This window comes from Pygocentrus nattereri, chromosome 15 (genome assembly GCF_015220715.1).
Source record: "Pygocentrus nattereri isolate fPygNat1 chromosome 15, fPygNat1.pri, whole genome shotgun sequence".
Taxonomy (NCBI): Eukaryota; Metazoa; Chordata; class Actinopteri; order Characiformes; family Serrasalmidae; genus Pygocentrus; species Pygocentrus nattereri.
The window spans coordinates 23,795,758-23,846,667 of record NC_051225.1 but is presented as its reverse complement, the minus strand read 5'-3'; the positions used below and the strand labels follow the sequence as shown (position 1 = coordinate 23,846,667).

The 50,910-nt window shown below is 39.3% G+C and overlaps 4 protein-coding genes across 11 annotated transcripts; 2 read left to right on the top strand and 2 right to left on the bottom strand.

Moving 5' to 3' along the window:
• Positions 1-214: 214 nt before the first annotated feature.
• chrna4b (cholinergic receptor, nicotinic, alpha 4b) lies at positions 215-7,072 on the top strand. Of its 2 annotated transcripts, XM_017716670.2 has the most exons (7): positions 215-342; positions 524-618; positions 2,369-2,520; positions 2,730-2,774; positions 2,915-3,024; positions 4,568-5,942; positions 6,353-7,072. In XM_017716670.2, exons 2-7 carry the CDS (start codon positions 561-563, stop codon positions 6,476-6,478), a joined length of 1,866 nt encoding a protein of 621 aa, XP_017572159.1. In that variant the 5' UTR covers positions 215-342; positions 524-560; the 3' UTR covers positions 6,479-7,072. The 2 variants fall into 2 exon arrangements, with proteins under 2 accessions (XP_017572159.1, XP_037401250.1); XM_037545353.1 differs by lacking the exon at positions 215-342 and having other exon boundaries at positions 366-618.
• Positions 7,073-7,821: 749 nt separating this feature from the next.
• zgpat (zinc finger, CCCH-type with G patch domain) lies at positions 7,822-11,572 on the bottom strand. Of its 2 annotated transcripts, XM_017716613.2 has the most exons (7): positions 11,455-11,572; positions 10,234-10,838; positions 9,853-9,986; positions 9,432-9,587; positions 9,135-9,260; positions 8,562-8,961; positions 7,822-8,472 (listed from the first exon to the last, which is right to left on the bottom strand). In XM_017716613.2, exons 2-7 carry the CDS (start codon positions 10,803-10,805, stop codon positions 8,334-8,336), a joined length of 1,527 nt encoding a protein of 508 aa, XP_017572102.1. In that variant the 5' UTR covers positions 10,806-10,838; positions 11,455-11,572; the 3' UTR covers positions 7,822-8,333. The 2 variants fall into 2 exon arrangements, with proteins under 2 accessions (XP_017572102.1, XP_017572101.1); XM_017716612.2 differs by having other exon boundaries at positions 10,234-11,550.
• Positions 11,573-12,111: 539 nt separating this feature from the next.
• Positions 12,112-40,826, bottom strand: rtel1 (regulator of telomere elongation helicase 1). Of its 3 annotated transcripts, XM_037545350.1 has the most exons (35): positions 40,512-40,619; positions 38,045-38,112; positions 37,165-37,936; positions 36,280-36,478; positions 35,974-36,067; positions 35,776-35,857; positions 35,246-35,306; positions 35,059-35,134; positions 33,884-33,968; positions 33,695-33,760; positions 33,432-33,585; positions 33,299-33,337; positions 32,807-32,885; positions 32,469-32,566; positions 32,318-32,373; positions 32,076-32,147; positions 31,884-31,965; positions 31,112-31,244; positions 28,870-28,983; positions 23,918-23,958; positions 23,705-23,790; positions 21,685-21,762; positions 21,436-21,513; positions 21,192-21,338; positions 20,973-21,088; positions 18,624-18,747; positions 18,327-18,501; positions 17,957-18,108; positions 17,733-17,828; positions 17,412-17,607; positions 15,288-15,425; positions 15,033-15,134; positions 13,005-13,235; positions 12,760-12,882; positions 12,112-12,556 (listed from the first exon to the last, which is right to left on the bottom strand). In XM_037545350.1, the coding sequence occupies exons 3-35, from the start codon at positions 37,264-37,266 to the stop codon at positions 12,501-12,503; spliced, it is 3,531 nt and encodes a 1,176-aa protein (XP_037401247.1). In that variant the 5' UTR covers positions 37,267-37,936; positions 38,045-38,112; positions 40,512-40,619; the 3' UTR covers positions 12,112-12,500. The 3 variants fall into 3 exon arrangements, with proteins under 3 accessions (XP_037401247.1, XP_037401249.1, XP_037401248.1); XM_037545352.1 differs by lacking the exons at positions 37,165-37,936; positions 38,045-38,112; positions 40,512-40,619 and adding an exon at positions 40,701-40,826; XM_037545351.1 differs by lacking the exons at positions 37,165-37,936; positions 38,045-38,112 and having other exon boundaries at positions 40,512-40,649.
• On the top strand, positions 40,661-46,935 carry txlng (taxilin gamma). Of its 4 annotated transcripts, XM_017716617.2 has the most exons (10): positions 40,661-40,678; positions 40,783-40,847; positions 42,924-43,167; positions 43,455-43,546; positions 43,804-43,974; positions 44,193-44,387; positions 45,136-45,255; positions 45,548-45,715; positions 45,820-45,915; positions 46,269-46,935. In XM_017716617.2, the coding sequence occupies exons 2-10, from the start codon at positions 40,797-40,799 to the stop codon at positions 46,581-46,583; spliced, it is 1,452 nt and encodes a 483-aa protein (XP_017572106.1). In that variant the 5' UTR covers positions 40,661-40,678; positions 40,783-40,796; the 3' UTR covers positions 46,584-46,935. The 4 variants fall into 4 exon arrangements, with proteins under 4 accessions (XP_017572106.1, XP_037401251.1, XP_037401252.1 ...); XM_037545354.1 differs by lacking the exon at positions 40,661-40,678 and having other exon boundaries at positions 40,715-40,847; XM_037545355.1 differs by lacking the exons at positions 40,661-40,678; positions 40,783-40,847 and adding an exon at positions 41,270-41,375.
• Positions 46,936-50,910: the final 3,975 nt, after the last annotated feature.

Here is a 50,910-nt window from a genome sequence, read left to right as displayed (position 1 = left end):
TCCCACCACCAGTGCATCATAGTTGTTCAGCCAAATAAGGGAAGATTGGAAGGTGGGGGGTGAAGAGAGAGAGAGAGAGAGAGAGAGAGAGAGAGAGGAGAGAGAGAGAGAGAGAGAGAGAGAGGAGAGAGAGAGAGAGAGAGAGAGAGAGAGAGAGAGAGAGAGAGAGGAGAGGAAAGGAGGAGGGAAGGTGGGAGACAGTGACAGGGGGAAAGGTAGCGTAAGGAACAAGAGAGAAAAAAACAACACCAGGGCTGTTGCAGTGGATACAGTTTTTTTACTGCTGGAAGAAGCTGCTCTCTTTTCTGATATCCTGCCATTTGAGTTTGGAAAGCTAATTAGGTGACTGAAAAGCTGGCATTTAAAGGCTTATTCTGTTACTGATCAATACTAATTAAAAACTAATGGATAATTAAATGTGCTATTGGGATTCTGATCCACTCAGTGCCAACAGGCAGAATTGCTCAATGACTTGAAATGTTTTTGCATCTCTTCATGGACGTAACAATTTGAACATTTTCAGACAAGAGCTGACCAATTAGCTGCCGAGAGGAGCCAGGATGAGTCCAGCCAGGAGCATCCAGCTAGTCCTGATTCTCTACTTTCAGCACAGTTACGGTAACGTATCTCATTTTCATACTGACTTCTGCTCTCCTCACAGAACTTTTTGATTGCTTTTTAGCAGGAAGAACCAAACTGTTTGAGATAGAATGCCAGTGCCATGCAGGAGTGCAGAGAGTTTGAACGGGAATGTTTCTGCTAAAAACTTCAGTTTTCTCTCGAAGTTGATTGTGAAGCAGACATTTTACCGAATTCTATTGCACTGTACAATAAGTAGATTTAGGAGATACTGATAAAGTTCATCATCAGGATATTTCAAGCTCATAATGTATTAGCATTTGTAATGTTAATGAGCCCATACTTCTTGCATGTTGGTACTATGCTAAATTAATTTACTTAATTAATTTACTTAATAATGTAATCTAATTAATTTAATTAATTAGATTGCATTATATAACAGCTCATTATAGTCTTTAGAAATGAAAGACATTTATTTACATATATATTATATACATATTTTGAACAGTTCTTTCAAAACAATCTGAAGCACTTGGCAAATAATATACATCACACTTAAAGGGGCAGCCTAACACTAGTCAAAGGAACCGTCAAGTATTATGAATAACTATTAAGTTATTAATAGTTGTCAATAAAATTAAGTAAGTGGTTTTAAGTATTAAGTCGTTTTAACTAAAGTAAAGTAAGTGAGAAACAGGAGTTTTAACAAAACTGGAGACATTATTCGAAGATACAGAGAAAACTTTACCCCTAGCATCCCTGCAAGACATGGTAGACCACCAGAATTGGCATCAGATAAAGAGAATTTAAAGTGCTACAGCCTCCCATTTTCAAGATGCTTAATTAGAAGGGTTTTTTTGTAGTCTCTAAGATAAAAAATATCCCTGCCCCAGTGAAGGTTTTGCACCATTTTGTCCCAAGAGTGTATAGCAGGTTTATAATAGCTTTTAATTTTATTTATTTATTTATTTTAAGTTTCGTTTCCCTTAGTCTTATGGTATGGTATGATAGAGCAGTCATGCTGGTTCACCACATACCAGCATTCAAAACAATATACATCAATCAGGGCTTGTTTCTACACTCATTGTCCATTTTATCAGCTCTACTTACTCTATAGGTGCACTTTTTAGTGCTACAATTACAGACTGTAGTCCATCTGTTTCTCTGCATACTTTGTCAGCATCCTTTTTCCCTGTTCTTTAGTGGGCAGGGGTCCTCATAGAGCAGGTACTATTTGGGTGGGGAATCATTCTCAGCTGTGCAGTAACACAGCCATGCTGCTGCTGTCTGATCCACTTGTACCAGCGCAACACACACTGACACACCACCACCACTTCAGTGTTACTGCAGAGAATGATCCACCACCCAAACAAGGAGGTGCTCATAATGTTATGCCTGATCGGCGTATGCTGATTTTGGTGGTGATCAGCATATTAACTTTCGCTGCTGCTGACATATCGGCTTATGCTATTTCTAGCAGGGTACTCTGTGAATATCCTGAAAATGAGCCTGATTACAGCTTACATTTGAAGGGTTATTTTGTAATGGTAAATTTCTTTTATAAAACCTCTGAGGAAGTCATGAGGCAGGTTTGGCCTAGATATTAATCTGAATGCTGCTGCTACCTGACCAGTAATTGAAAGTATATTTAACTTCTTACACTGCAACAGCATTCTGTTGTTCAAGCTTAAAGAGACTTGAGGAAAAGGATTAGCAAGGCAGAAGCTAAATGACCTCATCTCACAATGTATACTGTGTAAATGTCTGTTTGTTTGTTTCACTCTTTCAGTGTGTACGCTCACTCCAGCACGTGCCCATGCAGAGGAGAGACTGCTTCAGGTTTTATTCAGCCGCTATAATAAGCTCTCCCGCCCTGTAGCGAACATCTCCGACGTAGTTCTGGTCCACTTCGGTCTCTCCATTGCGCAGCTCATAGATGTAGTGAGTTCCACTGGCACAGTACAGTTCGCAAAAACTCTAGCTACAAAAAAATCATTCAGTCACATCAGCCTGTTAATACAAAACAATACTTTTGAACTTCATGACCATTAGTTTTATCACATTCCCTCTTGAAAAGAAATATGATTATACTAAATAGACTTGATCTGAAAATAGCATTTTAAACATTTTTACTTTGTACCTTACTGCAGGACGAGAAGAATCAAATGATGACCACCAATGTGTGGGTGAAACAGGTATGTTTTGATCAGTTGGAGCATATAATTGAAAATTAATGAGATTTTTAATTGGAACTGGGCTTCCATTACCCCATTCTCAGTTCTCCTGTCATGCCTGCTGATTCAGAACATTGATGAGAGTGTATGTGTCCTGACAGGAATGGAGCGATTACAAGCTGCGCTGGAACCCTGAGGAGTATGAGAATGTCACCTCCATCAGAATTCCCTCTGAGCTCATCTGGAGACCTGATATTGTGCTTTATAACAAGTGGGTGATTCTTTATACTGAGTCCATTTTAGCCAGACCACTCAGATTAACACAAACAGTCTAGGTTATTCCATTAAATGATTTTTGGTTTTCCCCTGCTTGAACTTCTCTTACGTCCTGTTCTACTCATGCTGTAGACTGTTAGAAAAGAGTAGTGTACAGGTAAATTGTCCAACCCTCAAAGGAACAACATGGTCCTTGAGGTCCAATTAGGAACCTTAATGAGTTTTAGAGATACACTACGTTCACTTCCCATGGGGTACATTTGTACCGTTTTATAACGGAATGAAAAAATAAAAAAGCCTGGAGTCAAGGCAGAGTGTATAGAGTCAAAGCAACTTTCAAAATATATCAACAGAATAGTACAATTAGGTTCCCTACCTTACTTGCGTGCTGCACTCTATAGCGACAGTTTTTGTTCCCTGAAAGTTTTTTCTAAGATGTAATCATTCTATCATACATATACAACATTAATCTGAACTGTGACTGAGGCACAAGGTGACCATTGTTAATAATGTCTGGATGTGAATTTAACTTGGAGGGGAAAAAAAAACTTTCTATACAGTCAGAGATATAGAGACATATACTGGTTTGTCTTCCAAAATTGTTAATGCTTTGTTATAGATTTACAAAAATGGAGTTTGATTGTACACTCAACATATGAGAAGCCTAACTTTTGTAAAGTTGTGCAAAATTGTTGAAAAAGTTATATATATATATATATATTATTTCCTTAAAAAAATCTCACAGTTCACTAGAAATTCTAGAGGCAAAATCAAATAAATGTCCGTTCCTGTTTATTTTTCCTTGGGTCTTTGTGAACGCTTAGATAATCCACTAAAGAGGTAATACAAACTATTCAGAAGGCTCTGCCAGCAGAAAGACTCTGCTATCTTCAAACTATTAACACAGAAGTTTGCTAAACATTTTCTGAACTTTAATTGAAATCAAGTTTAAGGGCCAGATTAGACATTGAATTTTGCAAACAGTTTTTGGTGGGATTGGTGTAAAACGACTTCAAAAAGGTGCCTAATATCTATGAAGTATGGAAGTATGGTGGAGGAAAAACCTAATACATGGCATCATACACATCTCACCAGGAGGCTAAGACTGGATCATGCCTGAATCATTGTTTAGGACAATGATTGAGCTCTTGCAGAGGCCATCCAAGTTCCTTGATCTAAACCTACTTAAAACCTATGGGGTGAGCTGAAGAGGAGACCAAAATGAGGCCAAAGAACTGTCTGGGAATATTTGAAATGGCCAAATGGTGTTAGATGCCTTTACATATGCTCTCTCTCCTCATACAGTTTTATAAGAGAAGACTTTGTAGCTATATTGGCAAAAAGAGGGTGAGAAAGTGGTAGATCAAGGCATACCAACTGTGATAAATTGATTTTACCTCACTAGAAGGTTAGATGTCTTCAGTTTTTTTTTCTTTAGATCTTTTCACAGCTAATTTTTGTCATTTTTTGTCACGACTCTACAGGGCACTATAAGCTATTATTTCCTCAATTATAACTTAACATCTTTTTTGTTCCAGTGCTGATGGAGATTTTGCTGTGACACACCTCACTAAAGCCCAGCTGTTCCATGATGGCAGAATCAAATGGAAGCCTCCGGCTATATACAAGAGCTCCTGCAGTATTGATGTCACGTTCTTCCCTTTTGATCAGCAGAACTGCACCATGAAATTTGGCTCATGGACGTACGACAGGGCCAAGATTGATCTGGTGAGCATGGACAGTGCCGTGGACCAGATGGACTACTGGGAGAGTGGGGAGTGGGTCATCATCAGAGCTGTGGGAACATACAACATCAAGAAGTATGAGTGTTGCACAGAAATCTACCCCGACATCACCTATTCCTTCATTATTCGTCGGCTTCCTCTCTTCTACACCATTAACCTCATCATTCCATGCCTACTGATCTCCTGTTTGACTGTTCTGGTGTTTTACTTGCCCTCAGAATGTGCAGAAAAGATCACATTGTGCATCTCTGTCCTCCTTTCCCTCACTGTCTTCCTCTTGCTCATCACCGAGATCATCCCCTCTACCTCTCTGGTGATCCCGCTCATTGGAGAGTACCTCCTTTTCACCATGATCTTTGTCACACTCTCCATCATCATTACAGTGTTTGTGCTAAATGTTCACCACCGCTCCCCTCGCACGCACCGCATGCCTCACTGGGTGCGGCAACTCTTCCTCCACCTGGTGCCTCGTTACCTGTTCATGAAGCGCCCGCCTGCTTCTGGCAAGAGGAACTGCCGCAAACTAATTGAGATGATGCACAGACCAGTGGTGCCACAGGCAACGTTGCTGGGAACAACCACCCTCCCTCCTTTGGATAGCCCCCGACCTGATGCGGGTATGGTCTCTGCTGTGCCATTAGGTGGGCTACAGAGGGAACCAGCTGCCAAAACTCCACTTTTCTGCAGCTCCCCCAGCAGCCAGTACTCCATCCTGCAAGAGGAACCAACACAGGTGCCACGCACACCTGCGCTCAGGTACACACAAACACACAACACTTCTGCCTCCAGCCCCTCCTCGTCCTTAGACACAGCCCTCGGCCCTCTGCTTCACACGCTTCCCCTTACTGAGGTATGCCAGTTCTACTGCCACAGTGCTGAGAGCGTATTTGTAGATGGCAAAGACGGATTGCATGAGACAGAGAGTCTTCAGCACTGTCACAAGCATGAGGGGACAGCTCTACAGGCCCATTGCAGTGCAGATGGAGGTGGGGGCACTGGGCAATGTACAAGACACAAACTCCTTGAGACACAAAACTCAAGCTCCAACTGCAGCAAAGAACCCAAAACTGAAGAAGTAGACAGTCCACTGTCCCAGGCACTGCTGCGAGCCCTCGAGGGAGTCCAGTACATCGCTGACCACCTCAGAGCTGAGGATTCTGACTTTTCGGTAAGTTTCCAAAATCTAGCTAAAGGTGCTCTCAAATGCAACAACAGCTTAGAAGTGTCAGGAAATGGTACTATATGTTCTGCCGGTGAGAGTCTACACCTATGCAGAACTTAATTCTGTTGCGCTTTTCATTATTTCATATGAATATCAGGTCAATTCCGTAGGCGTTACCAAGACACAAGCCTCACATACCAGGAAAAGGTTTCAGCTTATTTACAAATTCTTTGAGCCACTTTGGGCTGGACATATTTTGTCATTAATTTTTTACCAGTAAGAAAAAAAAAAGATCTATAAACCAGCCTTCTCACAGGAAACCAGTCATGCACAAAAATCAATCTGAGATGTAGAGACATGATTGGAAGGCGTAGCCCAAGATTTAATGTTCACTGGATTTCTATCTTTTTTACCAGGTAAGGGAAGACTGGAAATATGTTGCCATGGTGATCGACAGAATATTCCTCTGGATGTTTGTGCTGGTGTGCATTCTAGGGACAGCTGGACTGTTTCTTCCTCCCTGGCTGGCTGGAATGATCTAGAATTCATCATTGAAGACAGAGTTGGATGTGAGCAGAAGGGAGAAGGCAAAGAGACCTGCCAATCACTTCCTGTGTCCTCATTAAAATGGGGATCTGCTGTATTTTTCTGTGTGCATATACAATTTCACAGTAGCACATTCCACAAGGGCCTGTGTGGCCAACATAATGATGAAGCACTTTTCCAAGGTCAGCTTATATTTCACTGAGATGCGTTCCAAAAGCATATATATTCATTTCCATCCTTTCAGCAATGTACGATTTCTGTCACAGGTAGTCTGTTTTGCTGACTGCCGGATCGTGTTTGTTCCTCTGTGCATTATTCCACTCAACTCTGAGAAGTGTCCAGTTTTATGCACTACTATCATTTGCAAATTCCATCCACAAGCCTTCATGCTATTTATTATGCACTACAACTTTATATGTGTATGAAACTTTTGACATCCAGGGGAAAATATTTCATTTAAATACAATAGTGTAAGCTTTGTACCTGATATTGAAAAGGAGTTACTAATAGTTAGTCATATGTGTACACACTGTTTGTACTGTGCCATAGCTGTGAGTTTTCGCAATTAAAAGTTCTCAATAAATGACTTAATACCTTTTATTCTTGTTCAGGACTGGAGTTCTGTTATTAGCCGTCTCTCTGTACCCTTAGGACAAATCTCTCTCCGTCTAAACAAATCTTGAGTAATTGCCCTCTTCTCGTCCTGGTTGTGACAAATGAGTCGGCATGAGGTCATTATGAATGTCGATGGCAAATTAATGTTCCAATACAGGTAGAACATCCCGTCTCAGCCCACAGACAGACTAAAGAGAGATTGTGACAAGCTCCCTTGAAGGTTCCACAATTCACCATGTTGGCAGTTGCATTAGGACACCAGCAACAAACGGTGAACAGAATTCATTCCCTCACACGTTAAAGATTGCTTGGAAATTTAGCGAGACAAAATTGACCTTTTCTTGAAAGATTAATGGGCAAACAGAAAATTACCTCTCAGATCAAAAAGCGGTCTTGCCTGTTTACTTATTTATAAAATCAGATGAACAATTACTCCTCTCAAACGTTTTTTCTTTACTGCAACATTCAGCACAAATAGGGCCATCATGAATAAAGAATATTAAGAGCAGCTTAGTTCAAAATCTGCCTCTTTTAAACATTTTACTGGAAGAATTTTTAATCCAGTATATTTGACAAATTGCTCATTAAATATACAAAGGTGCATTCTATGGTATAATCCCAATTAAACTACAAAACAGTAGAAATGTCCTACCTGAGCTATCAACAGCATTAAACTGCACTAAGAGCAGCTTATCTATTAGTCTGGTATATCCTGTTCTGCCCTCCTGAGAGGAAGACAGAAAACACATTAATATTACAGCAACATGAACTGCCTCGCCTGGCGGCACCCCAAGATTTCCGGAAAACATGACTTAAAAATAAGAATGTAATTGTTGACGTTATCAACTCCCTGGTTAATCCTGCTGTAGCTAATTTACCTATACCTGCTGCACACTCACTCAACAGGAATAATCAGTGTGAAGTTTTTTTTTTTTTTAATTTAATTAAATGCATGGCCTACTTAACCAGTGCAAGTGATGACAAAGATTATGAAGCACTGTCAAATGGAAACAACATTTTGAGAGGCATTTTGAAAAAGAAACAAAGGACAAATAAAATTTAACAATAAAATTGGCTCCCTGAAAAAATTACATCTCACTTTTTGTCTCTCTCACCCCATTTATAATCAGCCACCATGCTCAGTGGTTCAAATACAGGATGAGCACAATTCGTAATAACAGTAGCATGAATAAGAACACAGAAGACTGTTTGTGATGTGAGGAAGCAAGCATCAGATCAAAATTCAGTCATTTTCTTATGCGTATCTGCCTTCTTCCGAGCTCTTTGGATGAACTGCTCCTGAGCCTTCAGCTGCTGCAGCAGCTTACGTGATGCAGCGAGCTTCTCCTCGATATGGCCCATCACTGCGGCATCCCTGTGGAAGGAGAAAAAGGAAGAAAGCCAGCTTCAGGAGAAGAGAACACAAAAATGACAAAAATAATAGGCAACGAGAGCCCGACCTACCTTCCGTTTCGTCTGTTCAGAGATTCTGTGAGTCGCTGGATTTCTTTCTCCACCTGGCTCACTCTCTCGGTGGTCTGAAAGAGCTGAACGTTGAGGGAGCGCTTGGTGCTCTTTCCTCCCTGATAGGCCTCCAGGCCACTGACCGAGCAGCTAACGGAAGGTGTGGTAGAACTAGTAGCATCTCCCAGTTTAGAGTTCAAAAAGTCAAACACATTATGGCGTGTTGATGTAGAAGTCCGCTTCCTTTTTCTTTTCCGTTTGCCAGAGACTGGATTGTCTTTGCCAATGGCAGCCTGAGTCTTCTGCTGTGTCAGCTCTGCACACTGGTCTAAGGAGCGGCCTTTAGGGAGGATCACAGCCTGCACAGGCTCCACACGGCCTGAAAGGGTCTTCCCCAAACCTGCACATATGTACACAAGCTGAAATTTTCCCCAGGAATTCCTAAAGAACTGCATAATTCACAGAGATATTCCTCTCTATTGTAGCTAAGCATTTATTCTGAACAAAAATGTTACTACTTCCCATATTTCAGCTTTGTGTAGCAATACATGATCACTTGAAGGGGTCTCTTACCTTTCCCTAACTCATAGCCCATTTTCAGCAAGAGCTTGGAGCCAATGCCACGAGTATGAGCTTCCCAGCCGCAGAACTCAGCACTGTTTGCTGGCACGGAGTTCTCCTCTTTATAGGAACTGAAAACTGAATGTAAAACAGGCTCGATGTTTTTCATTAACAATGCAAAAAATGACAAAACATAAGTCAAAAGTGGCATTCAAATAAGTATCATGGGACTTAAATTGCAGTAAAAACTATTTGAATTCTCTTATTTTGGGACCCTTAAGCAAACTGACCAATCTTGAAGGGACAAACCTTTAGCATAGCCTGCGTCACATTCCTCAGAGTCCTCTTCTGAGTCAGAGGAGGACTCGTCTGGCCGGAGAGGAGGAATTACACCATCAGCTTCCAGGACAGCCTCCTTCAGCAGCAAAGAATCAAATTTTACAGTGTAAAAGCCACCCTCGATCTCTGGGAACAGTAAAGGGGCATCAAACGTCAATATTCAAAACAAAAAAATATGAGTACCAAAGCTTGGAAAAGATAAACCAACAAATTAAGCTCCTTTTCAAATCTCAGTTCTTAAAATAGTGGGGGAAAATATAAAAACACAACCGAAAAATGTATGATAGCCAAAGCATGGAAAAGATAAACAAACAAAATCAAGCTCCCTTTAAAATCCTTGTTATTAAAAAATGTGTGAAGAATTCTGGACAGAACGGCTGAGGAGTTGCACCTGTAATTTTGGCAGGATACCAGATGCCGTCTTCATGCTTTGCCAGACACGAGGATCCCGGCTGCATGTTTGTAAGATCTGCTTCAAGGAAGTCCCTCAGCTCGGACACACGCACCACCTCCCCATGAGAGTACCTGTGTGACAACCAACAAGAACAGAGTCACAAATATTATTTCTGCACTCTCAAGAAGAACCAATAAAGTGAAATGACCCATGTAAACGGCTAAAATGTCAATCAAAAATATTCAGTGCAATAATGCACACATATGTCCCAGCCAGCCTTCTACATATGCTATACAGATTCTTAAAATCCATTTAATTCTTAAAATTCCAAAACTACTATTATATGAATTTAAAATAAGTTCAAACAAGCTTGAATACCTGCAGCTGTCCATGAAGCGGCACTTGTCTTCCAGAAAGAAAGAGCAGGGTTTCATGGACTTCTGTGTGGGATAGAGGTAAAGCACTCTCACTCGAGTCTCTTCCCCATCTGGTTCCTCAGAGCACACTACCATGGCATTATGGTACTCAAGTGTTCCCCAAGAGGTGTGATAAGGTGCTCGTACTTTAGTGCCACTAATATCTACTTCCTCCTCCTCCTCTTCCTCTTCCTCCTCATCATTCTTGGGGCTTTGTGCTACCTCCCCAGCATTCTCAGACAGCTCAGAATAAAAGGCGGCAAACTCTGTGTCCAGGTTGGTCGCCTTGGGCTGTTCTTGAATTTCAGTTGTTGTCGTCGGTGTTGAGGAATCCTCAAGTGAAGCTAAAAGTCGGCTCTTCTTGACTGAAACCAAGCTAGACTCTGTAAGTTCAATAAGCTGTAACAGATCCTCTTTTAACTTGAGCAGGTCTGCCTGCTCAGATGCACCCAGACCACAGGCCAGGGCAGCCTCCACCTGCTGAAGCTGGGCATTGTAGGTTTCAATGGCTTGTTCCAGGCTGCCTTCATCCATGATGAGGAGCTATAATAGGAGGCGCCTGGAAATCTGCAGGAACATGGGAATGTTGCAGAAAGCACCTTCTTTTCACCAACAGCACTTGTTCCAATCAGTAAATTGACCGTACGACAGAACAAATTACATCTTTATGCTATAACATGTAGTTATGGCATGATGGTGGATGAGGAACAAGGCGACGAGTCACTTAAGACTGATCTAGCTAGTCAGATCAGTTTAATCTGTATTTTTTGCTACTTAGAAAGAGTAGCTACATATTTTTTCCATACAGCTTTCAGCTTTATTTAGACTTCATGAACCCTAACCGGCACACTTGCTAAAGAAACTTCCCTTCTAATGTAGCCTTTCTTGTACCTTCTGGCTACTAACTACTAACTGTTTAGAACGCTATTTGACGACTGGTGGTGACAAGTGGGCTTGTACGGCTCCAAAAACAACCACAAACTACGAACAACCGTGAAGGTCGGTATCACAGAGAGCTAGCTAACTAGCTAGGCTAATAACAAAACGCCGGTTTGGTACACTTCGGCTAGCTAACTGCTAACCTAGCTAACTCAACAAACCCGGAGGTCTTTTTCTGTCTTCGTCCACAGATATTTCATAAGAATGTAACAAAACTAAACATCCTGGTCTTACGTTGCCTTACATTACATAGAGCTTAAGTCCGTGCGGTTATACTCTGCTGCGCTGCGTTTCTCTTCTTTCAAATCTGTATTGTACTTGCAGCTATGCAGTTAGCTAGCTAACTTACTAGCAGAAACTACTGAGGAGGGCTGGGAGTCGATTCTCTCAAAGCTCTGAACTCGATTCCTCACAAGTGTCATTTAAGCACTGATGCGAAATATCTTGCCGTCGCTCTCTAGACAGCCTGCCTGAAAGTTTATCTTTCATTCACTAGATTTTGCTCTGAGCAATTTGGGGGAAAAAAACAAAACAAAACAAAAATAACTTGCTTGCAATGAACTTGCGCTGAAACATCCGCTCTAAGATGAGGGAATAAAATTAGGTAGCGTAACGTTAGTTAGATGTATGCCACCTAGTTTTATCGTTAGCTCTCCAGACTGTTTTGTTAAATGAGTAACTAGAACTGAGGTGGGAGCACACGAATCCATGTCCAGTGTGTGTTGTGCTCTGGGAATCGATTCACTTCACGAAATCGGAGCCGACTCCAAAATTGGAAGTGGACAGCCCTGCTACACGACGTCATTCAGGAGTTTCAGTTTGTAGTTGATTTTTAATATCCATGTTCTTATAAGCACTGTTGGGAGCGAACATTACACATACAATAAGTATAAAAACTATATTATGATCAATGCCACCTTTATTACATAAAATAAAAATGTGGTTTAATAATGTGGGTTTAATTATGCCGCCTGTTATTCTTTAAAAATATACCTCAAAAATCATAAATGAATAAATCATGGAATTAAACTTCATATACTACTTTATATAGTTCATCAGTCACAAATCTTAAACAAGTACAAAAATATTTTAATATACCTTTGAAAGGAATAAACATTATTTAAAACAGGTACAGTTTTATAAAAGCACATGTATACCTTATTTTTGCCATGTACGGTCCATGTATACAAAATGTAAATAAACTAACTGCCTTGCTTCATGCTGAGATTGAATCAGTATAGTAGATGGGGCTTTTTCCTTTAAACCAAATTAATCAGTATGGTCCTCTGGTCAGGAGAAGAAGGATGATATCTTGCTCTGTGATTTTCCTGCAGAGAGGTGTGAAACTGGAGAAAAATAAAATGAAACAAATAAATATTTTGATGTGCTTACATAATAAAAGTGTTTTATGTCAATATGTCTGGCCTCTATCTATTTTATAATCAGTTAGGTCTTTGTAGTAACAATGACTTTAACATGAAAATTACCAGAGATTAGCAAATACATGTGTGCGTTCTTGGACCTGGGGTAAATGTGATCCGAGTTCTACCTGGATTCGGATGATTGGAAGCCTCTTCTGAGTCCTGGCAGGTCACTAAGGCACTCCCAGTCAAAGATCTTAACATCTCAGAAAACTGCTGACTATGGTGTGGTGGAATAAACACAGCTAACCCTAAACAAGACCAAGGAGACATGAGCAGTTACGTTTTCATATCTCTGTACATCTGAAAAAAATTATGCTGAAAGGCTTTCAGAGAGATGACATTGCCTCTAGGTGTAGATCAAGAAACTCACGTTTTAGAAGCACAATGTCTTCGTCTCGTTCAGTTAGCAACCCCACAACTGTTGATACCATCTGCTCATAATTATTTGTCTTCTTATACGTCTGCAGGGCTACAAACAGTTGATTGGTTTTTTCAGCACCAATGGCCTGTTTAATATCAGAGAGAAGGGTCGTGCTGAACTGACTGTCTTTGCCTGACTTCTGTGGCTTTTGGAGTTTCTGGTCCTTCACACTTGCATTTACTGTGAATGGGGGGAATAAAAATTACTGATACAGATATAACACAGTGCATTATCACTTGTTACTGCAATTCTGCCATCTGCAATACTGATATTGCTAAATGCTGCAATATGCCAATGAGCCTGATAACCAAATCATATTTTGTACTGCTTAGTCTTAACACTGTAAGAAATCAGTTTCAGTGTGCTACTGTGGTGTTTTAATGAATGAAGGTATCCTAACCCCAAAAGTTAACCAGTTTTGGCCATCTGAAATTTTGCCCGAAAATGGTCAAAAATGTCACTTTGTGTTGAATGAAAAAGAAAAAAAAAAGCCTGAAAAGTTTGGCCAGAAAGCACCCACAAAAAATTAAATAACTACACTGGTTTAGCACAGATGTGTTTGTGTGGAACAATTTCACAGTGACTATGAAGGATATTAGACGAGTGACTTCTAATCTCTATTTATCCTGAGTATCAGCAGGATGTACTGTGATGGAAAAATGTGAATCTGTGTCCAGCATTAGAATAATTGCACATAACCAACTATATGTACAATACCCAAGACCTACATTACAGGCTTGATGAGATATGAGATTATATATAGGCAAGTGTTTATGGGAATTTTTGAGAATTCTTTCAGAAGTTCATTTGTGACGTCAGACACCGATGTTGGACGAGAAGGCCTGGAACAAGCCTTGGAACATTAAGGGGCCATCCCCAAACTGTCCCACAAAGTTGGGAGCATGAAATTGTTCTCCAGGCAACTGCTAAACCCACACTCCATCGGCTTGCCAGACGGAGAAACTTGGATGCAGCTGCTTGGCCATGGAAACCCATTCCATGAAGCTCTCTACGCACTGTTCTTGAGCTAATCTGAACGCCACATGAAATTTGAAGGTCTGGAGATTTGGAGGACTCTGCAGAAAGTTGGTGACCACTGCCCACTATGCGCATCAGCATCCGCTGACCCCGCTCTGTCATTTTACGTGGCCGACCACTTTGTGCCCGAGTTGCTGTCATTCCCAATCACTTCCACTTTGTTATAATACTACTGACAGTTGACTGTGCAATATTTAGTAACAAGGAAATTTAACGACTGGACCTGTTGCACAGGGGGTGTCCGATTACGGAACCACACTGGAATTCACAGAGCTCCTGAAAGCGACCCATTCTTTCACTAATGTTTGTAGAAGCAGTCTGCAGGCCTAGGTACTTGGTTTTATACCCCTGTGTCCATGGAAGTGATTGGAACACCTGAATTCAATGATTTGCATGGGTGAGTGAATACTTTTGGCAATATAGGACATTTAGTACAAAAAAAAAAAACCTACAGCAACTCTCTTTCCATTAGATGCATCACTAATAAAAATGCAAAAGAATGCAGTCTTTAACAATATCACATTATAGATACAACAAAGCATTTTAAATAAATTGCAAGCTGCATCACATTTGCAATATGTAGCAATATATAGCAAAAGTCTGGTTTACAAACACATCTTCTACAAAGAAATTCTGCACATTTTAATGCACTATTATGGACTAAATTTAACATATTGGGAAAAAATAAAACTTACAATCCCAGCACAAGCAATTGAAAATAAGGACTGTGCAAAGGTTAAGGCACATTTCATATTTTATGCTTTTTTTGTCCCCAATATGTTAAACTTAGCATATTACATGTCATTTTTAAGTTTATTTTCTGTAGAGGATGTACATGTAATTTGACCAGTGGTGCCCATACACTGCATATGACTGTTTAAACACAACTAAGCTGGCTATATTGTTTTGCTTTTACACAAACAAAAGATATTGACACACCTCCACACAAATTGTGAGTTCCCAGATGAGAACCACCTTGATTCAGTTCTTTGCTTGAGTCTAGTTCTTTGCTTGCACCCATTTCAGAAGTCTTCACTTTGGCTGAAAGAAAAGAATGTACAGCTAAAGCAAGCAGCAGCCAACCATTTTCCTTAATGGTACCATTGTTTTGATGGCTAGGTGTTCTCTCTTTGGTTTAGAACACAAAAAGAAAAAAGAAAAACAGGGAACCATGTAACAGAGAGCACATCTTACCTGTTTGTTGCACAAGCGTCTCCCTCTCCTCCCTAGACAGTGAGTGCTCAGGCTTGTAGCCACAGCCCTGGCCTGTAAGCAACTGACACTTCTCATCAAACTGCTTCTTGTGGTGTGGTCGAATAAACTGGTAGAGCCCTTTAGCAAAATTATACACAAAGGCACACAGATCAAAACGTGTATCCCAGTGGAACCAAAGATGTGAGCCACATAAAGTAGCCAACAGAGAGGGTTCATGCATCGGAGATATTTAAGATCCATCTTACTAGCTCAGTAAAGATTGTGATTCAATGGGTGGCACTGCTTAGACGTTTAAACAGTAAATAATGAGCAGGTATTTTTATTTAGCAAAAGCTGTGCTAATGTTACACTGTGAGGTAGGAAATGACATTTTCCATCAATATATAGCACTAAACACATATAATGCAATACAAGTCTGAGCTTGTTCTCATTTTCAGGCAACAAGATCAACAAGACAGACCAATAATCTAGCAGATTTTGGGAAGGGGTCACTGTGTTTTTCTGATACATGTCCTTCAAGCACATAAATCACTAAAAGTGAGCAGGATTTACTGCTGTGGTGCAGACAACCTGTCAGACTCAACGAACAGCCAACCCGTACTGAATACAGACTTTATGACATTTAAGAAAACCAAACAAATCTGCAAACCCTATGGACTCTTTTATAATAATTAAAATCCAATAACAAGTAAGCAGCTAATCCATGTGAAGACAGAGACTGCTACCATGCTCCACTAAATCAGAGACCACTACAGGCAAATTAATCAAGGCTAAGTTCAGCTCTGTAGCAACCTATTAAAAGATATGCTAATGATAAAGGTACTTTAAGTTTTATTGCATATGTGGTCCAGCTGTTAAAACTCAAAACTTCATTGAATTTACTCATCTATCTTTAACCCATTAGGAATGGTTAGAGGTCAAGAACTGTGATTAGGAATTGTCAATTACTGAGCATAATAAATCCTTGACTCTTCAAATCTTGTTATAACAGTCCAAAACCATGGGATCCTCCAAGTTGCTGGCCAAGGATAAAGCTAATAACACCTGCAAAGCCAGGGAAGGTTATAAAAAGACATCACAGTGCTTTGAGCTTGCAATTTCCCCTGTCCAAAACGTCATTAAGAAATAGGAACTGTGGAAGCCAAAGCAAGCCCCAAATGACAGCAAGCAACCTGCAGGAAAGTTTTGCTGAGACAAGAGTGGTGGTGCACTGTGCAATGTTGCTTGCACAAACATGACCTGCATGGAAGAGTCATCAGAAGGAACCCGCAACTTCCTCACAACAGTCAACATCTTGATAAGCTAGAGTTATTTTGGAAACAAGTGCTGTGGACTGATGAAGTAAAAATGAAATTATTTTATGATGGAAACCAAAAGGTATGTTTGGAGGAGATAAAAAAATGAAAAGAACATCTTTCCAGCTGTGAAGTGGATGTATTATGCTGTGGGGTTGTGTGGGAGCCAAAAGCACAGGAAACTTTGCTTGTATAGATGGACGAATGGATTCCATTAAATATTGTCACATTTGCTTCAAGAATTCTCTTTTCAGTCAAGAAAGTTAAGCTGAAAAGAGTCCGGGTTCTATAGCAGGACAATGATCCAAAACATTACCTCAAAATCCACCAAGAACTACTTTAAGAAATGTAAGCTTTGGTAACGACCCTCATAGTACCCTACCCTGAAAATAACTGAAAATCAGTGGGTACATTTGGGTAGAACTAGAAAATGTGAATGCCAAATCTCAAACGAAGATTACAAAGACACCTAACATGCAGTAAAGTTTTTGCAACCGGTGATCTACAGAAAAAGGGGTGTTGCGGAGAAGTGACTTAGTAGGCTGTCTAAACATTTGCACATACCACAATTACAATTGAATTTTTTTCTATTTTTAAGTGAATCCAAATAAAAAGAAATTCATCAACACATACAGAAAATGTTATATTTTAAAACAACTTGCTTCAGTGATTATGTTTATTTCTTTTCACAACATTCAGCAAAATATGTCATTTCACCACGGATGCCACAATTACTGCTTACAACAGGATGTGTGTGTATATATGACTTAACTACTGTTTGCATCAACATCTACATTCTCAGACATACCTCTAAGCAGGCTGTGCGTGTTGGGGTCTTGAATAAGGAGCTCTGCTGCTTTTGTGACAAGGTCATCAAGGTTATCTGTTGCCTTGTACACCTGGAGGGCATGCATCATCTTTGTGAAACTATCTTGACTCAAGCTTTTCTTCAGCTCCAACATGAATGTCTTGCCTCTGCCTGCTGCGCTGGACTCCACAGGTTTCTAAAATAAATGTCAGGAACAAATCTATTCCACATAACATGATCTATGCTGGTGGCTCATGCTCTTAATTTTTTCTACACTAAATATGAATAAACACACCAACAGCACAAAAGAGGTTTAGTTACCCGATCCTGAACTACTCTGATTTTGCGTTTCCCACCCCTGGATTCATCGTCCAATCGCTTATCATATTGTAGAGATAGTGTAGACAAGCGGCTGGCCTGCATAACAACATAGGGACAAAAAAAAAGCTATCAAAATGTTCTAATGAAACAGAAACATGAGATCATAGGAGGAGATCTTTGGCTTTATTTAAGCCAAAATTTTCACACAAAGATCTTTCTCTCACCCTCTCCTCCCCAGCCAGGTGATCTTCCTCTTCTAGCCTGGGTTCGCTGTTGTCCAGTGCATCGAGCAAACTCAGAGGCTTCTTCTTGCTGGAGCTCATGTCCATCTCATACTGGATACACAGCCTGGCTGTCCCATCTCTCCCAGTGTCCTCTGCATCAGCAATGGATGGAAAATATTCAGGTTGCTTGTCATAGTTCTCAACATTTTAAGACATGTCAGACATCCAAGTTAAGTTTAAAATGTGTTTTTGTGTAGTGAAATAGTTTGTTTTTACTTGAAAGTGGTGGCAGTGGAGGTATGTGGAGGATGGGGAAACAGCTGCCCTTATTATAACTTGTTTCTTTAAAGACAATGAGAAAAGATCATACCCAGTTTTCTTTTCTTTAGGCTGGGCACATGAGAGTCTAGCACTTTGGCTTTCAGAGAGGAGCTACTCTGCCAGTGACTTTGAGCTGAACGAAGACACCCTCCACCCTGGCCAGCAACTGAAACTGATTGACTCTCGCACAGTACATTTTGTACCTTCTTCTGTGGTACTGGCCTCTAACAAACATTAAACACCAGCATCAGAATCAATAAATCAGCAACAAAATCAAACTTCAACAACTGAATTTAGTCTTTAATTAAGACTTAGGATAATCAGATAACACAAAATTGTTACTCACAAGTTTCTGTGCAACCCTGAAAAACTGTGCGGCGTCTCGGACCACAGAGCCAAAGTTATCATAAATCCGTACGCAAGGCCTAATCCAAGAGGGCAGCTGGGCTCGTGCATCTGTATATTTGAACCTAGATAAAACAAAGTCAAGTAACATAACAACATTTGTAATTAGAGAGGAAAAGCACATACCTTAATAGTGTTACATGAGAAACCTGATGTTATTTGTTCTCAGCTTAATTTTGTACCATTTCATTTTAATTGTCCGCTGGAGATGCTTTGCAGATGCTCATCTTACATTACCCTAAATGTCTACTAACTCTTAGAAGTTATTACTTTTTGCTGATATTTAACTAATTCCACATTAGTTACATAATCACTTTCGATTCTGCAGTTGAGTATTTTTTTCCATTTGTTTTAAGGTCAAGAAGTGACAAAAATGTGGCAAAATTCTAAAGCATGGTTTCCCACAAAACAAAACCATATGTATAATAATATTTCCCTCAAATTTAAATTATACAACAGCTTATACTAATGTTTATGAACACAAATGTGGTTTCTAAACATGTTGTGTATCATCAGTCTTTGTAGATAACTGACAAACTGCATGTTTTATTTTGAAGAGAGCAAAGCTTAGTCATGTTTAACTGAATTTAATGCAAAACAAGTATAGCAAATATTTAATAAATGTGTGTTCATAATATTTATTCATAGTTTCTAAAAAATGTTTAAAATGTAAAATCTGCATATGTTACAAGTGACTACTTCATCCTTCATTTTAAGGAAATTCTCTCAGACTTCTTTATTTAACTTTCAACCATAACTGTTCATTTGCTTTTTCTATGCTATCTGCTCACATAGGTGCAGCAATATTAGCAAACTGCTGCCTTCTTCAGGTTAAATTATTAAGTCACTTTAGATTGGATGTTGCTTTGAAAATGTAAACGAAAAAAACAGATGACAAATATTTCTTGCCGAGGTTTTATTGTAACCGTTATCGATAATGTCTAACAATGGTTTCAACCATGTATCTAATTTCCTCATTCTTTTGTTATCAATCACGATCAATGACCAGTCACGAGTCAAATTCACCTAAATTTTCCCTTACCTTAAGGTTGTGAGTGTTGGGTTTAAAGTCGACAACTGGCTTGAATCAATGACATAAGTGAATAAAAACAAACTACTGCTGACCACACTGTTATGTATACTTAAAAAGAAAATTGGGGGCCCAATCATGTTCAGGGGTAAGATTCAGAACAAATGGTAAGTGGTGCGCATTGCGTTCTGACCAAAAAGATATTGGGCTTCATTCACCAACTGTTCTTAAGAAGAAATTTCTTCTTAAAACTTGAACACAGTTTTCATGAAGATTCAGACATTCAACCCCCGGTTTCTTATTTGGGATTTATTCTTATGCAAGAATAAAATCTACACACAATCAAGATTATAAAAAGGTGCAAACAATTCTGCAGTTTAAGAACACATTATGAATCTGACAGACATTTTCTCACGGCCTTCCTCAAGTACAAACTTAAGAAAAAAATGTGATATGGTGACAGATATTGGTGAATGAAATTAAATTTCACTTGAGGTATCAAGATTCCAGGCTAACTCCATCATCTTCTCAGTGACAATAACAACAGCGTTTAAACTACTTTTAAACCGCTTTGAGAAGCTTCAGGGACAATTAACTAGCATGCAAAAACTAAACACTTAATGTCTGTAAATTATTTATAAATCATGAACATGACAGATGTCCATGTCCACCCTACAAATTAACATAGTCTAATCCAGAATCTGTTTTAATTTGCTTTTAATCATCTTTATTTTCATCAAATCTGTACCGCAAGCATAATGGTAATTTCCATTAGCCTGTGAATTGGAATTCCTATGTAATATTAGTATCAGGCTAACAATTTCATTTCTGCATGTCCTAACTGATTAAATGATGAGGTCTCAAGAATTTAACCCTTTCAGAGCCACATTATGGGCACAATGATGAGAGTGCTCTATTTTACACCTAAAGCCCACAACTGATGATAAATCAAATGTTTGAAATGTTTTACAACTATTTTTTTACTAACTAATTTTGATAACCTTATCACGCATGCAAGTTAGTGCAAGAAAACCTGAAATACAGTGATGTTTTAAAACATCGCAATATTTGGTAAGACCGCTTTTCATACACATACTGTATACACATTAATATATTTATTTACCTAGTGATGTATTTTGTATCCATACACATGTGCTAAGCATACTTAGTGTTCTATAGATTTGTAGATGATCTATAATGGAACATGAAAATAAAGTGTGGGCAAGAATTTTTCTCAGTAACTCTGTGACGAGCTCTAACCTGTGGTCACAGAGGAAGATGGCTCCATAATCCTCACGGTGGCGGATCACTCTGCCGATGGCTTGATTCACTGCACGGGATGCTTGCTGCCTGTACCACTCCTGCCCGGAGAGATACTGAACACAGACACACCAGTTAGTTAGTGTGTATGCAATGTACTAACTCAGACCAAATGTGGTCCAACCAAGCCTTGCACTGAAACTTTACAGAATCTGCTACCTGCTTGTTTCTGGTCTTGTTTTTGCACATCTCATCCAGGTACTGCATCTTCAACACCACTCTGGGGTCCATTCTAGGAGGAAAGGGAAGGCCAGTGATGATCACACCACGGCCATATGTGTCTGCAAAGTCCAATCCTTCACTCGCCTTGGAAAAAGATGATGTAATAGACATTTCAGTACAATACAGGTCTATTGAAGGTTTTATAAACAATATTTAAACTGTAAAAATCTTGCACTTTTACCTTTCCCCTGCATACAGCAAAAAAAGTCCCTCCATTGGACTTTGGATCATTTACCTTGTCATAAAATCCATCAATCACCTGGAAGAAAAGAAATATCTAAGCAATTATGATTGATAACACTGTTAAATGTATTGTAAGACTGCGCTGATGACTATCACAGACTGCTTGACGTTTTAAAAAAGTGTGTGTTGCGGGGGTGATGGCAAAAACCATACCATGAACTGCGGAACCGCACTACGAGAGACATACCTCCGTAAATGTGCCTTTTCCTTTGGGTTCCACAAACATGGGCTTCATATTCTCTATACGGTCTGCATGGCCGTTAGCCTGTTTGAGTCAGATAAGGAACGACCATTGGCATAATTCTTTTCATTTATTCAACTGTATTCATACTATAATATCACATGAATACTCGTAAAGTGATAGCTCAGTAAAAACATAATCAGCTAAGACATGCCTAGGGTCCATGCCTAGGCTGGCCCTAAAAAGAAGATTTTTTTTAAGCCACCAAACTATAGCCTGAACTACAGTATATATAATCAGCAAAGGAAAATATTAAAACATTTTTAGCTGGATTAGGTAAATGCATCATAAATCTCTTGACATCCTTGTCACCTTATCTCAAAGTGAAACAAAGTATGTGAAAAAACCCAACAGGTCAGAAGGGCTTGTGCTGTGATAGACCCAGATCTGTCACAACCAGTGCATACTGAAACACTGATTAAAATGTAAGCGTATCTGTATCAGACAGATCGATGCTTCAAATCTTATTGTTTTTAACTGTAATTTTGAGAAGTATTCAAGTACTTGTTCAGAAATATCAAAAAGTATTCAAAGTCTGTAATAAGGGCCAGTGCTAGTTCTTTAGTAAATAATGAAAGCTTATATCCATTAAATAGCAATGTTCAGATCTAAATCAGTGAAAAGTTGTTTCAAACCATGTGTACTTGCTACGTGATGTTAAGTGAACTTGCTTATGCAGTTTCAGGCACTGTACATATCATTAAAATTGTCAGAAATATGTCACATAGCTAAAAACAGTGGCAATAAGCAACTTAAAGCCAGAATTTCTTCAATACTATTCACCAAACAAAGCACGGTCTTGGCTGATCAACAACACTTAAGGTAAGGGGGAAATGGTGTACTTTTTTTGGCCAAACTACTGCTTTGGAGGTGACTCAATAAAAGAGAGGTTATTTAATTGTTCCAGTGGGAAAAACTACACCTACTACACCCAGGGCTGAACAACTAGGAGAAAATATCTAATTGCGATTCTGATGACCAACATGGCAATTTTCTTTTATAAATTAAGGTCAAGATATTTTTTGGCCACAGGCACCACCATATGTACTTGTACTGCTTGAGTCTTGAACACTACACATAGTGAGCAAGACTGCAAGTTTGTTAAGGTGTGTATGCAGCACATGGGTATTGGGTTGCTTCTGACTGGTCTCACTCATACAAATATAGTATTATGGGGCCACATCCTACATTGTTACTACATTTTATTCTTTTTGTCACAGAGGTATCAAAAATGACTTTGTTCTGATCTCTGTTTGGATTGGCTGCCTTATATTTGTGCCGCATTTAAAAAGCAGTCAGAGCTCAAACACTCCTTAGAGCGTCGATATGAAAGGGTGAAGCTAAACTGCTGTAGGCCGAATAGGTAGATATATGTAAATGAATCAGTTCTTGTGACACTACAGAAACAACAAATTCAAATCGGGCCATTTTTACATGATTGTACACAAGTTTCCATATACAAACTGTATGGACAGGGTAGTGAATGGTACTTTTTAAACCCTTAACAATGTTTTCATATTACTTTAAGTTCTCTTATTTTTAAAAAATTGAGGGAAATTTTGTTAATAATTTGGGTTCTTCAAGTCTTACATCAATGTGGCTGATCATGTTGCTTATAATTTAAATCGCCGCTCTTGAGATTTTGTTATGAATTTTTGTTATGAATCTTTCAGCCATAGCTACATCAAACCCAAACAGGTTCTTCAGTAAAAGTAACTATACACATTTATGCAATTATATTATATTATACAATTACATACATACTCGACACCTCAACACATTATCTGAAATGTTTTTGCATTGCTAAACGATTCTTTTCTATAGAAAACCTTTGTTTCTGATTCTTTAAAGAACTTTTTAAGACACTACCACCAAAACGAGTTCTACTGTACAAGACAGAACCTTATTGATACTATATACAGCCCTTTTTGCAAAGAGCGTATACTAGTTTTGATAATATGCATACCCTCCAGTATTCCAGCGTCTTGTCCAGTACAGGGTATGAAGGGAAGAACACCAGCAGGCCATGTGGAACCACACGGCTCAGATTTACTGTCACAATAAAAAAAGAGGTGAATTGTTACTGAAAAGATTAATAGATTTAATTTGCTTCTTCATTTTTATACTGGCAGCCAAGCATTTAGGCATAACTGAGAGAACTGTTTAATTAAAATCTTACCAACAGTATTTCCTAAGGATGCCATGTTCTCAGGAACAAACCTTTGTGGAAAAAAGCAACATCATACAGTTACTTAGAATGCACTGAGAGTAGGGATAGGGGATATGGAAAACATATATCATGATACTTAAAGACATAAATACACAATACACTAAATGTATCACATTATTTTTGTAGCCAGACAACGCACAGGCAGTGTGACATTTAAACTCAGCCATCAAAAGCTATATACAATAATTTCGTTTTTCAAATACTGCACTACTTTTATCCATTTAAACTTTAAAATTATCCTCTCTTTGTAGTGTTTCCCACACAAAGTTTAAATTTCGCAGGTGCACCAAGGAACACTATATTGCCAAAAGTATTCGCTTGTCTGCCTACACATGCATATAAACTACAGTGACATCCCATTCTTAATCCATAGGGTTATGATATGATGTTGGCCCACCCTTTGCAGCTATAACAGCTTCAACGCTTCTGAGAAGGCTTTCCACAAGGTTAAAGAGGGTGTTTATGGGAATTTTTGATTGTTCTTCCAAAAGCGCATTTGTGAGGTTAGACATTGATGTTGGGCGAGAAGGCCTGGCTTGCAGTCTCTGCTCTAATTCATCCCAAAGGTGTTCTATCGGGTTGAGGTCAGGACTCTGTGCAGGCCAGTCAAGTTCTTCCACACCAAACTCGCTCATCCATGTCTTTATGGATCTTGCTTTGTGCACTGGTGCGCGGTCATGTTGGAACAGGAAGGGGCTGTCCCCAAACTGTTCCCACAAATTTGGGTGCACAAAATTTTCCAAAATCTCTTGGTCTGCTGAAGCATTAAGCGTTCCTTTCACTGGAACTAAGGGGCTAAACCCAACTCCTGAAAAACAACCCCACACCATAGTCCCCCCTCCACCAAACTTTACACTTAGCACAATGCAGCCAGACAAGTATCGTTCTCCTGGCAACTGCCAAACCCAGATTGGTCCATCGGCTTGCCAGATGGAGAAGCGTGATTCCAGGAAACACGTCTCCACTGCTCTAGAGTCCAGTGGTGGCGCTTTACACCACTGTATTCCACGCTTTGCATTGCACTTGGTGACGTAAGGCTTACATGCAGCTACTAAGCCAAGGAAAGCCATTCCATGAAGCTCTCTATGCTGTTCTTGAAATAATCTGAAGGCCACATGAAGTTTGGAGGTCTGTAGCGATTGACTCTGCAGAAAGTTGGCGATTTCTGCGCATTATGCGCCATGGAAGTGATTGGAACAACTGAATTCAATGATTTGGATGGGTGAGTGAATACTTTTGGCAATATAGTGTATGTGGAAGTCTATTTCAATCATTTAAAATCTTTTTGAGCTTTTTTTTTTATTGATCCCTTTCTTTTGATTTGATGACTAAATGAATAAAGCTCGGGCAAGGAAGGGAAGAGAAAACTGCTGGGAGAGAGTGAGAGGAGTGAAGGTGATGGTAGGAGAGTGAGAGAAATAGAATGGAGAAGGCGAAAGAATGAGAGAGAGTGAAGGTGGGTGTGGAAGAGTGAGAGAGTGAAAATCATGGCGTGAGAGTGAGAAAGTGAAGAAGACGGTGGGAGAGTGAAGGAGGTGGTAGTAAAGTGGGAGAGAGTGAGGGAGGCAATGGGAGAGTGAGAGAGAAGGCCATGACAAGAGGGTGAGAGAGAATGAAGACAGCAAGATGGAGTGAATGAGACAGCAGGACAATGACAAAGAATGAAGGAGAAAGTGGGAGGGAGAGTGAGAAAGTGAAAGAAACAGCATGAGAGAGTAAAGGAGATGCCATGAGGGTGAGCAGCACTTGCAAAAAAAATAGACCAATACACCAGTGATTCACACAGTATTTATTTAACAGATGAGTATTGACAATTATGTTCATGAAAAAGCCTCGCAAGGAGAAGAGACTGTTGGCTCAGGTACCCTGATGTGTGTGCAAATTCACAGAGAATTCTGCAGTCATTAAGCTACCTTAAACCTTACTGATATACAGCCCAAAGAAATGTCTGTTACTTAGAGAAGCTAGAATGTAAGCAGATTTTTGTTTTTTACATTATCCTTTAAAATGTTAACATAATCTTCTTCTTTCATGACCCCATGGACCTGAACAAGGTTCCCTGTGCCTGAAGCAGCAAAACAGCCCCACAGTATTATGTTCATGGCGTCATAATTGATTCAGAATTATCATTCAATCAACACACAGGCAGCAGCACTAGGACAGCTTCGCAACATTGCCAAGATAAGAAATGCCCTGTCCCTCCGTGATGCAGAAACACTAGTACATGCCTTATTACTTCCAGCCTAGACTACTGTAACACACTATTGTCAGGATGTAAGAGTAGGAATTTAAGCAAACTTCAATTAGTCCAAAACGCTACAGCCAGGGTCCTCACTAAAACTATAAAATTTGATCATATCAGTCCAGTGCTATCATCACTTCATTGGCTGGTTGTTAAATTCCGTATTGATTATAAAATTCTTTTATTGACATATAAAGCCCTACATGGGCTCGCTCCTGAGTACCTACAAGACCTTATTTCCCATTATGAGCCATCACAACTACTCAGATACCAGAGTGCTGGCTTATTAATAGTTCTTAGAATTCATAAGGCTGCAGCTGGGGGAAGAGCTTTTTCTTATAAAGCCCCCAAACTCTGGAATGATCTTCCAGAAAATGTTCAAGACTCAGTTTAGCTTTTGGTAGGTAATGTTCCCCCTTAGATAAAGGCAGCAGATTCAGGGGTCCATGGACACAGGGAGTTATAGAAACTGAGACTCTGGTGCTGTCGTCCCGCTGCTCGCACGCGGTCACTCAGGTTTGTGGATGGTGGAGCGGAGGGTTCCTCAGTTCTAAGGGAGTTTTTCCTTGCCAATGTTGCCCCTGTCTTGCCAGCCGGAGAGGGGGGGGTTAAATTTTTTACATTCTTGTTAAAACTTCCTCTTTTCTGGAATTCTGTGAAGCTGCTTTGTGACAACATCCGTTGTAAAAAGCGCTATACAAATAAATTTGATTTGATATTATGTTCCCACCATGTTTGAATGTGGCAACTGTAATTTTAGGGTTGAAGGCCTCTCCCTTCTTTCACCAAGCAAAAGAAACAACCATGTGCCCGAACAGCTCGAGTTTAATATCATGAGACCAAAAGACAGACTTCCAAAACTTATCCCCATATGCAAAATAGTCACGGGCAAACTTCAGTCTTGTTTTGATGTGTCATTGTAGGCGCAATGGAGCTTTCCTTGGGTGATGACCTCAAAGCCCACCATGATGAAGAACAATCATAACAGTCTTCCGTGAAACTTCAAGTCTAGAAGAGGCCACTTGAGCAACAGTCATCTTGGCAGAGATCCAGGCATTCCTCTTGATGTTTGAAGAAAGTCAATCCTGCTTTTGTGACCACACCCAGGTTTATTTCTAACGGAATGTTTCTCCTTGTACTTTGCGATGACGAAATGTAAAGCTGCTCTGGACGTGACATGCTTGGAAGGGGCAGTAGCTGTGCACTTTAAGATGGGTATCCATTAGCTTCTTTCTGAGGTCGAGACTTATTTCTTTGCTTTATGGCATGACGAAATTACTTGTTACAAGGAATGTACGAGTGGTGCCTGTCAGTCTAGCCTTCAAGTGCTAGCAGACTTGTTCATTGGAGTTCACTGTTGATTGATTACACTACAAGTCAGATGGAGTTCAGGTGTGGTTTGAGGGCATCTGAATATAAGAACCAAGTGTATTTGGTCTGGACTCTCCAGGAAGGTACATCTCTGGGACCAGGACTGAGCACCCCTGATATACAAAATGCCCATAAAAGCATGTTGTATTTCAGTAGAAAAATTAATCATGATTACGATTAAATACCTGAAGTACACATCTAGTTAATCATGCTCAACCAAGACTTTCTAAGATTAACCCAAATATAGATAATCTTTGTCTCAAGCTCCTGCCACGTTATTACATATGTTCTGGCTCTGCCCTGCTCTGAAATCTTTCTGGCACTCTATATTTGACTGCTTCTCCTTTATATTGGAAACGAAAACTGAACCTTGTCCCTTGATTGCAATGTTTGGTGTATCACCTAAAGACTCTAATGTTCTAGCTGTTTACTTTGATGTCTTTGCTTTTTGTGCTCTTTGTGCTAGACGTCTTATTCTGATGCAGTGGAAAAGCTCCACTCCACCTTCATTGGACCGTTGGCTTAACAATGTTGCTTTATTTCTCTATTTGGAAAAAATTAGACAGACTCTTAAAGGTAAAACACGTAAATTCACTCATACCTGGGCCCCCTTTTTTTCTTTTTTCTCAGAGTTCAGGCAATCTGATGTCCCAGGTGGATCACAGTAACCCCCCCCCCCTTTTTATTTATTTATTTGTTATTATTATTTTATTTATTTATTTTTACTAATTTTTAATTTATTTTTGTATTTATTTATTTATCTTATTTATTTACCCCCCCCCCTTCTTCTATAGTAACGTTTTGTTATGAATGTGGGCGATAAGTGACAGGGTGGGTGAGGGTTGGTGTGGGTGGGTGAGGGATAGTAGGTGGGTTAGGTGGTTAATGGGAAAAAGAAAAAAGGTAATGTAATCAATCTCTGCCCTGTATTGTTTTTCCTATCCTGTTAATCCAATAAAGAGAATGATAAAAAAAAAAGAAAATCATGCTCAACCTGTTTCTAAAGTATAAACCTCTATGCTAGAATAAGTCTTGTAATGTAATTTATTAATAAAATAAAATAATAAATGTTAAAAAAAGGGGGAAAACGACGACACAGACCAGGCCACCACTGCTGTGTTTTCTTTTCCCAGAGTGGAATCTTAAGGTAACTTGACGCTCTAGGCAGGTTGTTGCAATACCTCTTAAGTGTAGCCCCTATTCGTATGAGATGACTAAAGCTGATGTAATACAGGGAAATATCACAGTGTGCAGTTCTTTACAAACTGCTAGAGAAAGATGCACCCACCTCTTGTCAAAAGCTGTGCTCAGCTGCACTCCATCCGGCCCTTTGTCGACAATGCTGACGAAAATCTGGTCCTGCTGAATGACGTGAGGGTTCTCCAAACACACAGGGAAGGGGCTACAGAGGAAACAGCAGCGCAGGGATGAAGAAAAGAGAGAAAATGTGTTTGAGCTTTGGATCTCTTACAAATTAAGGTTTTTAATTGGTTCTTGGCTTGGACATACAGCTGAAACAAATAGCTTTAAATGGTGTCAACACTTTACATCACATGGAGGTTCTTCAATACCACATCATTTGGTTCATTAAAGTACCATTCAATAAAAGGGATCATGACATCCTGCCTTCCGCCCGAAGACTGCTGGGATAGGCTCCAGCATCCCCACGCGACCCTAACGGAGAAGCGGCTTTGAAAATGGATGGATGGATGGATGGACGGATGACAACACATCATGATAACTAGGGATGCACTGATACCACTTTTCCCCCTTTCGGATACCAATATCTGATCCTTGAATATCGGCCAATACAGAGTATCAATACTGATACTAACTAACTCTATATAACCTAATTAAATTATATGTCCTGATAAACGCTTTTTAATGGTGGCCTTTAGTTTTTTAATATAGGATTTTTCAGGCCAGCTGACCTTTGGAACCAGCGGACGGACAAACCTGGCTGGTGGGTTCCTATGCTAAAGGATAAACCAAACATAAAGACATTCAGGTAAGTGGCTCCCATTAGTATTTTATACTGTGTGTATGTTGCATTGTAATATACACCCAGTATACACTCACTAGCCACTTTATTAGGTACAGGTTCATTTCAGTTGCTTGTTGACACAAATAGCTAATCAGCCAATCACATGGCCGCAGCTCAATGCATTTATGCATGTAGAGGTGGTCAAGACAACTTGTTGAAGTGCAGACCGAGCATCAGATTAGGTTAGAAAGGTGATTTAAGCGACTTTGAACGTGGCATGGTTGTTGGTGTCAGACAGGCTGGTCTGAGTATTTCAGAAACTGCTGATTTACTGGGATTTTCACACGTAACCATCTCTAGGGTTTACAGAGAATGGTCCAGAAAAGAGAAAATATCCATGGAGTGGTATTTGTGTGGATGAAAATGCCTTGTTGATTTGAGAGGTCAGAGGAGAATGGGCAGACTGGTTTGAGATGATAGAAAGGGAACATTAACTCAAATAAACAACCAAAGGAGGAATGTGAGGAATGTTTCCAACACCTTGTTGAAACTGTGCCATGAGGAATAAAGGCAGTTCTGAAGGCAAAAGGGGGTCCAACCTTTTACTTTTACTGTACCTAATAAAGTGGCCGGTTAGTGTATATGTAACATGCTGTTGAGATCCTTCTATTAAAGAAGAAAAAGAGAAAGGTAAAGGGTTATTTGTGCAATGCCATAGAACAAAACATTTTGGTTTCCATGTCTCTAATGAACTGTCCACGGAAAGGTTCTTTAGGGAACCAAAAACAATTATTATATGATATTACACAAAGAAGCCTTTGCGCAGTCTGAAGTCACAGTGACGAAAACAGCCTGTTTAATTCGAAGGCCTAAAGAAATGTGAGAAAATAGTTATGTAAAAATTAATTTTGCCTGTTTTTGGAACATAAACACATGTTACAAGTGGGGGGGTATTTAAAAAATGTAGAATATGGGAATTTAAAAGAGTTCTTTAGGGAACCAAAGGTTGTTCTTCTATGACAACCGTTCTCAAAATACTTTACTTCAAGGCCCCTTTTGTGGATAGTCAGTGCCACTGCACCGTGTCCTCACCCACACTCATCCCTGTCCTTGTCCTCCTTGACCCTGCTCATTAATTTCACTAAACAAACAAGGAATGCATCTTACCAGAACCATGTCCATCTTATGAACTTTCTTCATAGCCATCACTAACCTGCCATGGCACTGCTCTACCACATTACAGATAAGTTGCTATTAGGCTCTGGATGGCCACAAATCTGTGACTAGTTGGCACATATATTAGATTTAAAAATTATTTAATAACTTTTTCCTTTTTTTAACCAAGTGCTACCTTATTGATGTGGCTGAAGCAGATTTAATAAACTGACAAAACTGAACAATTACTTCTGAAAGTTTTCTGCAGCACACTTTAGTGGCCCCTGTAGCCCCCAGTTTAAGAACTGCTGTTTTATGCCTTAATCTAAAGAAACTTTTTTAGTACTTTTATCTCAAAAAAAGGAAAGCAAAAGCAGTGGCCAGGACCTACATATGCATTTCATAAGTGAAAGACGAGAGTGGTGAAAGGGTCCCGCTGGTCAGGATGATGCAGCGCACCTCCTGTCGGAGCAACTCTTGCATGCTGTACCCAGGAGAGAAACACCAGTAGCTCAGCACATTCCCTAAGAGACACATAGATGGCCGTACATTTACAGTGCAGTCTGTAAGTAACTGGACATGGTGGTTTTTGCGGTTTTGGCTCTGTACTCTAGCCCAGCGAATTTGAAATGAAACAACAGGTATCTATATTAGTTATTAATATAATTAAACAATATTCATTGCCATTTTTATGAGCAGTTACTACATAGGAAACAGGACAAAGAAAGTAAACATCACATTTAGTAGATACCAATCAATGGTTTCAATACCAATTTATGCAATCAATTCTGACCTCAATTCTGTGACTCACACGCCATATACTAATTACTTTCCCTTGTAATGCACTGCCAGCCCTGGATTGCAGTCATTTTCAGTTTCTGCTCATTTCAGGGGTTTTCAACCATCTTTCTTTCAATGAGTGAAATGTTGCAAGCACCATTCACTACATTTTGAGCCATCTAGTTGGATCATTATGTCAGACCATTATGTCAGTCCTGCAACTGCCTTAGCTTGTGAGTAATGAAAACCTTTTTGGTCATGCACTGTACAGAGCCAAAACAACACTATTTTCTATTTAAAACAATACATAAAATTAACAATCATGAAGCTTGAATTTCTTTCAGTTGTTTCACTACCACCCTAGTTTGAACTGACCCTCATACCTTGTTTCTTCACAGAAGAAGATGCCCATACATCAGCGCTTTGCTTTTTCTTGAAGTTGCTTGTGTCGGGATGAATATGCACCTGAGACAAAACAAGCGTTTCAGCTTCAGAATAAGGCTGAGAAGTCACTTCTGCCATAAAGCAGAGGATGTTTCATAGATCTAATAGAAACATTTATAATCATGACACACCTTGAATTGCTGCATGCTGCTCCCCTTTTCTGATTGCTTACTGCCCTCTGCAGGTTCCACTGAAAACACCAACTAATCAAATCAAAAGAAGTACATCAATTTAAAAAAGAACCTTCATCTAATATTTCACTCAAACCAAACATTGATCCAATCATCCGCATTATTGTAATTGTAATGCAAACAGTTTCTTTTACTGAAGACAAACATAAAAAAGCAGCACAGTTACTGCATAACAAACTTACCTGGATTATATCTGCAACCTTCTGCAGTCCGCTGGTGTTGAGGAAGATACCAGGCTCTGGGTCAAACAAGAGTTATTTTCTGCATCAGTATTAAGTTTGTGGATGTGAACAATACATGCACTGCATGAGCCACATGTGCTAATCTACTTACTTCCGGCCAAATATCCTGTGATCTGCTCCATCGCCTCCACAACTGCCATTTTAGTGTCATAATTTACATGTGCCTTTTGGAAAAGCTCATAAATGAAACTGAAACAGATCAAAAAAATAATAATGTCTACAACAAAGAAAAGGAACATTTATAAAATATTTAAACATTCAAAAAAGCCTTTGCACTTAAAGGGCTTATCATGCAAAATTTTCCTAAATGTTTCTAAAATAAAAAAAATAATAAAACAAGTTTAATGTAATATGTACACACCGATAGAGTTTAGAAATGTATCAATCACTCACCGGCCCATACAGTCCATGTAAAAATTATATACAAACCTGCCAGGCTTAGTAATTCCCTGGTTATTTGAGGGCATCTCAAAACTATTTATGGCTAGCTCTAGGTCCATTAAAATTTCTGCAAGACAAATCAGAACTCATTACAAATCAGGAAACTACAAATAATATACAGAATTTAAAACATGTTTAAACCTAACCATACTTTACAAAAAAAATTAAAAAAACAAAACCATTTCAGTGTCGGAAACCACATAAGTTTACTCAAGATTAGTTAACAACATGATTTGACACAATGAGCACAACCATTTAGTTTGCACAATCCTATTTATTGCCTATAATTTGTTATTATTATTATTATTATTGTTGTTTGCTATATATGCCTGAAAGCTCTACTAGAAAGTTAAAGAAACAAACTTCACACACTCAACATGGCTTGGCTGATTAGCAGATTACATTTAGGGTAAAAAAAAAAAATCTGCCAAAGTACCACAAATAATCACTACAAACAAAAATACAATGCATGTTACTCACGTTTGATCTTAGCAATGGTTGTGATGTCCAATTTCAGTCCTGTAAAAAGAGCACAGAGCAAATTTGAAGATACAAAGAAAATACAAAGAAAAAAATGTATTAATTTCCTGTTCTACACTTTTAAAAGACAAACCTGAGTTTAGAGATTCAACATTAAAATCTTCTGAAGGGTCTCCTTTTCCGACCTCGGCCGCCTGCTCCCTCAGAAGTTTGTCCACAGCATCAATAGCTGAGGTCAAATCATAAGGAGTCAGGTCGAACGAAGTTGACTCTTCACACATCTTCTCCTGTAATACAGGACAAAGATTCTCCTCAATTAAGATGAATAGAAAAGGCTATAGTGTGAAATGCTAGTTATCGGTTCAGCAGAGCTACAAAGAAATAACTAATCCTCACCACGTTATGTGCCTCATCAAAAATGACAACGGCTCCTTTAAGCTCTATGTTGTGTGCCCGGCGACTCTGTGAGAGAAAGCGGTTCATTACAATCCAATGCCACCGAGTGACTGCTATAACAGTTAGTAAATGAGCACAATCCTCCTTCTCCCGTGAAACACATTAAGGAAAAAGAAACACTCTTCTCACCTTTGGATCAAGGAGGTAGTTGTAGGGCATGAATATGATGTCAGCATGCTGCTTCAGAGAGCGGGACAGATAATATGGACACACTCTGCAAAATAATGCAGTTCACAGAGCAAATGTTCTAAGCTCTTACTAGGTCTTTCGTGAAGACAGAAATAACAAATCCACATCCTTTAATATGAAGAACATAAAAATATTGAATGATAACCCAGCTGCACAGCAAATATTTTACATGTTCTCTTTTTACATACAGCTTGTTTAAAGGGAAATTCCTTTTCTTTTTTCAAAATTTCTCCATAACCACTGAAATGTAAACATTCAGTGTAGTTTGACGTGAAATAGTTAATTGTAGAGAAACTCGGATGTCTTTTCAGTGGTGGTGATAGAAACCAGGAATCATGAGGTCAAGCCATTTTATTTATTTACTGACTGGTGTATCTGCATGTTTTATGAGATTTTATGTGTAATGTTGACCCGGTAAAATAGCGATAAACCCCCCAAAAAATCTAGCCTTATGACATCCTGTATGTACCTCTCAGCCATTATTGTGTTTTTAAAGCAATACTTTAGAACAAAAGTTTACCTCAAAAACATTCTAAAACACTGTCTGAGGCATCATGCAGGGTATTTGTAAGCATTTCATGAAATAGTTTTCTGTGAGGTAGCTTTCAGAGGCATTAAACACTTTCGGTTCCCATCACCACCACTGTAAACAATTCTGACTCTGTTTCTCTAGAATGGAGCATTTCACCACAAACTATATTTAATGACTTTGTCAATGTTTTGGCAAAAAATGGTGAGCTTAACTGCAGTTGAAACTGAAGCCGTGTCTGTTGGCTGTTTTTATTTTCCACTTTAAAATAATACCATGCTGCTGACATTTACACTGTTTAGTAATTTCTGAAAACGTGGTTCACTGCAATTATTTGGGAATAATGTTAAATCACATCACCTCTACAATGGCGTTGTAATAGAGCCAAACTGGATGAACCCACTTTAACAATGGATTTTCATCTAGATGTAATTTAGATCAGATCTGGACCTACCTAAAATGAATTGATCAAACTCTTCTTGCAAATAATTTTCTAATTTTCCTTCCTAGTAACATCACTGAAATATTTTATTCCTTGTAAACTACTACTGCAGTTTACTGCAGTTTAGATTTCAGACATCCATACCTTTCCTTTTTGCCAGTTTTCACAAGATCTTCAACATCCAAAATGGAGTTCATGATGTCTTTGTCAGTGCTCTTCTCTAAATTTAGACATAAACAAACACATAATATACTTTTAGAAATACAAGTCACTTTATCATTTTAATATTTTTCCAAATATCTATTTTAATTACAAAAATTACATTTCTTACCATCAACATTGTTGTAGAAGACACAAGAGCGGGAAGAAACTTTTGCTCGGCACATATGGACCTGAAACATTATAATACAATATGATAACATTAAGATACAATTTTACAACACTATATTTACCATAAATTTAATCTCACATTTCACATATTTCATGTCTGTCGTTTCTCAAACTGGTTCTCAGGGCACCCAAGACTTTCTTTGTATTGAGAGTTAGGTAGGAGCAAAGCTGTGGAGAATCTGGAGGGCTCTGAGGACTTGTTTAGAAAGCACTGACATAGATCTGAAACAAACATGGGGAGAGGGTTAAACCTTCAATGTGTTTTGTTTTTAAATGCAAAGCACTTTATTTGTGCTTGGTTAAAGTAAAGGTTTAGGTCTTGGAAATCATCACACGAAAACCACAGAATATTTTCTCTTTGGACCTTGCTAAAATGGGGCAAAATATAGCTGGGTGACCAAATATACTTTGGGGCACCAAAGTATAGCCTATGTGTGTGGTAGCTAGTTTTGAAATAACTACAGCTCATACCTTGACATGGTTGCTTTCCTGTTTCATTACATCTTGGTTAATACACAGCTGTTCTCTGGACCCTAGAACGCAAACCTTTGGCCTGTAATTGAAACACAGACGATGATTAAAGAACAAAATCTAGATTCTGCCCTCTATAGCACAAACAAAAGTGCAACGGTAGCTTTTTGTTTTCTCACATCCCTTTAAAGTACTGACCTGTAAGATGTGTTCTTCAGCTCACTGATGACTTGTGTCAACTGGGAATGTGTCCTGGATGCATAGATGATTTTAGGAATATCTGTGTAATATGCTACCCAGAAGACACAGGGAACATTATATTATTAACCAATCCATAAACGCCTTTTCCTTCTCATGTATTGTTCCCCAATGCTTGACCAAATCTATCAGCTAAATTACATGCAGCAGTAAGAAGGTTTATTTGTGCAATCAAATATAAAACTACATGTAAGATGGTATGATTTGCAAACTTGGATACAAAAATGACCTCTTGCCTCTTCATACCTGGTACATCTCCATCAGTTGCTGTTGTTCCCCACGAAGACAGAGGCCTATCAGGAAAAAGTTCAGCACCTCCCATTTTCTCTGCAATCTTGCGGGCAGATATGGAGTCCTTGAAGTATTCCCTCCAGCCAAGCGTTGCACAGAGCAGACACAAGGTTTTGCCTGTGCCTGTTGGACTTTCAAGAACTCCATTTACTTTCTGTAACATTAAAAACAGTCTATTACTACAAAGGTGGTGGATATGAAACATTCAACCCTGAAAGTTCAGTGTCATGCAGGGTCAGCTCTCCGCTGTCCATATAAATACAATGCATGTCGAAAGGTATCCAGACTCTTCGTCTGATTAGTCTGATAAGTGAACTCTACTACTTTAAGGTGCACTAACTGCTGACACAGGTGTTCAGTTCCACACACACAGCTTGCAAGATCTCCATAGAAAAGCAACACCAATAGAACGTGATTGTGCAGATGAGCATAGGGTCACTATACCCAATGCCAAGCATCAGCTAGAGAGCTGCTAGCACTAAGTGAAGCCGTGGCCCTGCTCCGGCATTTGGTACAATGTCACAAGGTGTGGTATAAAGCCTTTCCAGAACAGCAGAAGTTGATACAGGAGAAAATAGTGGGGCACATTTCCTATCAATACCTTTATTTCAGAAGAAACGTCGGAGGAGCGGGTGTCTACAAACATTTGGACATATAACGCTAGTGTATGTGCATTAGGACATGCCCACCAGGGATGTGGCCATGTGAGACTTACACTGATGCTGGGACGGGAATAACGTTAGAAGTGGGAAGTTTCTTGTATTCAACTATTTATGGAAATCGCAAGATAAACATCTAAGGCCAAATGAGCCAAAGTAATAAAACATAAATGACACTCACGTTTTGCAGGCATTCAATCACTTTGCTCATGTAGTCCTTCTGGCATGGATACGGTGTAAAAGGAAAATCCACAGTAATTCCTCTTAAAGTGAGGGGTGGCATCGTGCAGTGTCCGCGCAAGCACTTACACACCGAATAAACACGTGCCTGAATGCAAACGATTATTAGCTAAAGCTTCTCGTCACTTTAACCACTTTTTGTATCTACAAGCTTTCAAAACAACAACTCTATATGCTGCTATCGCGCCACATTTCTTCGTCATCTTCTTTTACGTGCTGCCGAAGGGCATGTAACTCGCTTCTGACCCCTTAAGTCTGTGCAGCTCAACTACACAGCGTGCAGATCCTTGCATGGTCACAGTGTTTTTGGTATTAGTCACACGAACAAGACCACCAGAGTTTGAGAAAGTCATGTTTGGAATTCCAGTGATGACCATTCTCCAACCTACAGTTTGCCTAATAAACCTTGTTACCTCATGACAAGGTTTGATAATTGCACATCTAAGACAATGTAATAACCTAATAATAAAACAACACACACTTGCAAACTCTTGTTCAAACTACATATTTTTTTTTCCTCAGCGACCACATTAAATAAATCCATGGTTGAATCCTGGATTATCTGTCTTTTTTATCATTTAGTACTGCGGTTGAGGAGATGCTGCAGTGTGGTTGCAGTTAGGTAAAATGGCACTGAACAACTTTTGCCTACTCAGATCAATAATTACCAACAGAGGATCCAGCGCTCAAGAAACACAACACAGATCAGCACCCTGGAGAACAAGGATGAAGGAGTTTGTGAAGATCTTCAAAAGCAACAATTTGATGGTAAAGAAAACAAATGGATCCTCAAACAACTTCTCCAGAATTTCTGGCCTCACCTCTCACTTGAAGTGATCTTACTTCAGACATATTCTGAGAACCAATTCATTCAAAAAGACCATTATACCTGGAAGAGTTGAAGGTAAAAGAAGAAGAGGATGACCAGCAACAAGATGGATGTATATAATAAGACACATCATGAACCAGTCATTAAGAAGCCTAAAGGCCTAAACAGAAGACAGGATATTCTGAAGAACATACATCAGATACGTTTAATGCCTCCAAAAGCTCCCTCACAGAAAGTTATTACATGAAGTGGTCACACATAGGCCATCTGATGCCTGCTATATTGTTTTACAATAGGTTTGAGAAAATATTTTTGCCTAAAATGTATATTTTTAAAATTCATTCAAGGTTGGGGGGGGGGGGGGGGGGGTACATGCAGGGTGTTATAAGGAAAAATAGTCCCCAAAGGATACCTAAGGATACCTATTTTTTCTAGATTTGTTACAATTTTACAAATATTATACAATCCCTTTTCAAATAAAAATAGAATGCAATGATATGCAGATCATGTAAACCATATTTTTAAAAGAAAATAATACAAAGACAACATATCAAATGTTGGAACTGAGAAATTTGATTGTTTTTTTTAATATATATGTCCATTTTGAATTTAATGCCAACAACTTTTTCCAAAAAAGTTGGGAAGGGGGCACTGTGTTTGTCACGATTGGCCCCTCCTAGTCCTGTCCATGTGCGTCTGTTAACATGTCCATGTGCTTTCTTTGTTTTGATTCCCAGTCCAGCCCCTGTGTTTTCTGACTCCGCCCCCTGATTGTTGCCATCTGTGTTTCAACCTGTGTCCTGTTATCCCTAGTTAGCCCTCGTGTATTTAAGCCCTGTGTTTGCCCCTTGTTGTTGTTGGTGTTTGTTTGATTGTGCTGCTTGATTCTTGTTTGAGGTTCTGTGTTTCTGTTCGTCATGTCTGTCCCACGATCCCTCCGTGTTGGCTCTTTGAACCTGGGCTGTTTTGACCCTAAGTATGGATTTGCCAAAAATAAATCTTGCTTTTCTCAGCATGTGTGTCCGTCTCCACGTTACAGTGTTTCATCACCTTCTTTTAACAACACTCTCTAAGCATTTGGGAACTGAGGAGACCCATAACTGTAGTTTTGAAAGTGAAATGCTTTCCCATTCTTTTTTGATATAGGATTTCAACCGCTCAACAGTTCTCCTTTGTCGTATCTTTTATTTCAAAATGTACCAAATGTTTTCAGTAGCGGGCCAGTTTAGCACCGGGACACTTTTAATATGAAGCAATGCCACTGTAATACATGCAGAATTTAGTTTGGCATTGTCCTGCTGAAATAATCAAGGCCTTCCCTAAAAAAGACAATCTGGATGGCAGAATATGTTGCCAAAACATGTATATATTGTTTCGCCCAGAGGACACAGTGTCCATGTTTCAAAAAGAACTTCAAATTTTGTGTGCCAGACCACAGGACACTTTTCCACTTCACCTCAGTCCCTTTTAAATGACCTTGGGCCCAGAGAAGGTGGCAGCATTTCTAGATCCTTTATGTGTGGTTTCTTCTTTGCATTTCAGAATTTTAACTTGCATTTATGGATGCAGTGATGAACTCTTTTCACAGACAGTGGTTTTCAATAGTGTTCATGAGCCCATGCAGTGATTTCCACTAAAGAATCATGTCTGTTTTCAATGCAGTGCCCCCTGAGGGCCCAAAGATCACAGCCAGCAAAAACTGTTCCTTGTCCTTCCATACAGAGATTTTTTAAGATTCTCTGAATAACTTAATGTTATTATGTGCTGTACATGTGTACAGTCTTTCACAGAGTGGTGAGCCCCTCCTCATCTTTACTGCTGAAAGACTCAGCCTCTCTGAGATGCCCTGTTTATATACAATCATGTTACTGACCTGTTGCCTGGTGTTTTTTTAGCATTACACAACTTTACCAGCCTTTTCTTGCCCCACCCCAACTTTTTTGAAACGTGTTGTTGGCATCAAATTCAAAATCGGCAAATATTTTTCAATAAACATTACAATTTCTCCGTTGTCTTTGTACTATTATCAGTTAAATATAGGCTTTACTAATTTGCAAATCATTACAGTGTCCCACGTTTCTTGGAAATTGGGTTGTATATAAAAACTCAGAAGCCACATATAGTTCATTGATCATTTTGGATGGTAAATAAATTGACTATCTGCCACGCAGTCGTTGCAACCCCCAGTTCCTATCACCACCACGATTAAAATATGTTCCTCTGCAATGAATCATCAAATATTAAACCACGCCGAATGACTGTTTACAATTCAATTACTGAATTATGGAGAATTTTTGAAAAACTGGTGAAATTCCCCTTTACGTAGCTCTGTAACCTGCTATTTTTGTACTTTTCTCAAGTTTTTTTTTTTTTTTTGGAAAGGTATTTTTACTTTCATTTGAGTCACTATTTCAGTAAAGTAACATTACCTGAGCATGGGTTTAGGCTACTCTACTCACCTCTGGAAATAGTCAATAGGAGGCATTCAATTTCAGTCGATAGCCTACACAGGTTTGGTGTAACTATAACTGCCTGACACCTGTGGAGGAACAGGTGCGAGCCTACATTTTCTGTACTTTAGTGGTTCAATATAAAACCCTATAAAACGGATAAGACTACGAAAAGGGTATAAGACAAAGAGTATTTACTGTTTTAGCTCGGAAGACACAAATCCTGAAAGTAGAACCTGTTCTAGCTCTTCTGTTCACTGCCTTTATTTTTCCTGCTCAGCGTTTCGTCACAACATGGCGACGTACTCAGGCGCCAGGGTCGATTTAAACGCCGAAAACATTCAGGTATGTAGCCGCGGGATACAATAACGTTGTGATTGCTAAGTGTACGTTTGGTTGTAATGGGTTGTTTTCTACACGTGGTGTTTATCTAATGGGAATAAAGAATGGCTAAGCTATAAACGCTATGTAAATAACGAGAGAAGCAGCGGTTCCTCACAGCACGGGCATTATTTACGAAGGAAGTGGCTAACGCTAAACGCCAGCTAGCTCGCTAGCGAGTCACACAAGGCAGCTAACCTAACCTAGAGCTAGATTCAAATACATATTCATTAGTTGATATAGTTAACGTATAAAATGATTACATTTTGTCGTTACTGGTGGCTGCTTATGGACAGTTTTTAGAGTCAACTACGAATACTTCATTAACCAGATAGCTGCGCATCTGTGTAACATTGCCTAGCTAGGTAGCTAACTAGCTAACAAGCCTGGGGACGCAGATTTGTTTCCCGCAAACTTTGCTAGCTAAGCTCGCTGCTAACCTGCTTTCACTTGCACTCTGGCCTGGGAAGGGTTTTGAGGTGAACTCAAAAGGTAAAAAAGCTGACCTAGCTCGCTGATTCTGAAATGCCAGGTGTTGCGATAATTTAGGCTTTTAAAATATGATTTATGATCTGATTTAAGACTTTTTTTAGATTGACTTAATTTGATACATTTCTAATATTTACCGCGAACTGCTTTTTGTAGTGAGCTTTATCAGGAGTCAAAGTTTGTCGGCCAGTCGTGTAGGTGGTCGATTAAATGAATCTAAAGCGTCCGACCAATAAAACGACTAACAAGTCTATCCTCTGTGTTTCAGCGAAACTGGAGCTATTTAACTATAAAAACAGGTTTCTCTTTTTGTTCCTGCTAGTTTGGTTTTAACCTGACAGAAGTGCTCATCGGTACATCTGGGTACATTCAAAGTGGCCAGCCGACTTCATTTGCCTTGATTAAATACAGCTTTACATATGTTTCCATGAAATTATACTTTTTCTTTGCTTTTTTGAGCTTTTAGTCTGTTGTCATACGTTCCAAGTGGCGGCTGTGCTGCTGTTGCCGTGCAGCACGTGGTGGACTAATCTAATCCTCTCCTCTCTGCTTGTAAAACCGTTCTGAACGTTGTTCAAAGGCCGCTTTCTGGACGGAGTTTTTAAAGTCCGGCAGTACAGTAATGTTCAGGGGTGAATCTCTGTCAGCAGAGAAATTTGGAACATATGAAGGTTAGACTGCTTTCTCAGCGGGTTTGTACCTACCTATTCGATGGATAGCAGGTCAGAGCTAATGCATACAACTACTGTGTTTTCCTGTTTTCTGTAAATTACACTCTTAAAAGATGTTTTTTTCAAGGCTTCATTAGTGAAGGGAATGGTGAAATGGATTCTTTAGGTTGATGTGGAAACGTTGTATGTGGTTCTATATAGAATCTTTTTGAAAACGGTTCTATTATAGCACAAAGTTCTTCTCTTGTAGCTTGTAATAGAGGAACTCTTTTGGTCCTATATAGCTCCATTAAAAAAAAAAAAGGTTCTGTATAGAACCTTGTACAACACATTCTCCATCAATCTGAAGAATCAGGTTCATCATGCAGTGAAGCATCTAAGCATACAGCGGTGTTATAAAGAACTCAAGGCCCTAAATAGAACCATTCACATTACTGAAGAACCATCTTTTTTAAGTGTGTATATTAATCACATTATTAGTCAGGTTGTTTTTGGTCACAGTTTAGTGTTCAATTAGCGTAGTTAGGCCAGATATAGGTTCAGCCTGGTTAACCTGGTGTAGTAGTACACAACATGGGTTAGGTATACCTTAAAGAAGTGAGGCTATAGTACAGTCTGGTCCTCTTTTAACCAGCCCTTTTCATTTAGGCACACAGTAAATATGATTTTAAAGGAATGGCTCAGTTACTCCATGTACATATTCACCTTTTTTATTACCTGGCTAACTTTGACCATTAGGTTACAAAGCATAGGATGGTTAAGGCTAAAACATCTGTGGCAATATCACAGTATTTTAACCTATTTAGCATATTTTAACATAGTGTTAATATAGCTAATCACTCAAGGCCTTCTCTAAAGATTTTTACTCTTTTTCTACCAGTGCGGGGTGAATACCATGGAGACCACTGGCGTGTGTGGTATAGAGGCAGGCACACGTGGACTTGTAGAGGGCAGCAGTTCCCCTTCCTCTCAGGATCACCTTGAGGAGTTTGAGGGTCTGATAAACACCTGCTGCAGTGAAGAGGTGCGAGGGGAGACACCTGGGAGAGAAGATTGTCAAATTGACCCCCTTGAAGGAGAACTGGACCCAAGCAGTGATCAGAACAAGGAGCAAAACATGTTTGGTAGGTGCTGTCATCAAAATGCTGGATATGTAACCATTTGAATGTTCAGACTGCAGTCTAAACATGTTGTTGAGCTTTGAGGAGGTAATAGATATAAACTGTGAAATAGTCTGAACAAAGTGGACTAAAAAAGCTATGTGTAGCTGTGAGCTTTTTAAGCATAAATTATATGATTTGAGTCTATGTTTTTGTAATCTGTTGATGATTGTTAAATACATGTTCTTATTACTGCATAGAAGCTTGTTTTCCACTTATGCATCATGTAATACTACTCTTCTGCTCCACAGGGAAAGAAGTCTTGCTACTGATGCAAGCCCTTCACACCTTAGCCACTCCTGAGGAGAAACTTGCTGCTCTTTGCAAGAAGTATGCTGACCTGGTAAGCAACTGTGTCTTGTGCAGTACTCCTACACTCTTATTGTATGTTGTAGTTGTATGTATAATTGTCAGATTAATCTGTTCTGGAGACATAACATTCATACACAGCCGCTGTGGATAAGGTAAGAGTGTGGATGTAGAAATGTTCTTTGGCTGCAGACTTGAAGATGTTTGTAACAGATTACTGTAATAGCAATAGCAGTGGTCATAAGTCTACCTGCTTCATTAGAAACATAATGGGATCTCACTGTTTGATAGCTGGAAGAGAGTCGCAGTATGCAGAAGCAAGTGAAGGTGCTGCAGAAGAAGCAGACGCAGGTCCTCAAAGAGAAGATTCATTTGCAAAGTGAACACAGCAAAGCCATTCTTGCTCGCAGCAAGCTAGAAAGCCTTTGCAGGGAGCTACAACGGCACAACAAGACCCTGAAGGTACAGTGCCATACCTTTCCTATACTAGATATGGATCCGTTCCGTTCCTTAGTCCTGTTCAACTTAATTTGAGTAACTGTAATGAGTAGCAAAGACCAGCTTTCACAAGTTAAGAAGCAAACCTTACTGTAAGGTCCTATCATGGCTAACAAAAGTGTTGTCTGAAATGTAGGTATTAGCAAACAAAGTATTGGTATGTAATATCCCTTTTTCGTTAGGAGGAAAATGCCCAGAGATTCAGAGAATATGAGGAGAGGCGCAAAGAGGCCACGCTTCACTTTCAGATGACGCTGAATGAGATTGAAGCGCAGATGGAGCGGCACAACACTCACAACACCAAGCTGAGGCAGGAAAATATGGAGCTGGCAGAGAAACTCAAGAAACTTATTGAGCAGTATGAACTCAGAGAGGAGGTAAGAAAGCAAAACTGTTTGCAATCCAGTCAACAAATGCATCATAAACTCTTCCTTCTGGTTAAAGAGTCCATCGTTTTTGTGAAGCACAAGATTAGAAATTGGAGAGCAAAAATTGAGACATGCTTGAGATATTTGCATTTACCAGATTTGATGAGTCTGAATGGTCGTATTTATGCTGTACATATTTAGGAGTGTGAACACTATTTAAAGTCTCAGAACTATGATTGAAGCTTTTTAAATTGTGTTGGCACTAAACATTTGCTGGTATTTGGTAATCTTGAATGATGTCAAGCAATTTGCAATTTTAGCAGAATTTTTAGAAACCAGAGCAGCTCTGTTATAAAGTAAGATAGAAGGTAATTATGGTGTTAAAAAATACATCAGCACATGCCTCGCTGGCACATATTAATCTTATTACCACTCATTCTGCTCACAGGATCCTTATTCTGGCTACATGCTTTATCTGGCTTAGTGGGGAAAGCATAGTGGCAAGGAAACATTACATTGCATTGTTTGCCATCCTAATTGGAAGGTGATGTGCTGAGAGTCTTGTGAGCTTGGAAGAATATTTTAAGAGCCTTTCACTTGTTTATGGTTCTCTTCTCTAATGATCAAATCTAGAAATTCTAATAGGGCTTTGTGTGATGAAAACATCAAGGTCCATCAAAACTAGAAAAATGAACACGAGACTTTTAAGTGTTTTTGTGATGAGATGGGTATGAATAAATGGCATGTTTCTCGTCAGCACATTGACAAGGTGTTTAAGCACAAGGAGCTTCAGCAACAGCTGGTTGATGCAAAACTCCAGAGGACAGCTGAGTTGATGAGAGAAGTTGAGGAGAAGCAGCAGCGAGAGAGAGAATTTGTAAGTAACACTGATTTAGAGCCAGCAGGTTTTTTTATTATTATTTTTTTAATAGTCCTGACTTTATTTGCAATTGGCATTTTAGTGTTAATCATGCTAACAGCAATGGGCACATTGTACAAGTAAGCTGACATCAGTGGTAATGTTTCACCACAATTAAACTGAGGTAGCATTTGATGTATGCTGTGTAATGTCTCAACTTAATCCCTTGATAATTATTGACCCATTATTTTTTTAGGTTGTGCCACAGCCTTGTAAGTCAATAATCACTTGATCTCCCTTCATTGTTCAGCTTCTGAAAGATGCAACAGAATCAAGACATAAATGTGAGCTCATGAAGGAGCAGGAGCTTCAGCTGAAACAGCAGCTTACTCTTTATATGGACAAATTTGAAGAGTTCCAGACAACCCTTGCCAAGAGTAATGAAGTGTTCACCTCTTTCAGACAAGAAATGGAGAAGGTTAGTAGCTCCTGGATCTTTTGTTAGTAAGAAAAAGAAAAGTATTCTTCAGCTTTAAAGAAGAACTTTATCATTCTTTTGTGTGACTGCTCTGTTACATACAGATGACCAAGAAAATCAAGAAGTTGGAGAAGGAGACCACTCTTTGGAGGACCAAGTGGGAGACCAACAACCAGACCTTACTGCAGATGGCGGAGGAGGTGAGTTCAATAATGAGTAACAAAATTTAAGCCACTACATGTCTGGAAATCTCAAACCAACAGGAGCTCCAGGTAGACTGAAATAATGAAACTCATTTAGCTTCTGGGCTTCCATGTGGAGAAAACATTTGAAGGAGTAACTTGAATCTGGTCAGGTCATTCCTTTCTAGAGGAAACTTGGATAGCAGTTAGGCTATTATTATTAGGAAATGGCTATTGTGGAAAAGAAAATTAGCAAAAATGGGGAAAAAATTTTTTTGGTACAGTGCTATTAGTGAGTGAATTATTTATAACTGTATAACTTATTATAGGTTTTATTTATCTTTTTCTTTTCTTAATACCATCTTTTGTAGAAAACTGTGCGGGACAAAAATTACAAAGCCCTACAAGGGAAACTGGAGCGTCTGGAGAAGCTGTGCAGAGCCTTGCAGAGAGAGCGCAACGACCTCAATCAGAAATTAGGAGCCCTTCAGGGTCCAGCAAAAAATCCTGAAGAGGAGGGGACGGGGCCTCCTGACCCCCAGCCAGAGGAGCCCTTAAGTCAGTCCCCAAATGGGGGCATGAATGGAGAGGTAGTAGGAGAAATGGAATGTTTGGTTCCTGAAACGGAGAGGCTGGGATTACAGCCAGAGGAGGAGCCAACCACAAAACAACTAGATGATTACTGAGGCACCCATTTAGGGACTTTTTTGTTTGTTGTTTTCCTTTTTTTGTGGAGCTATATATTTTTGTGTAATAGATATGATAATTAAGACTAAAACACACATGTATGAAAACTGCTCTGTACATTGGTAATTGGCTTTGTCATGAGCACTTTTTACTCGCTTTTTTCTACCACACCTGTATTTTCTTAGGAAATGGTCATGTGGTCCAAGGCGGCTACAGCTTTAGTGTTCCATGCTTTAATTAATTTTGATTTCTCTTCTTGCTGATCCGTGTTCTGATTGCAGATTTGAATTTTTATGATAATGTAGCTATCGGATCTGGCTTCTAGGATTGAAATAAACTGATTCAGATGCATATAAGGATGTTGAGAATTTGACATAGTCATGTGTAGTTAACTAACCAACTGTGTCCAAATAGCAATGCAAATACAGGGCATTCATAAAAGAGAGAGCTTAAGATGTCTTTATAGTTGTTGTTATTGTGATCCTAAAACCACAGCCGGGCTCTGTAGTCCAAATTAAGGAAGGTCTCATGGGTTTGTTCTTCCATTTCTAAGTCTTAAAAATACCATCTCAATTTCGTTTTTTATTTTCTTTTGAGAGTTTATTGCCTATATCTTTTCAGCATGGAATTCTTGGAGTTAAGGGCTAGTTTGCTTTTTAACAAGGCTGCTATAAACAAACTTTGGGACATGCTACTTTGATACAGTTTTAAAGCTGGAGTCCCCGCAGGACTATTTTTGAATGTGGCTGCAGTTCGACTTTTTCCAAAGCAGCTAAAAGCACTTAAGGACCGGCATTTTTAATGGTTTATAGCACTATTCTTTGAGAATCCTTCCACTAAATTCTATTGCGTTCTTTATTTTGGATAAACATTGCAGCAATTTAGCAGAAAAAAAATTTTCTTTGTGTTTCAATGTACAGTAAACAGAGATTTCCTTTAAAACTCAACAAATCTGTATGGTAGGAAGAAGTCAAGGGTCACAGTGGTTTGTAAAATGGCCATTGGATAACTTTTTACATTGGATAACTATTTACAGAAGTGAAAGCAACACTGGAAGTTAGGCATTCTTGTGTTGTGTTTAGTATGTTTTTAGTGTACCATTAAACCTAGCTAGATTGAGGCAGTTCATGCTAAATTTAAAACAGTTTCTTAGCTCAACCAGTGTTTTTTTTTTTTTTTTTTTTTTTTTTTTTTTTTTTTTTTTTTTTTTTTTTATGGTCAGTCCATCGAGTGAAACAGGGAAACCATTTTTTCCATGCAGTGGCAAAAACTTTAATGATTTTTTTCAATTTAGTTGATTTTTGGCCCTGATGACTTGAAATAAGCATTTGTTTCATGTTTTCTAAATTATGTGGTTAAGTAGAATTTCATCACTACATGCCATTCGTTATGTTTGTTTTCATTATCCGTTGACAAAACTGCACATACTACCTTTCTGATAGATGCAATGTTAAGTTTTACCAGACTGATGCACTGCTAACTTTAAGCGAAACTGACTGAAATTAATCTATGTTCAAGTTCAAAAGGGGCCTTGACAACTTTGATACTTTACTGGAAATGCTGAATGTGATTTCCTTTCTTTTTCTTTTTTAATAATTAACTATGTGATGAACAAAAATAAAATGTACTTCAAGCATTACACTCAATGCAAATGCTAACGTTCTGTAGCTGTGAGCATTGTAGGTGTTGCTGACAATGTGAAAGTGTGTAGAAATCTGAACTGATGAATGTAGAAATGCATCACCCATGTTGCCAATGTCATGCCTAATTATGCAGACTTTATAGGGCACATAGCCTTAGAGCCCTCTTCATATCTCCTTAATGGCATGAACCGGGAAAACAGGGTGTCTGGAACATGTTCCCTCAGGTCAGTGTAGACCGACCCACAGGTCTGTGCATGTTCCCTACTGACCTGTGGTAACATTCCACGATTCTTATTCGACTTAAGCAAACACATTCCAGTATTCTTATATTCTTACTGGACTTGAATCGAATCAGAGTAGTTCTTAACCTTACAGCTAAAATGTGGTGCAGTGTACAAAGTACAGTTGGTGAATTTACTGGACCACACCTGACTTGCTCTGTCATCAGATATGTATGGGCACAGCAAGACCACACATGTCTTGGCTCATTTTTTATTATTGAATTGGAAAAGTATAGAAAAATGATCTGAAACAAACAAAAAAAAAGCTTTGCTAAACCATGAATCAACTGAGGGTAGATACTCACCAGCCTCAAGTCACACCTTATACACAGTGCTTCATACAGCTGTCCATTGCTTGAATCATAATTTTGAAATGTGAATGATAATAATCTCAGAAGGTCGACTAGTGTGACTTCTGCTTTCTTTACAAGTTAAAATTTCATCTTAACCAATAATGCAGTGAGACCTCAGCAATGCTTTTGAAACTTTTTCCTCAAGAAATTTGGATTGTATAAACACGGTTCTGTTTCTTTGACTGAAAAAAAACTAATGTGATTTGGGTTATTGGTACTGTTAGTGCTTCTGTTCCTCTTTCTTTGGCAGTGTCCCAGTTTGATTCTCAGGTTATGCAAGAAATCTACCTCTGCAGGTAAGACTAACTGTGAAAGAGGCTAAAGTCAGCAATGCTTTGAAAATGCTTTCTCCCTTAACACAACCTTTGTCCTCTCTGAGATTGTATGTTATTGTCGTCCTGTCTTGCTTTTCAATAAAAACTGTTTTGTAGATTTTTCTTTATTACTTGGTGGGTTTTGTGATTTTTGTCTGAATTCAGCTGATACAATTAAAAGCATCTGGACTGTAAGGTGATGCAGCTAAAAGGTTTTAAGAACAGAAGAAAACAGGGTCTCTGTTGATCTATATCTCCAAAATGGTAGCTTTACAGGAGAGGACAAAACAAGATTTTATTCAAAGTAATTTTGGATTGTTCCTGTTTGAACAATTCATGAAAATGGACAGTGTAAATATAAAAATTCCACTGCACCAAAGTGTCAAATGGAAGGTAATTTCCACGAGCTTCTGAGAGCATTATGGCAAAATTATGGAATACTAGGTAGGGCTGGGCTATATGACAATATGTCGTGTTATCAGAATATATTATCTCACGTCATGCTTTTCTGAGCATACTGTGGATATTGTTGGTACTTGACCAACTACATATTTCTTTACGGACATCATATTAAGGAAGGAATGAGCGTCTATTGTGTCATGCTTACTTTTCAACTGAATATTACCATTGCTAAGTACACTGCTCAAAAAATAAAGGGAACACTTAAACAACACAATATAACTCCAAGTAAATCAAACTTCTGTGAAATCAAACTGTCCACTTAGGAAGCAACACTGACTGACAATCGATTTCACATGCTGTTGTGCAAATGGAACAGACAACAGGTGGAAATTATTGGCAATTAGCAAGACACACTCAATAAAGGAGTGGTTCTGCAGGTGGGGCCCACAGCCCACTTCTCAGTACCTTTCTGCTTTCTGGCTGATGTTTTGGTCACTTTTGAAAGTTGGTGGTGCTTTCACACTCGTGGTAGCATGAGATGAACTCTACAATCCACACAAGTGGCTCAGGTAGTGCAGCTCATCCAGGATGGCACATCAATGTGAGCTGTGGCAAGAAGGTTTGCTGTGTCTGTCAGCGTAGTGTCCAGAGGCTGGAGGTGCTACCAGGAGACAGGCCAGTACAACAGGAGACGTGAAGGAGGCCGTAGGAGGGCAACAACCCAGCAGCAGGACCGCTACCTCTGCCTCTGTGCAAGGACGAACAGGAGGAGCACTGCCAGAGCCCTGCAAAATGACCTCCAGCAGGCCACAAATGCATGAGGATGGTATGAGGGCCTGACGTCCACAGATGTGGGTTGTGCTCACAGCCCAACACCGTGCAGGACGCTTGGCATTTGCCAGAGAACACCAGGATTGGCAAATTCGCCACTGGCGTCCTGTGCTCTTCACAGATGAAAGCAGGTTCACACTGAGCACATGTGACAGACGTGACAGAGTCTGGAGACGCCGTGGAGAGTGATCTGCTGCCTGCAACATCCTTCAGCATGACCAGTTTGGCAGTGGGTCAGTAATGGTGTGGGGTGGCATTTCTTTCTCGCACAGCCCTCCATGTGCTCGCCAGAGGTAGCCTGACTGCCATTAGGTACCGAGATGAGATCCTCAGACCCCTTGTTAGACCATATGCTGGTGCGGTTGGCCCTGGGTTCCTCTTAATACAGGACAATGCTGGACCTCATGTGGCTGGAGTGTGTCAGCTGTTCCTGCATGATGGAGGCATTGAAGCTATGGACTGGCCCACCCGTTCCCCAGACATGAATCCGATTGAGCACATC

Coding starts and splice junctions, on each gene's coding strand:
- chrna4b (XM_017716670.2), top strand. CDS start 561: ATGAGTCCAGCCAGGAGCATCCAGCTAGTCCTGATTCTCTACTTTCAG. Junction 2,521..2,729: donor TTGCGCAGCTCATAGATGTA/GTGAGTTCCACT, acceptor ACCTTACTGCAG/GACGAGAAGAATCAAATGAT. Junction 2,775..2,914: donor CCAATGTGTGGGTGAAACAG/GTATGTTTTGAT, acceptor GTGTCCTGACAG/GAATGGAGCGATTACAAGCT.
- zgpat (XM_017716613.2), bottom strand. CDS start 10,805: ATGGATGAAGGCAGCCTGGAACAAGCCATTGAAACCTACAATGCCCAG. Junction 9,261..9,431: donor TGACGCAGGCTATGCTAAAG/GTTTGTCCCTTC, acceptor TTTTACATTCAG/TTTTCAGTTCCTATAAAGAG. Junction 8,473..8,561: donor CTGAACAGACGAAACGGAAG/GTAGGTCGGGCT, acceptor CTCCTTCCACAG/GGATGCCGCAGTGATGGGCC.
- rtel1 (XM_037545350.1), bottom strand. CDS start 37,266: ATGCCACCCCTCACTTTAAGAGGAATTACTGTGGATTTTCCTTTTACA. Junction 36,068..36,279: donor AACTGATGGAGATGTACCAG/GTATGAAGAGGC, acceptor TCTTCTGGGTAG/CATATTACACAGATATTCCT. Junction 18,109..18,326: donor CCTAAAGAAAAGAAAACTGG/GTATGATCTTTT, acceptor TTGCTGATGCAG/AGGACACTGGGAGAGATGGG.
- txlng (XM_017716617.2), top strand. CDS start 40,797: ATGGCGACGTACTCAGGCGCCAGGGTCGATTTAAACGCCGAAAACATT. Junction 43,168..43,454: donor CAAGGAGCAAAACATGTTTG/GTAGGTGCTGTC, acceptor TCTGCTCCACAG/GGAAAGAAGTCTTGCTACTG. Junction 43,547..43,803: donor GCAAGAAGTATGCTGACCTG/GTAAGCAACTGT, acceptor ACTGTTTGATAG/CTGGAAGAGAGTCGCAGTAT.